This window comes from Eublepharis macularius, chromosome 19, assembly GCF_028583425.1.
Source record: "Eublepharis macularius isolate TG4126 chromosome 19, MPM_Emac_v1.0, whole genome shotgun sequence".
NCBI classification, from domain to species: domain Eukaryota; kingdom Metazoa; phylum Chordata; class Lepidosauria; order Squamata; family Eublepharidae; genus Eublepharis; species Eublepharis macularius.
This window is the reverse complement of record NC_072808.1, coordinates 14111696-14181466: the sequence shown is the minus strand read 5'-3', so window position 1 is coordinate 14181466 and position 69771 is coordinate 14111696. Positions and strand designations below refer to the sequence as shown.

General features: G+C 46.2%; 3 protein-coding genes and 2 long non-coding RNA genes across 6 annotated transcripts; 3 read left to right on the top strand and 2 right to left on the bottom strand.

Annotated features, from left to right (window-relative positions):
- Positions 1-1065: 1065 nt before the first annotated feature.
- On the bottom strand, positions 1066-5105 carry LOC129346335 (lysozyme C, milk isozyme-like). Its single transcript, XM_055003683.1, has 4 exons — positions 4904-5105; positions 3482-3643; positions 2665-2743; positions 1066-1168 (listed from the first exon to the last, which is right to left on the bottom strand). Exons 1-4 carry the CDS (start codon positions 5037-5039, stop codon positions 1102-1104), a joined length of 444 nt encoding a protein of 147 aa, XP_054859658.1. The 5' UTR covers positions 5040-5105; the 3' UTR covers positions 1066-1101.
- Positions 5106-10171: 5066 nt separating this feature from the next.
- On the top strand, positions 10172-13315 carry LOC129346333 (lysozyme C, milk isozyme-like). Its single transcript, XM_055003681.1, has 4 exons — positions 10172-10341; positions 11075-11236; positions 11583-11661; positions 13213-13315. The coding sequence occupies exons 1-4, from the start codon at positions 10206-10208 to the stop codon at positions 13277-13279; spliced, it is 444 nt and encodes a 147-aa protein (XP_054859656.1). The 5' UTR covers positions 10172-10205; the 3' UTR covers positions 13280-13315.
- Positions 13316-21735: 8420 nt separating this feature from the next.
- LOC129346307 (lysozyme C, milk isozyme-like) lies at positions 21736-28450 on the bottom strand. The gene is made up of 4 exons (XM_055003659.1): positions 28296-28450; positions 26577-26738; positions 23543-23621; positions 21736-21911 (listed from the first exon to the last, which is right to left on the bottom strand). The coding sequence occupies exons 1-4, from the start codon at positions 28435-28437 to the stop codon at positions 21845-21847; spliced, it is 450 nt and encodes a 149-aa protein (XP_054859634.1). The 5' UTR covers positions 28438-28450; the 3' UTR covers positions 21736-21844.
- A 13402-nt stretch (positions 28451-41852) lies between these two features.
- LOC129346308 (uncharacterized) lies at positions 41853-47057 on the top strand. 2 transcript variants are annotated; one of them, XR_008598751.1, is made up of 4 exons: positions 41853-41932; positions 44203-44243; positions 46072-46134; positions 46300-47057. It is a non-coding gene; the product is annotated as an uncharacterized LOC129346308 (long non-coding RNA). The 2 variants fall into 2 exon arrangements; XR_008598750.1 differs by lacking the exons at positions 41853-41932; positions 44203-44243 and having other exon boundaries at positions 45951-46134.
- A 6337-nt stretch (positions 47058-53394) lies between these two features.
- On the top strand, positions 53395-54691 carry LOC129346322 (uncharacterized). The gene is made up of 2 exons (XR_008598756.1): positions 53395-53767; positions 53933-54691. It is a non-coding gene; the product is annotated as an uncharacterized LOC129346322 (long non-coding RNA).
- Positions 54692-69771: the final 15080 nt, after the last annotated feature.

Here is a 69771-nt window from a genome sequence, read left to right as displayed (position 1 = left end):
GGCCCGTTTCGGCCTGGATTGGGGCTGAAACAGCCCAGATCAGGCCTCTGACGGGTGGTGGATCACTCTCCCACTCAGCAGCGGCCTGATTCTGACCATTTTGGGCCCCCTTTCAGCCATTTTCAACCCCTTTTTGTCATTTTGGGCCCAATTTTGGCCCTGAATGGCCAGGATTGGGTCCAAAACAGCCAGCATAGGTGATGTCAGGGGGTGTGGCATATGCAAATCAGTTATACTAATGACACACGTCCGATGATGGCAAGAGGTGTGGCATATGCTAATGAGTTATGCTAATGAATTATGCTAATGAGTTCCTTCAGCTCTTTTTCTACGAAATGACCCCTGTGTGAAGATAATATCATGGAAGAAGAGCCCCGTGGCACAGAGTGGTAAGCTGCAGTACTGCAGCCCAAGCTCTGAGTTCGATCCTGGTGGAAGCTGGGTTCAGATAGCCTGTTCAAGGTTGACTCAGGGCCAAGCTACACATGACGAATGACACTTGAACGGCAAGTGTATTTCTCCCTGTTCACTTGCCCTCCACTCAATCCACTTGCCGTTCAAGTGTCATTCGTCATGTGTAGCTTGGCCCTCAGCCTTCCATCCTTCCCAGGTCAGTAAAATGAGTACCCAGTTTCCTGGGGGTAAAGTGTAGATGACTGGGGAAGGCAATGGCAAACTGCCCCGTAAGAAAAAGTCTGCCAAGAAAACGTCATGATGCAATGTCCCCACATGGGTCAGTAATGACTCGGTGCTTGCACCTTTACCTAATATCATGGAATGCTTTTCCATACAAAAAAAAAGTTCTTTCACAGAGAAATACAAGTAAGGAGAAGAATTCTAGCCTGTCTCACTAATGCACTGGGCGGGGCTTTTCTTTCTTGCTTTCTTACTAACATCTTTTCCCCCCTAATTTCCTTCCCCTTTCTTATTTTTTTTTCCTTTGGGGTGAAGGAAGAACCACTCAAGTGAGTCTTCACTTGCAGTCAGTAGCAGTTTGTTAGAGCATTTAGCACTTTTATGAAAAAAACAGACCACAACGTAGAAATAAAAAGAGCAGAGCAAAAATTGCAATGACAAAGATCTTTATTCAGAACATAAAACTCAGAGTCCACAGCCAGAGGTCCATTTGGAGAGGTCCGTTCCTCTGCAGCGGTTCTTCCAGGCAACCCTGAAAAGTTGGAAAGAGAGGGTCAGAAAAGGTCTCCCACAAACATACAATTTGGGATGATTTTTTATTAGGGATTGTGTTTGAGAATTTGTGGAATGATGGAATAGATCTCCTAACAAAAAACATCCCAAAATACAAGCAAAAACACAGCTAAGAAAATACAGGCTCGAGCTGTGCTTAACGGTTGAGACTCCTTCACCTGTGTATAACAAAGGTTCTTATGTGTTTTAATGTACTTTTATGTGTTGTCATTATTTGTGTTAACATTTATATGTGTTATTTGCTCGATTGTGATGGCCTTTGGCCACATACAATAAACATTATTTTGAGTCGGGAAAAGAGACGACAAGGAGAAGGAGACTTCTAACTAAACCATCTACACTAATTATCCATGTGCTGGGATGATGTTTTTTGTTATGAAGGACCAACGACTGAGGTAATCCCCCACTTAGGAAGAGCATTTAGCACTTTTGTGAAAAAGTGCTAAATGAGATACTGAGGGCCAAGCTACAAGTGACAAATGACACTTGAACAGCAAGTGGATTGAGTGTAGGGCAAGTGAACAGGGAGAAATACACTTGCTGTTCAAGTGTCATTCGTCACTTGTAGCTTGGCCCTGAGATACTGAGGGTCTGATTACATGAGACGTTTAACACAAATTAAGTTGGGGTGTTTTGAATGTGTGAACGGCACTCACCTTCCAAATAGTGCATGTGTGGGGGAAACAGGCTCCCAAACATGTGGGTAGATAAAGGACCAGCTTCGTGATTCCCTCCCCTGCACTCGGTGTGCTTTTGCAGGCAAAAGAAGGGATGTGGGGTCAGGCTGTTCGTCTTACTGCCAGAGCCCATTTCCTCACACACTCTATTTTGAAGGTGAGTGCCGGCCTCACATTAAGAGCAAGTTCCCCTCAACCTAATACTTGTTTAATGTCTCATGCAGGGTTTTTTTCCAGCCGGAACGCTGTGGAACGGAGTTCTGGCACCTCTTGAAAATGGTCACATGGTCGGTGGTCCCATCCCCTGATCTTCAGACAGAGGGGAGTTGAGATTGCCCTCCGTGCCGCTGGAGCTGGAGCGGCACAGAAGGCGATCTAAACTCCCCTCTGTCTGGAGATCAGGGGGCGGGGCCACTGGCCATGTGACCATTTTTGCCGAGGGTGATTTAGACTTTAAAAAATTCCCCCCTTGTTCCAGCTGACCAAAAGTGATGTCATTGCGCGGTCCCAGAAGCATGTGCACACTTTGCACGTGCGCATGTGGTACTGATGCACCACCTCCCGCCAGGAGTTGCCCCTGTGCTGGCAACCCACTGAGTTCCACCAGTTCTTTTCCCAGAAAAAAAGCCCCGTAAACAGACTTTAATATAGACAATGGATCCATACTAGAGATACATATATGCACTAGTGGAAATGTTACTGGATGCCAGTTTGGGGATCCATAGCTACTGGTGGAATTGACAACAAGGGAAATGCTGAGAAGGAGAGACGGACTTACCAGGCTCCCATCTTGTTGGGGTCTCGGACAATTGTCTTGGCACAGTTAATATCATCAGTGATGTCATCATTTGTGAAACCTGCCAAGACACATTAGGAAGCAAAAATAGAGTGAATGTGGAAGGCTGTGAAAGCAAATCAGCTGTTTCCTTTTTTTCTAACGCTATGCAGCATGGTGAACCTTAAGGAAAAGATATGATTGGGACTGACAGCAGGAAAGAGTTTTACAACACAGATCAAATATGGAAAGTCAGAACCACAATATGTGGTGACATCAACCAACTTACCGTGCAATCCTAAACACAGTTACTTCACTCTAAGCCCATTGATTTCAATGGCCTTAGACTGGAGTAATTCTGTTTAGGATTGCACTGCTAGGAGGTTTATAAAAAGGATTACGCATGAGACCTGGATAGACTTCAAAGTCCATCATCATTACCCTGCTCAGAGGCACCTGGGAGGCTGATTTGGGAAACAAAGTGCTGGATTGAATTAACCTTTGAACTGATTCAGCAAAGGAATTTTTGTTAAGTTATTATCCAGTGCTATTGTATATCGACAACGGGAATGTATCATCCCTACTGGACATCAAGACATACAAATACCTTCAATATTAAGGTCTTTCCTACTTGTCAGTACACACAATTTCCCCAATGAGTGCAATGTTCAGTTATCAGCTGGACTTTCCTAATTTCCTCTTTATGTGTTAAAGTTGCCCACAGGGACTTCTTTTGCCTTGCTGCTACCAAGGCCTTCAACCGGAGTAATTCTGCTTAGCACTGTTATTGATCTTGCAAGAACTAGAAATCAGGACTTACTGCTGCAGGAGGTATGGCAGCCGTTTGATGTTTTGCCCTCGCCATTGGAACACCACCAGCGGCTGTTTATCTGGAAAATCCCGTAGTCACGGCTGCCATCGCTGTTTCGTGGCCCAACAGTCCGGCTGTTGTAGCTGCTTTCATAGTAAGCCAGGCAGACCCCTGGCACAAAGAGAGCCAGAAAAGAGCAAGAAAAGAGGGGTTAGCGTGTGTGGTGGGGGAACTCTGCCATTTCTATACAATCATTTCCAGTCCCTTCACAGCTGTGAAACAGAAAAACATTGCAAACATGCTTTCTATTGTTATGCTACCTAAATTACACATTTCACCCTTGAAAACGTTCTACAGCTATCCCTTTGCAGAATGTCTACTGAAAGGCCACTAAATTTCCATCTGGAATTGAAGGATGAACCTCTAACTCAGGGCCAAACTACACATGACAAATGACACTTGAACGGCAAGTGGATTGAGTGGAGGGCAAGTGAACAGGGAGAAATACACTTGCCGTTCAAGTGTCATTCGTCATGTGTAGCTTGGCCCTCAATTTTTTGTCCGGCACTAATATTCAATGGTTCCTTTTGCTTCTATTTCCCCCAATAAATTATTTGACAACAATAACAATAAATTATTTGACAACCTCATGCCATGGGACTCCATCCCCTCTTGCACATTTGAATTTAAAGAGAGGAGGATCTGTGTTCTGCTGAGAGCCAGTTTGGTGTAGAGGTTAAGAGCGTGGGACTCTAATCTGGAGAACCGGGTTTGATTCCCCACTCCTCCACTTGAAGCCAGCTGGGTGACCGTGGGCCAGTCACAGCTCTCTCAGAGCTCTCTCAGCTCCACCCACCTCACAGGGTGATTGTTGTGAGGATGATAATAACATACTTGTAAACCAATCTGAGTGGGCATTAAGTTGTCCTGAAGGGCGATAATATAAATCAAATGTTGTTAATAAATTATTGAGAACCAGTTTGGTGTAGTGGTTAAGAGCGGCAGGACTCTAATCTGGAGAACCGGGTTTGATTCCCCACTCCTCCACTTGAAGCCAGCTGGGTGACCGTGGGTCAGTCACAGCTCTCTCAGAGCTCTCTCAGCCCCACCCACCTCACAGGGTGTTTTGTTGTGGGGATAATAATAACATATGGTTGTTGTGGGTTTTCCGGGCTGTATTGCTGTGGTCTTACCACGGCAATACAGCCCGGAAAACCCACAACAACCATCGTTTTCCGGCCGTGAAAGCCTTCGACAATACAATAATAACATAGTTTGTAAACTGCTCTGAGTGGGTGTTAAGTCATCCTGAAGGGCGGTATATAAATCAAATATTATTATTATTATTATTCATTCTGTCTTCAGAAATGGGGACAGCCTATCCCATACCAAGGAGAAATGGGGGAAGGAAGAGACGAAGAACCAACTTACAGTTGCCCAGGCTGTATCCTGCATACCCATCCAGTCCGTGCTGTTTGAAGATCCTGGCCAGTTCGCATTTCCCAAAGACTCTGGCTTCATTCACTGCAACGAACAGGAAGAGGAGAGCAAGGGACAGAACCTTCATCCTTGCAACTTTCTGGAAGATGTTGTGTTGACTGGCTCAGGTCCCCAGAGGCTTTTATAGCCCAGGGGAAAAAAAAGATTTGCTGGCATTTCCAGCTTTTATCTCTCTGGCACCTGGGAAGGAAGGTCTAGTTCTCAGAGACCTCTGATAAGGAGGTGAGATCTACGTGTTTCCGGGCTGGAACAGCAGTTGTGTCTCACAGGAATGAATGGATGAACGTTATATCCTGGATGTTTTGTGTGGTGGTTGGTCATTTATTACTTTTGATTTTGTATAAACATCATATTTTCTTATGCTTTGGGAGGTTTTTTGTATGAAGTGATATGAAACTTCTAGAATTTTAAAATAAATTCTTCTTTCCTCTCTGACTGAAGCTCAGGGCTGCTATTCATTGAGACTACCCCTCCCATGTTGATTGGTACTACAGCAAGTATGCAACCATTTAAATAAAGATGTCTGTGGGCCAAGCTACACATGACGAATGACACTTGAACGGCAAGTGGATTGAGTGGAGGGCAAGTGAACAGGGAGAAATACACTTGCCATTCAAGTGTCATTCGTCATGTGTAGCTTGGCCCAGAGTTTATTGAGGGAGTCATAAATAAACTCGTCCGATATAAATCCTAGACTGCCTAAAAACCTTCACTTCTTCAAATGCCCTGAAAAATGGTTCCCTTTAGAAAGATTTCTAATATCGGCTAAGTTAATGCCTTCTTAACATTCTCAGGAAACCTATTCAACTTAGGGCCAAGCTACACATGACGAATGACACTTGAACGGCAAGTGGATTGAGTGGAGGGCAAGTGAACAGGGAGAAATACACTTGCCGTTCAAGTGTCATTCGTCATGTGTAGCTTGGCCCTCAATTGGGGGCGAAAGCTGAAAAACGCCACGATCAAGGGAAATTAGATCTTATCAACCAAATGGAAGGCAAGAGTTGCCAATTGCCTGAAGAATAAAATGCTCTTTCTCTTTAATAGAGGTTTAATGAGTTGTTATTTTTGTTAATTTTAATTTTATTTTTATTTTCAAACAGTTAAACATACAGCAATCAAATACATGTTACTTTTATCTTTCATACATAAAAAACCAAAACAAGCAAAGATAACACAGTTGTCATAAGGAAATTCATAATCGGATTGCCTAAAGACCACTGTAAAAAACTAAATTTCTCATTTTCGAGATTGACAATTGCTTGGTAAGCAAGACTTGTTACCAATACATCATTCTCTGAAAGAAAACCTAGAAAAGGTTTCCACTTTGCATAAAAATTCATTGTTGTGGAGGGGTTTGAGATAAGATAGAGTCTGTCAGTTATTTTTTCCATTATTAATTGTTCCCAGATTTTATTAAACCACATATTTAGGTTTGGTGGTAAGTGTGATTTCCATCTTGAAGCTATAGATGTTTTTGTTGCTACTAACAAAGTAGAAATTAATTCTTGTTGGATTTGTGGTAAATTTTGATCTTCCCAGAGATCTAGAAAGATTAGTTCTGGTTTCAGGGGAATTTTATAAGAAGTGATAAGAATAATTTGTTGTAGAATTTCCCCCCAAAATTCTACTATATATTTCCACTTCCACCAACAATGGGCGAAGGTGCCTTGCTCTCCGCAATTCTTCCAACATAAGGGGGAATAATGGGTTGTTATTTGCCAGTCACTGTTACTTATCTTTGTGGCATGAAAATCTGTACCTGCCAATACCCACATATTAATCCTCTGTTAAAAGGATTTTTCTCTAGGCCTGTTGGCAACCAAATAAAAGGCAAAGGTAAAAGAAATTGCTGGGAGAAACCAAGTTGTTAAAGTTAATACAGGAGAAACTTCAGTAAATGTTCTTCCATAACAAATAACACCCCAGGACATATAAAACTGGGTGCAAGGGAGAAATGTTCTTGCTAGGGTTCTAGCTAGAGCTGCCAGCTACCCACCTGGAACAGGAAATTTCCCTCCCCTCCCCTCCCAGCGCCTTTCACCACTCTGGTGGCTGACAAGGGAAAATAAACAATGACCGACGACACAATGGCAGTACATCATTTCCAGGGAAAACACTGACATGACATCATGCCTCTCTAGGAATCACTGGACACTCTATGATTTTAATGACAGTGCCCTTATGCCCCCCGCTCCCCCCAAATCCTTCCAGTTGCCAGGTGCTGTTTGGCAGCCCTATCCTGGGAGGCCTCAATTGAAGTGGTGCCCAACCAAGTTGTAACCAGACTGTTGAAGAGGTTAGGGGCTGTACATCGCTTAGGATGAGCTGCAGAGAGAACAACAGTCCCAGCTAGGCAATAATGGATAATGCACCTCCAATCCTCTTTATAGATCATTTGGAACGGATTTTTTCGTGTGCGGAACAAAAAATCCACCTCAAACGATTGATAAAGTGCATTGAAAGTGCATTATCCAAGGTGTGCGGGATCAGCCCATGATACGTTATCCAGTGTTGCTCCAGGAATATCTTTACATCTGTTAAAAAATGGGAAGTGCAAATTTCTACCCTCCAATGCATGCCAATGGGTAAAATGAATATTCTCTGCTACGGGAATGTTGGTGAATATGGAAGTGTAGCTGTAGGTACCGCAAGATAATAAAGATGGCACTGTTTTCCATTGGTGTTAAAGGAGCATTTCCCTCCTTGCTATCAGAAGATCAACTCGGCAAAGGCAGTTTTAAAAAGGGATCAGGAAGAAAAACATACACAAGAAATTCTTCGTATTTGGAGAACAGGGCCTGTGAGAACTTATGAGCCTAAACCAAAGTGCTAAGGCTAGGCATGTGGCTGTGTGGCTTTCCTAGACACCTCTGCCCATCCTTCCCTGGGCAGTGCAGAGCCAAGCAAGTTTTTTTTAAAGGTTTCCTCCACTTCAAACTGAAAACTAACTTTCCCCCCCATGTGCTTCATATCACTGTTTCAGAGAGGGCATTCTAAATAGGACCGATTTGTTAGAGAATTGTAGGCCCTGCTTGGGTTGACAGAATTAGTGTGGGATTCTGAAACCTGTACGACTGAGGATGTTGGAAGAGGAGGATCCAGCACTGTCTCTCTCTCCTCAGGTTTCAGAGGGGGACAAACCAAAGAGTTAGAAAGACAGAGAGGCTCAGGGCACTCTGTTTTCTGTTTACTATTGTTTACTGCTCTGACTGTCCTTTAATATGCAGATTGCTATTCTCAGGATTTTCACCTCCTGACTTCCTTTCCTCTTCTCACTCCTCCTCTTTCTGGCTTTGTTCCAGGCAACACCACTCTCCTTCTCCTCCCAAGATGGAGGGAGGAGAAGGAGAGAGGTGTTGCCTCTTGGCAGCATGGATGCAGGCCTTGCCCTGCCATCTATGCCCATCCTTAGCCTAGATAGGTAGTTAGGATTTATCTCTCCTCCTTTCCTATCGGAGTATGGTGTTCCTGCAATAAAGAACTCTTATTTCTTTTCTAAATATAAACCAAGTGTATGCTTTTATTATTTTCATTCCTGCACACACACCAGCCAGCAGAACAAGCTCTCAACCACCTATAATCACGCTTCCTATGCCACACAATAGACTCTGCTAATGGCCCAAATGTGGAATCCTTTAATTAGGTTTCTGGGGCCAACATAATGATTTATTTATCAGAGGAGAGGCCCACAAACCAGCTGCTGTTGGGCTGAAGGGCGCCAGGAGACTCAGGGAGGCAAATCCCTCAATATTGCACGTTATCTGTGGGATGAGGGGCGAATAGGCAGTAGCTGTCAGTACCATTTTTAGCAGAAAAGGAAAAGTCAGATGTGGCCATTGTTATGTTGATCTCAGCGAGACTCATTGTGACGGTATTGCAATGGACTGTGTTAATGATGTGTTTGAGCTTGATTATTGTATAAGGTGGATTTATGTCGCCCCTGATGACGTGGCTTTCACAAAACAGCAGATTCCAGCCGGCACTGCCTGTCGCGCGGTTCGGGCTACTTTTTGCTTAGCCCCTTGGATACAGCTCCACCAGAAAGAATACTTTACCATTTGACTTCATTGACTCACCTCAGTCCTTCGGACAATTTCAGACTTACCTGTTGGATGGACTTACCTGTTGGATGTCTTCCTTTCCAAACTTGGTATACTGTGTATATCGGTGCACGTTTTCCAATGGGGATGTGCACGTGATTTTGTAAATAATTCATATTTGATTGTGGTTGATTTTCTTGACTGTTATAGAGAGTTGATACTCCATTATATTATTTTTGATATATTCTGAGACTGTTTTTTCCTACTTGTGCATTTCACAAACCTGGTTGGGCAGCCTCTTAGGAATCCTGAACTAATTGGCGGCATTTTCAGGTGCAGTTCATAAATTTTAATAAGCCCTTGTTAACCCATATAGTTGAGTTTGTTGATTTTATTTCAGGGTATGCAAGCAAAGGGATGGATACCCCAGACTGTGCTATTGTGCATAATGTATACAGGTTTTTTCTCAATATAAACTGAGGGCCAAGCTACACATGACGAATGACACTTGAACGGCAAGTGGATTGAGTGGAGGGCAAGTGAACAGGGAGAAATACACTTGCCGTTCAAGTGTCATTCGTCATGTGTAGCTTGGCCCTTATTTTCTCAAAGAGTGATTAAAATGTGGAATTTGCTGCCAAAAGATGTAGGGATGACCATACATGGCAAGAGGTGGCGGGGTGGCAAAGGCAGAGAGAAAGACTGTAAAACCGAAGGGTGCTGCAGCAGAGACCTCCCTGGAAGACTTTTCCTGCTCGATCAGCATCAAGTGTTCTGGCCTGACAAGCCATTTGGGTAAATGTGGTACACCCTTGCTGTTAGGACATATTCTGTAATCAATAAAGCTGCCGTCGTGTTTCTGGAGCACAGTGAAGTTCATCCGCTTCACAGATACCTGAGCCCAAAACAAATCCTATGGCAATTGGAGGGGTGGCAGGTAGATATTGATTCATTAATGTACCAGCCCCCCAGACACATTATTCATTTCTGTGATACCCACCTACAGTTCCAGCCCGGAAACACGTAGATCTCACCTCCTTATCAGAGCTCTGTGAGAAGTAGACGTCTCCTTCCCAGGTGCCGATGAGATAAAAGCTGGAAATGCCAGCAAATCTTTTTTTTCCCCTGGGCTATAAAAGCCTCTGGGGACCTGAGCCGGTCTGCACAACAACTTCCAGAAAGTTGCAAGGATGAAGGTTCTGTCCCTCGCTCTCCTCTTCCTGCTCGTTGCAGTGAATGAAGCCAGAGTCTTTGGGAAATGCGAACTGGCCAGGATCTTCAAACAGCACGGACTGGATGGGTATGCAGGATACAGCCTGGGCAACTGTAAGTTGGTTCTTCATCTCTTCCTTCCCCCATTTCTCCTTGGTATGGGATAGGCTGTCCCCAGTTCAGAAGAAAGAATGAGGGCCAAGCTACAAGTGACGGATGACACTTGAACGGCAAGTGGATTGAGTGGAGGGCAAGTGAACAGGGAGAAATACACTTGCCGTTCAAGTGTCATTCGTCACTTGTAGCTTGGCCCTGAGATCCTCCTCTCTGTAAGTTCCATGTGCAAGAGGAGAGGAAGCCCCGTGGCCTGAGGTTTTCAAAGAATTTATTGTTACGGGGGAAAATACGGAGATAGGAAGAAGCAGAAGGAACCATAGAATATTAGTGCCAGACAAAAAACTGAGCTAGAGATTCACCATTCAATTCCAGATGGAAATTTAGTTGCCTTTCAGTGGACATTCTGCAAAGGGATAGCCGTAGAACATTTTCAAGGGTGAAGTGAGGGCCAAGCTACACATGACGAATGACGCTTGAACGGCAAGTGGATTGAGTGGAGGGCAAGTGAACAGGGAGAAATACACTTGCCATTCAAGTGTCATTCGTCATGTGTAGCTTGGCCCTGAGTAATTTAGGTAGAGTACTCCTAGAAAGCATGTTTGCATGTTTGCAATGTTTTTCTATTTCATAGCTGTGAAGGGACTGGAAATGATTGTATGACCCCACCCCCACCCTCACCACGCACACTAACCTGTCTTTTCTTGCTCTTTTCTGGCTCTCTTTGTGCCAGGGGTCTGCCTGGCTTACTATGAAAGCAGCTACAACAGCCGTGCTGTTGGACCACGAAACAGCGACGGCAGCAGTGACTACGGGATTTTCCAGATAAACAGCCGCTGGTGGTGTTCCAATGGCCAGGGCACAACATCGAACGGCTGCAAGACGTCCTGCAGCAGTAAGTCCTGATTTCTAGTTCTTGCAAGATCAATAACCTGCTGTGATGCAGTGCAATCCTAAACAGAATTACTCCAGTCGAAGGCCATTGAAATCAATGGGCTTAGACTGAAGTAACTGTGTTTAGGATTGCACGGTAAGTTGGTTGATGTCACCACATATTGTGCTTCTGAATTTCCGTATTTGATCTGTGTTGTAAAACTCTTTCCTGCTGTCAGCCCCGATCATATCTTTTCCTTAAGGTCCACCATGCTATATAGAGTTAGAAAAAAGAAACAGCTGATTTGCTTTCACACCCTCCCCCCTTTCACCCCACTGTATTTTTGCTTTCTAACGTGTCTTGGCAGGTTTCACAAATGATGATATCACTGATGATATTAACTGTGCCAAGAGAATCGTCCGAGACCCCAACAAGATGGGAGCCTGGTAAGTCCGTCTCTCCTTCTCAGCATTTCCCTGGTTGTCAATTCCATCAGCAGCTACAGATCTCCAAACTGGCATCCGGTATATTTTGTTCTTGCCCTCCATTATGGATCATAAACCAAACCATCCTGCTATGCAGAAGCCTCGAGACATCATCCTCTTTACCTTGAGACATCATCTTATCCCTCAATAGTTCCTCAAGACATCATCCTATCCTTCAATAGTGCCTTGAGCCATCATCCTATCCCTCAATAGTACCTCGAGACATCCTCCTTATCTCATCATCCTATCACTCAATAGTGCCTCAAGACATCATCCTATCCCTCAATAGTGCCTTGAGACACCTCAATAGTGCCTCGAGACATCATCTGATCCCTCAATAGTGCCTCGAGACGTCATCCGATCCCTCAATAGTGCTTCCAGCAATGATTATCTTTGAAAGTAAACATTGCTGTTTTGATTCCTGTGGTTTTGGAAGCTGCTGCTGTCATCACCATTAAATCAAATATTTACTCAGATTTTTTTTAAAAAGTGTTGAGAACGAGTATTTAGGGTGACTAATGAAAACTGTTTTTGGAAGCATTTTCCCTAGTACCGATATGTACCTCTAATATGGACTAATGTCTATATTAATGTCTGTTTAGAGGAGATGCTAAATGAGAATTAGGTTGGGTGGAACTTGCATTTAATGTGAGAGTGGCATTCGCCTTCAAAATAGAGCGGGCTGGAAAATGGGCTCTGGCAGTAAGATGAACAGCCCTGCTGCCACAGCCCTTTTCTGCCTGCAAAAGCACATGGGGTGCAGGGGAGGGAATGATGAAGCCAGTCCTTCATCAGCACATGTGCTCGGGAGCCCATTTCCCCTCACACACTGAGTGCTGTTCACACATTAAACACGAGTTTGCCCCAACCTGACTTGTGTTGAATGTCTCATGTAATCAGACCTTTTTTGCCCCACAATTCAGAAAGGCAGGGTATCACACTGAAAGGTCTAACTTTGGCGTGAGTGCAACTCCCACAATGCTGAAGCACATTGCTAGAGTGTATGCTTCACGTGCACAAGTTCTCAGCCTCCAGGTGGTGGCTGGAGATCTCCCAGAATTACAACTGATCTCCAGGTGACAGAGATCAGTTCCCCTGGAGGAAATGGCTGTTTTGGAGGGTGGACTCTATTGTACTATACCATTCTGAGGCCCCTCCCCAAACCCTACCCTCTCCTGGCTCCACCCCCCAAATCTCCAGGAATTTCCCCTGGGCCTGGCAACCCCAGTTCTCAAGCACAATCCCCAATAAAAAAAATTGTCTCATGTAATCAGACCCTCATTAACTCATTTGTCCCACAATTGAGAAAAACAGGATATCACCCTTAGAGGGCCGACAGATGAGTGATAGAAGCTCCCACCATACTTCTTTCAGTTGAAGCGCATTGCTAAAGTGCATGCTTCACAGGCCCAAACTCTTGAGCGCAATCCCTGATAAAAATAATGCCAAGTTGTACGTTTATGGGAGACTTTTTCTGATATCACTTGTTTCCCCTCTCTTTCCAACATTCAGGGTTGCCTGGAAGAACCACTGCAGAGGAACGAACCTTTCTAAATGGACCTCTGGCTGTGGCCTTTGAGCTTTCAGTTCTGAATAAAAATCTTCATCATCGCTACCTTTTCTTGCTTGGCTGTTTTTATTTTTTTGCTGAGGTTTATTTTTTCACAAAAGTGCTACATGTTCTTCCTAAGTGGAGGCTTACCTCAGTTGTTGGTCCTTCATAACGAACAAATCATCCCTGCACATGGAAAATTAGTGTATCATGGAGAAGGTTTAGTTAGAAGTTTTCTTCTCCTTGTCTTCTGTTTTCATGACTTAGGGCCAAGCTACAAGTGATGAATGACACTTGAACCGCAAGTGTATTCCTCCCTGTTCACTTGCCCTCCACTCAATCCACTTGCCATTCAAGTGTCATTCGTCACTTGTAGCTTCGCCCTTAGACTCAAAATAATGTTTATTTCATGTGGCCAAAGGCCATCACAACTGATCAACTAAAACACATAAATACTATAATAACAATAAAAAAATAAAAGTACATTAAACCCCTTAAAACTTTTGTTATACACAGGTAAAGGAGTCTCAGGGCCAAGCTACAAGTGACGAATGACACTTGAATGGCAAGTGTATTTCTCCCTGTTCACTTGCCCTCCACTCAATCCACTTGCCGTTCAAGTGTCATTTGTCACTTGTAGCTTGGCCCTCAGGGTCAAACCACACAAGACAAAGTACACTTGAATTACACTCAAATATACTTGATTTACAAAGTACACTTGAATTACCCGTGTAATTTGAGTGTATTTTGTCTCGTGTGGTGAGACCCTCAACTGTTAAGCACAGCTCGAGCCTAGATTTTCTTAGCTGTGTTCGCCTGTATTTGGAGATGTTTTTTATAAGGAGAACCATTCCATCATATTTTCTTCAAAAGGAAGCTTCCAGGAAGCTTCCTCTCACTGAAGGGCAGTTTAAGTAAAAGACATTGCCTGGCCTGAAATAAAACAAAATGGAAGCCAACCAGTAAGAGCCTGGAAAAATGTTATTTATTGGCATAGCTTCAGGCTGAGCTAAGGCTCCTGAAGCCTTTGTTATTATTGGTTGTTTCATACTGGCAGCGGCCAATCAGATCTGTGTAATAAAGACCAATCACCATACAGGATGGAGCTCCGAGGGCACAGTGTGGTAAGCTGCAGTACTACAGTCCAAGCTCTGCTCACGACCTGAGTTCGATCCTGACGGAAGCCAGGTTCAGGTAGCCAGCTCAAGGTTGACTCAGCCTTCCATCCTTCCAAGGTCGATAAAATTAGTACCCAGTTTCCTGGGGGTAAAGTGTAAATGACTGGGTCAGGCAATGGCAAACCACCCCATAAAAAGTCTGCCAAGAAAATATCATGATGCGATGTCCCCCCATGGGTCAGTAATGACTCAGTGCTTGCACAGGGGACTACCTTTACCTTTACCTTACACCATACAGGAAATAAGTTACTATGTATATGGTTTATGCAAATGAAGGATCCTAACTACTTGTTTTGTATTGGTTGTTGCTAAAAAGGGATGCGGTTTTCTTATGTATAAATTAGCTCCTGTTGAGCCTGGTTTCTGTCTGTGTGCTTCTAGTCTTCAATAAAGTTGCTGTTATGAGCTGTTAATCACAATATTTAATAAAAATATTTTAGAAGGGAAGTTAGAGCTGTTGACTGACCAATGGCCCCCTCCATGCCCAGAAGAGATGCATAATGTAGGACGATGGTTCTACCAAGAAAATCTGGACTAATCTCATCCACCCCTGGCCTTACTTTCCTGCACCCATTTACCCTAATTAAGCAACCAAACCTGGTAGATTTTCCCATCTCAGTATCTCCCTGGATGTCAATAATCCAAAACAAAGGAAAAAAAACAAGAAAGGAAGGAAGGAGGGAAGGAAGGAAGGAAAGAAGGAAGGAAATCCTTGCCCATGGAAAATTAGTATGTCACGAAGACAGCCTAGAATTCTTCTACTACCGTACATCTATTTTTCCGTGATGATGTTTTTTTTTTTGTATGGAGAAGCATTCTGTTAGATTTTAGGTCTCAGTAATTCTGTAATACTTCCCCTAAACATTTGTTAATTCTTCATTTTAAAACTGTTTTAAAGGGATACTTTTGAGGAGATGTGCCTATGAAATGAAAACTCTTACTGGAAATGTTTTTTAAAAAAATAAAATAAAATTGTTTTCAAGAGACACTGTCTCTACAAGTTCAAGGTCCAACAACTGCAAACATGATACTTTATAAAGGGAAATTCAGCTGAGGTTTAGATGTAATTTCCCGACTTCTGGATGACAATATTTACAATTGCAACATTTGTCGGTGTTCAAATACGGCCCAACATCTTTTGAGTGCTTCAGAATCTCTCTCACTTTTTGACTTATTGAATCAACACAGAAAATGAAACCTACAATATTTGTTTATAAATATTTGATGTTTGAGTCTCAGAGATGACTGTTGCACATCAAAGTACGTTTTAAGTCAAGAATTAAATACTGAGTCCAATTGTTGGCATTATAATTTACAAGACATGTCTTGTAAGCATATGCTTTGGACGTGCCCAGTTATTTGGTCCTTTTGGGAGGAAGTCATTATTCGTATTAAATCATTCATTTATTTTTGAGGATGTTTATGTATTTTTAAACTATTTGCTTGTCTTTTAGAACCTAATTGAGGTCAATGGAAATGGACCATCCGTGCCCTTACAGTTGCTAAAAGACTTTTGTCTTTCCAATGCTGTAGTAGCTGTAGGAGCCCCGTGGCGCAGAATGGTAAGCTGCAGTACTGCAGCCCAAGCTCTGCTCATGACCTCAGTTTGATCCTGACGGAAGCCGGGTTCAGGTAGCTGGCTCAAGGTTGACTCAGCCTTCCATCCTTCCGAGGTTGGTAAAATGAGTACCCAGTTTTCTGCGGGCAAAGTATAGATGACTGGGGAAGGCAATGGCAAACCACCCCATAACAAAAGTCTGCCAAGAAAATGTTGTGATGCGATGTCCCCCCATGGGTCAGTATGATTCGGTGCTTGCCTTAGAATAAAGGCCCACTTCCATAACTCATCAGATTGAGACTCTTAATTTATCAACATTTGAACATGTAGAATATAGATGGTAATTGCATATGGACTTCTTTTTAGATATCTGGAGAACTTTTATAGAAGCTTATAGATTTGCCCATTTTAAAAAAAATGACTTGCAGAAATTAATAAAAATTATATATAGATAGATATATTAAAAAAAATTTTTTTGAGGAAGACTGGACAAATTTGGAATAAATTCAAGGCTCAAGAACTGCAAACGTAATACTTTAAGGAGTTATGATGACTATATAGCTGCTAGATGTCTAATTAAACAAAGATTATTGAACATAAGTGCACAACAAGATCAGGGCTTGCTAGTAGGGGTGTGCAAGCCAAAAATTTTCGGCTATAGCCGAAAGTAGAAAGCCGAAAGAAGATTCTCTATCGTTAAAGCCGAAAGCCGAAACAAGAATCTCTTTCGGCTTTCGGCTTTCGGGATTCTTTCGGCATTATTTCGGCATTCTTTCGGCTTTTTTCTATGGGAAAATGCCTCCGTCTTCCAGGACGCCTGGAGGAGGCATTTTCCCACAGAATAAGCCCAAAATTGGTGGGAACCTTCCTCTAACCCTTCTCTAACAACCACCCAAGTTTCAGACAGATTGGACTTTGGGGGGCCATGTTATGGCCCCCCAAAGCAGGTCCCCCCATCCTCCCATAAGAAAGCGAAGGAGCAGCATATTGTTAGCATGCTGCTGCTCATCTTTCTTCATTATTTCCTAAGGGGAAAAAATGAAGAGGCAGGCTTCCTTTGCCAGGGGTGGCATTTTGCATGCAAAATGCCCCCTCACCCTCAGGGGCCCTTCTCCCACCCCTCCTCCCACCCCCCACCAAGGCTCAGCCTGCTCCCACTTGGGGGGGCCATTTCATGGCCTCCCCAAGTAGGTGCTCTAATCTCTACCACTGACAGCTGGGGGAGGCTTGTGTTGCCAGGGGTGGCATTTTGCATGCAAAATGCCCCCCAACCCTCTGGGGCCCTTCTCCCACCCCTCCTCCCACCCCCCACCAAGGCTCAGCCTGCTCCCACTTGGGGGGGGCATTTCATGGCCTCCCCAAGTAGGTGCTCTGCTCTCATCTCTACCACTGACAGCTGGGGGAGGCTTGTGTTGCCAGGGGTGGCATTTTGCATGCAAAATGCCCCCCAGCCCTCAGGGGCCCTTCTCCCACCCCTCCTCCCACCCCCCACCAAGGCTCAGCCTGCTCCCACTTGGGGGGGGGCATTTCATGGCCTCCCCAAGTAGGTGCTCTGCTCTCATCTCTACCACTGACAATGGGGCTGGCTGGCCAGCCATCTCTGTAGGTGGTGGGGGAATTTGAGGGAGGGTGTCTGTGGTTCAGGTGCTCTTTCACAGGGACCAGCTGGCACTCAGAAGTGTGCCCACCATTGTGGCACCCCTGGGCTGTGCAGAATTGCCCAGGGAAAGAGAGTTTAGAAGTTCCCAGCATAGGGAACAAAGGGAGAGGGCTGGCCTTTGCCAGCCTGTTCCTGGGGTTATGGGTGTGGGGCAGGTGGGGGTGGATTTGGGTCTGTGAGGGGCTAATGTGGGGATTTGGGTCTGTGTGTGGCAGCTGGGGGGAATTGGGTTTGTGTGGGGCTGTAAGGGGTGGACTTTAGGGGCTGAGAGGACCTACTTGGGGAGGCCATGAAATGGCCCCCTCAAGTGGGAGCAGTCTGAGCCTTGGTGGGGGGTGGGAGGAAGGGTGGGAGAAGGGCCCCAGAGGGCTGGGGGGCATTTTGCATGCAAAATGCCACCCCTGGCAACACAAGCCTCCCCCAGCTGTCAGTGGTAGAGATGAGAGCAGAGCACCTACTTGGGGAGGCCATGAAATGCCCCCCCCAAGTGGGAGCAGGCTGAGCCTTGGTGGGGGGTGGGAGGAGGGGTGGGAGAAGGGCCCCAGAGGGTTGGGGGGCATTTTGCATGCAAAATGCCACCCCTGGCAACACAAGCCTCCCCCAGCTGTCAGTGGTAGAGATTAGAGCACCTACTTGGGGAGGCCATGAAATGGCCCCCCCAAGTGGGAGCAGGCTGAGCCTTGGTGGGGGGTGGGAGGAGGGGTGGGAGAAGGGCCCCTGAGGGCTGGGGGGCATTTTGCATGCAAAATGCCACCCCTGGCAAAGGAAGCCTGCCTCTTCATTTTTTCCCCATAGGAAATAATGAAGAAAGATCAGCAGCAGCATGCTAACAATATGCTGCTCCTTCGCTTTCTTATGGGAGGATGGGGGGAACTGCTTTGGGGGGCCATAACATGGCCCCCCAAAGTCCAATCTGTCTGAAACTTGGGTGGTTGTTAGAGAAGTGTTAGAGGAAGGTCCCCACCAATTTTGGGCTTATTCTGTGGGAAAATGCCTCCTCCAAGCGTCCTGGAAGACGGAGGCATTTTCCCATAGAAAAGCCGAAAGAAAGCCGAAAGAATCCCGAAACGTTTCGGCTTTTTTCTTTCGGCTACCCGAAACGTTTCGGCATTCCCCGAAACGTTTCGGCATTCCCCGAAAGAAGCCGAAACACTTTTGTTTCGGCATTCTTTCGGCATTCTGAATGCCGAAACGCACATCCCTACTTGCTAGGTATTATGAGTTCAGCAGCTCTATATAATCATCTTATATCCCATCCTATAACCCGGCCAGCTTATTTTGATGACCTAACGGTCACAGAATATAGGACGTCATTTACTAGGGCTCGGATGAATATACTTCATTTGGCAGTTCTGAAAGGCTGTTATAACAAGACCCCACTTGCTGAATGTGTGTGCTCCTGTGATCATAAATCCATTGAAGATATGTCCCATGTTATGTTTCGATGCCCGAGATTTGTAACTATTTGGGAGAAATATCTTAGAAATATTCTGCAACAGGTGCCAGGGAGGTCAGAGCGAGATAAATTAGTGGTGCTGCTGGCAGATATGGATAAATGGGTTACAATGCAAGTGGCAAAGTTTGTAACATTGGTAAACAAAATACAGTTAAGACTATGGAAGTAAGTTTTAATTTACTTGAAGGTATTAATAAGTTCCCTTTAGCAGTATTATATTATACTACATGCTGTTATGAATTTTATGGATTTAAAGATCTTGATGGAGTTTTGTCAATTTCGGCTTAAATTTTATGATGTAGTAATTTGTATTAATAATATTGTACTTTTCTTGTTATTTGCTATGGCTGTGCTGAAGCAATAAAGTACTGATTGATTGATTGACTTTATAAGGGGAAATTCATACAAGGGCCGATTCCAGACGGCCCCCTGCCTTGCGAAACGTCGCGCGTCGTCGCGCGTCGTTGCGCAGAAAACGCGAAATATCGCGTTTTCTCGCGCGAGTTTTGCGCGACGTCGCGCAAAACTCGCGCGAGAAAACGCGATATTTCGCGTTTTCTGCGCAACGACGCGCGACGACGCGCGACGTTTCGCGAGGCAGGGGGCCGTCTGGAATCGGCCAAGATATAGTCTGTTTGACCACAGTTAATAATTTTTTTTAAAAAACCTCGAGAAAAACGACCCACGGTTTGTTCAGGAGTTTAATTCCTGGTATTTCAATTGGTAATAGAGAACGTCAAAAGGATTACATGACCTGGCATTGAAAACAGGACACTTCTTGGATGAAATCTATGTGGAATTTGCCTGTTTCCTCTTAATCTTGCATATCCATACCAAGACAACCATCTCTCTGCACAAAAGCCTAGAGAGGTCGTCTTCTCTACACTTGGCAATTCCCCAATAGTTGCCGTACTACAGCAGGAAGATTGCTCTTATTTCTTCCAAGGAAAACATTTCTGTTTGCATTCTTCTTTGGGAGGTTGTTGGTGTCATTGTGGTGGGAGGAAGGGTGGGGGTTAGAGGCTGTTCCTCGCTGGAAAACTCCATTAGATGAATGAGTGCCTTGGAAAGAACATGACCATAGCTTCCAGACTGACCTGGGCCGATTCCAGATGACTAACCTTAAGGCGTTTCATGCCGCCCTCTTCCGGATCGCGACGGGGAAAATGCGAAATATCGCGTTTCCTCGCGCGAGTTTTGCGCGACGACGCGCAAAACTCGCGCGAGGAAACGCGGTATTTCGCATTTTCCCCGTCACGATCCGGAAGAGGCCGGCATGAAACGCCTTAAGGTTAGTCATCTGGAATCGGCCCTGCTAAGATGATGTCCTTCTATGCAGTACGAGACCTACAAAGAGGTACTAGGATGCAGTCTGGCATGTAGGGAGGAGATTAAGAGAAATATACCAGAGAAATATACTGTACTAAATGAATCCTCATAATTGCACTTTTTGTTGTAAAATGGCAGTTTAAGGGGTGTGTCACCTGAGGCCACTCCCTCCACCTGCTGCCAACGTGACTCTCAGGGCCAAGCTACACATGACGAATGACACTTGAACGGCAAGTGGATTGAGTGGAGGGCAAGTGAACAGGGAAGAATACACTTGCCGTTCAAGTGTCATTCGTCATGTGTAGCTTGGCCCTCAGTCCCTTACTATCTCATGCCCTGCTCACCATCCTCTTGATTCCCCAGTGTCTTTAAAGACACTGCAGTTAAGTCATGCTCTCCATAAGAACTACAAGGAAAGGACTACGTGCTGTTTTGGCTTCTAGGTAGTGGGGTGGATGGTGGGGTAGGGCCAGGGTAACCACGGCAGTGGAGGTGAACTAAAGTCATGGCAGCAGGGACAGAAAGGCTGCCACCCCCAAATTTCACCACCCGAGGATACGGCCTCACCGCGTCTCATTTCAGAGCCAGCCGTTGCCACAACTGATAATGTTTTGGATAGTGCGTAGATGGAAGCCACTGGTCAGGCCTGGTTGAATCTTGCTGTAAGCCTCCAGCTGCTGTAGGAGGATAACTCACTGCATAGGCAAAGTGGTGGAATGCAAAGCTACACCTTGAGTTCCATTCAGGACTCAGGACGAAGCTAGAAGTGATGAATTACTCTGTGATTGAGTGGAGTGCAAGTGAGCAGGGAGGAATACGTGCGAGGGCCAAGCTAGAAGTGATGAATTACACTTGAATGGCAAGTGAACAGACTCACATGTATTCCTCCCTGTTCACTTGCACTCCACTTGCACTCCACTCAATCACTACGTGCAAATGGAGTGCAAGTGGAGCGCAAGTGAACAAGGAGGAACACATGTGAGTCTGTTCACTTGCCATTCAAGTGTAATTTGTCACTTCTAGCTTGGCCCTCAGACAACTTCAGGGATGGGGGTGTACTGTGATTGCCTAGTGCCCCCTCCCCTGCTCTTCTCACTTCATGTGCCTCTCACTCATTTCATTCATCAAACAGGACATGGAATTTGGTCACTCAATTTATTGAAAGTTTTGAAGCAGAGAAACCCTTAACCCAAAGCAAAATCTGTGCTCCCCTGCCCACATAGACACATTTCATGCAACTTCATAGCATTCATATGCAAAGACAGGCAGTCGTCCAACCTAATGCACGAGCGCATGCACATGCGTGTGTGTAAATGTATGTGCGGCAAGACACGGATGAATCCTAACGGTGGTGAGGCCTTTCAACGGCATAGAATGAAGAGAAAAGCTCAATCTTAAACGGTGGTAGAAATCACAGTTCGCAACCCCGAGTATATTCTGAGAGGTCTTTCCCTTTGCAGTGTTTCTTCCATGCTGCCCTAAAAGACACAAAGAGAAAAAAATATATGAGCCACATCTATTGATAAACTCCAGGTGCAGTGAGCGTCTCTCGGGGTAGATTTCAGAAAGGTACCGAGAGAGGCATCAGCTGACTAGCCCTTCACCCTTCCCATTCCATGTGTCTTGACAAGGGCCGTTTTCACACACGCTCTGGGAGATTGCGCAAACTCACGGCATGAAGCGTCTTCCTAGCAGGATCTCCTGGCACGATCCCCTTTAATGGCCCGATGATGTCAGGAAAAGTGCCATTAAATGAGCTCGTGCCGGAAAATCACGCTAGGAAGACACTTTAATACCGTGAGTTGCGTGCGATCTTCTGGGTGTGTGGCCCTGTGAAAACGGCCAAGGAAAGATTAAGCACACCAGCAAAACATGTCTTGCTCCAGACATGCCCCCCCCCAACTTCCCCCCATCTGTGTGAAGAGGAATGCAGTCTACTTTATCACTCCCCAATGATGACTACCATTGCACAGTCACAGGACTTTGAGATCTCCATCCTCCAGGGCTATTAGGGCATGCAGCTACATACCCACCCACCCCCTTTGCCCACTCCCACCCATACTCTTTCCTTCCACAGCCAAGAGCAGTGGAAGTGCTGTGCTACAAGTTTCATGGGTCATTTCGTTTCCCAGCGAAGCTTGGACACTGTTCTGGGAGGGAGCTGTGATCTCAATGTGTGGCTGGTGTACTCCCTGCTCCAAAGTGGCACTTCTCAAAGATCACCCTCTGCTCCATCAGCCATTCATGGTCCTACCACCCGAGGTCCTAAAATAAACCATTGCTCAGCTCACCCATGTCCTCCCATGATACTGATTGTGTCAGTACTCTGATAAAACGATATCTGGTGTACCCCCCAGGTTGTTCCCTGAAATAGCTTGGAATACAAGACTCAGTCCTTACATTTTAGCTAGAATCAGAATCAGATTTTGATTTGGGTCTTACTACAAAACAAATCCCAGCATCCAGACAGCATATTTTCCTTAGGAGGGGCTGCAGAGTATCTGCTTTGTACACAGAAGCTCCTACCTTCAGCCGTCAGCACCTTCTTACAGAAGCACTCTTATTAATTGGGGGCCCCTGCTAAAAATCTAGAATGGGCATGCCAAGTCACTGCCACTTCCTCCCATGTGGGCCAAGCAAGACACAACCCTTGCCCATTATGAAGCAGGCGAAAGCTGCCACCACAAGTAGCTGCCTGAGTTTTAGATAAAACAGGTATGAGTGACTATGTCTCTGGCTGATTTAGCCTGGATGGGAGTGAATGTAACCACAGAGCTGACTGCCAGACTGTGACTATTGCAGCAGAGACGGTGGCTGTCTATACCCTGATGATGTCACAAGTATGACATCATTGGGCCAGTTGCCTGAGGCCCAGAGAAGGTGGGATCCTGCTCTTCTTCTTTTTCCCCTTTATCGGGGCATAGGGCCATGGGCAGCTGCCCCAGTTGCCTTACTCTGTAGTATAGCTGAATCCATCCATCCATTCATTCATTCATTCGTTCGTTCGTTCATTCGTTCGTTCATTGTCAAATCTGACAAGCAGAAAAAAAAAAGAAAAAAAAAGAAAAAAAATCTGACAAGCAGAGATGCTAAGTGGAGAGGGACTCACCAGGCATCCATCTTTTGGGGGTCACGGACAATTCTCTTTGCACAATCAATGTCATCGTCGATGTTGTCATTTGTGAAATCTGCAGGAAAAAAATGGTTCCAAAGCAAAAGAGCTTAAGATGATTTGGTTCTTTTCAACCCCTTTGTTGCAAATACCTCTAGGGAGTATTTCCATTGACAGAAATCCTTCTGGAATTTCCTCACGGGGGGTGGGGGTCCGGTTAAGAGATTGTTGCAAATACCTCTAGGGAGTATTTCCATTGACAGAAATCCTTCTGGAATTTTCTCACTTTCCCTATTCTCCTGCAGCGAATAACTCCTCCCAAGTGCTGTTCCTGGTGGGGGGGGGGGCGGGGGTCCGGTTAAGAGAGTCATGTGTTGGGGATGGAAATTTCCTATCTGTGGAAATGCTTTGGTTGATTTAAATCTACGTCACCAATATTACAAGTCAGCAAGAGAAAGTAAAGCATTAATTGTGGCTGCCCCACAAACGTTGCATTGTGCCTTTGCATCCTGACTCCCTTTTTTGTAACACTGCTTCCAATTTCTAATTGGGATATAAGGGCTCAAGAATCTCTATTCCTACTTGTATCTGATGAAGGAAGCTTGACTCTCTGGAAACCTCGTTGGATATTAAGGTGCTACTGGACTCAAATCTTGATATTCTACTGCAGACCAACATGGCTGCCCATCCGAAACTACCCTCAAGGGACTCTTTAATCTCAGAGGTTCTTCAAGTCCAAACTGGAATATTTGGGGGAGAGTGGTAAGACTGTCTTGTTAAGGCTGGGGTAATTTTAGTAAATGGCACATAAGAGAAGTTTGGCATTTGTGAGACATTGCCGATAGTCCTGTTCCTTCAAATTTGGCAGAACCGTTCTTTGTAAATGAATTTTTATTCATTTACAGCTTGGCTCTCCATTACAGCTGCAAGACCAGGATGCCTACATTTCCCATCAAAACTTGAGGGAAGCTGACAAGTGTCCAACCTGTGTCAGGCGTCACTTGTAGCTAGTCAGCTAGTCACTTGTAGCTTGGCTCTCAGATCCGCTTGCCCTCCTTTCCTTTCTCAGGTTTAGCAACGCTGATATCGAAGTGTGCTCTGATTGGCTGTCAGTCCTGGAAAAGATGGCTCCTCACTGCACTCAGGGTCTCACCGCACGAGACAAAATATACTCTAATTACATGGGTAATTTGAGTGTATTTTGTAATTCGAGTGTATTCGAGTGTAATTCGAGTGTATTCGAGTGTAATTCGAGTGTATTTTGTCTTGTGTGGTTTGACCCTCAGTGACACACGCTCTCACTTGGACACTTGGTTTGACCATTCTATTGCTAACTTTATTCTATCAGCATGTGAGAGATTTTGTTCCATGTCAGCCCTGCAATGACTAGAACTGCCCAGCATGGATCGGACTTTGTTTGTGAGTATGAGCAACTTGAACCTACTTCAGAGAAAAGCAAGTCAGCAAGCTTCCATGTCTAGTCAGATAGTTTTAGCTAGAAATAGATACGTTGTTATTTTATTGCCCTTTGCTTGTGCCTTATAGAGTGGTTCCTGCATCCCTCCATACACTAGCCTGAATTAATAAACATTTATGTTTAAGCCTGTCTTGAGTTTCCGACCACTTGTGCGCAAGTTCATCCAGAGAACAAACCTGGAGACTGGGAAGGTCTCAAGCAAACAAGGTGACTTCAACCCTCCGGAGGGCTACTAAAGGTTCTGTGGCTGTGTTCAGTGCTTAGAAACGGTAGTCGGGGGTTGAATGTCTAGACAGCTACTACCCCAATTTAAAGCCATATCAATATTACAGTTTCTTCATGCGATGCATTGTCCTCAGTGGGAGCACCTGTGGGTAAAAGCCCTAATGGCCAAGCGCTAGAGACTCTTTCATTTTGGGCAACATGGAAGGCTTACAACGAGGCAGCAAAGAGAGAGACAGCTACCGGATTCAGATAATGGAGACATGCAATGCAGGTGATTTGCCTCCCCTTCTAGTCTGAGCAAAAACCTTAGGAGAGGAGAGAAAGGAGGACAATGCCTTTGAGACGCTTCTTCCCAGCCCAGGAAGTGCATACTGGAGGGCAGAAGGGATGCATCAGAGCTCCTAGTTTGGGAAAATGTCAATTTTTTCATCTGCATTTTTAACAAGCTAAAATGGGTGGGGAGTAGAGATGGGCACGAACCGGAAAAAAACCGAACCATGTGGTTCGTGGTTCATCAAATTTCATGAACCATGAACTTTCACAAACCTGCCCCTGGGTCACGAACTGGTTCATGAAAACGTCACATCCAGGTCAGAAAATCATCACTTCAGGGCCAGCAGAAGTTCACTTCTGGGTCAGCAGAAGGTCTACAGGACGCCCAACCTCTGTTGCCTAGGAAACTGATTGATTGGCACCAGGCTGTCTGCAGTGACGAACCAAAAAATGAACCAAACGAACCAGCCTAAAGTTCGTGGCGGTTCATCAGAAATGGGATCTGATGAACCGCTGGTTCGCAAACCACGAACCGGCCTGGTTCATGCTTAATTTTGGTTCATATTTCGGTTCATGCCCATCTCTAGTGGGGAGTCAAAGAAGTAAAACAAAAGGATGAGATGAAACTCTGACCTCATTCCTCAGACAAAGCCTTGCTCCATGCTTACTCAGCAGAACAACTACAGCAGAGAGTGGTATGGGGAGGTGGTGGGAAGGAAGTTGGACTGGATCCTACCCGCTTTTCCACCTGCAGTTTTCCAATTTACCTCCTCATTGTTTCCACCCCAAGTGTTTTTTGTCCCATGATCTCCAAACATAGCCTTTTTAGTGGTCAAAAGGGGGCCTCTTTTTTTTCTTCTTTTGTCAGAGGAAAAGTTGATAACCTAGGGGCTGATGAATTGGGAAGAGAGGATGTTCCGTAGGGGACCAGATAGCGGCAGGAGAGTGGCCACTGGATGAGGAAGTGGTGGGATCCTCTTTGAAAAAATTTTCATCCACCACTTTCAGATTTCACAGGCTTCCACCTAGATAGACTAATACAAGCAAGATAATTACCTTTACAGTCTTTTTTGCAGCCGTTATGTGACTTCACTTTCCCATCGGTGCACCAGTACTTGCTGTTTATCTGAAAAAGTCCATAGTCTATGCTGCCATCCGGATTTGGTTTCCCTACAGCATCAGTCCTGTATCCGCTTTCATGCTGAACCAAACATACCCCTGCAATGAATAGAGCAGAAAAGAGGGCTATCAAAGGAACTGCAAGAGGGAATAACTAGCAAAATTAATGTTTTACAACGCTAGTTGCTCTCAACATTCTGAAATAGTTGCTCTCAACATTCTGAAATAAGCAATGGCTTTGTTACCTTAGTGTAAGTGTCTCCTGTAAAACTTCAAATAAAGCAGAACAGAAATGTCTTTGAAAGATTCATGGAACTCATTTTCACATTGTCAACATTCTCATTGATATCATTTATTATCCCTGATTAACGACGCATTATCACCCCTCTGTTTGGATCACCATAATTCGTTTGCAAGCAAGAGTCTCAAAAAAGGATTGATTTTCCCCCACCCTGAACATCTGAAACTATTTCTAAAAGCTAACTGCATGAATATTCTTACCCTGTCATCTTTGTTATATGATAAAGACTGACAGAATAAAAAGTATCATTTCTGTTCTGCTAGTGTGAGCGGATGGGGATGCTACATAGCTTGTCTAGTCTCATCTTACCCATTTGCCGGGAAAATATGGCCATTTCTGCACGTCCTTAAAGGGACGGCCCTCTCACCGAACATGGGTGGCTTTCCCACTTTGCTCCAGACTTTTACATTTTCAAAATGGTTGCTGGCTGTTTGGCTTGTGATTTTTTCAGCGCCTTTTTGGGGAATGCATCTTCTCTCCGTCCCAGAAAAAGTGCCGAAAAAACGGAAACCAAACAACTGTTTCGAAAATGTAGACGTCTGGAGTGAAGTGGAAAAGATGCCCGTGTTTGGTGAGGGGGCCGTCCCTTTAAGGATGTGTGGAAATGGCCTATGGATCCAGAGTGCAAATATTTTATCAGGGTCCTCCCATTCACCGAATCCCCCCACCAAAACCAAACCTGAACTCTTAAAAGGTACTTCCCTCTTTTTGTCTTGCAGAGATGTGTGTGTGGTATGGATTGTTTATTTCATTTTTGCCTCCCAGAAGGGGAGGTGAAACTGACAGAGCCTTTGGGGCGATGAAGGTGAAATAAACAAACTCTCTGAGGAGTGATCTCTGCCAGCTCTACACAGGTGAAATTGACAAAGCCTTCAGCTCTGTCTTTTAAAACTCGGCATCCCACCTAACATTGCATCTCCCTTCACTTCAATATCCTTGAGTAAGAGGTCTCGTATAGAGAGACTCTTAGAAAAAGTGTACTTTAATCTCCCACCCAACAGGTGTCAGTATTAATGTAGATTTCTCTTGCCAATAGAAAGGTTATGCTTGGCAGGTCTCTAGGGATTCTTACCTGTGTGTTAACTGCACGTGCCTTATCAGAAGTGATTCACATTGCAGTACACACACAGAATACAAACCCCTCACCTCTGCTCTAGAGAGGTAGTATACCACAGCAGTCTCCCTAGAAATTCAGAGAAGTAAATATTTCCTATCCCCCTTGAAAGACCTTTGAAATGAGGGATGGATTCCCTGGGGAGTGAAACATTCTGTGAAAATACCCACCCAAATCCCTGTCTGTGCCTGGTCCCTATAACTAAAGAACGGAAAGAAATGAAAATGAAGATCAAACTCACAGTCGCCCAGTTTGTAGCCTTCATACGTATCCAGGCCACTGTTTTTCAGCTTTTTGGCCAGTTCACACCTCTCATACTTTTTGGCACCATTCACTGTGACCAGGAGGAAGAGGAGGGCAGCGGCAACAGCCTCGATCTTCATCGCTGCAGGTGAGTGATGTAAAGTTTTGCCCAGGTCCACACCGGTCTTTATAGCCCAGATCTCTGCATGGGAATTAGCACGTGGCAGATGAGCTGGGAGATAGCTGATGATTTTCCTGGAATCATTTTACATGCTAATGACATATTAGAGTATCATTTTCTCCTACATTCTTTATAGTAAATGAAGAAAGAAAACCCATTAACCACTTGGCGGAAATGTCCATCGTACAGGGAACCAGATTGAAACGTTTCTGGTTACTAGCAAGAAAGTAGATGAATTTAGGGATCCTGGGAAGTTCGACACAAACATGATTGCCAAGGAAAGGAAGCTCCCTTCCTCAGTTACAAAGGAGATGAGCTTCTGATCGGATCATGGCCGTTTCCAGACGGCTTACCTGCCCCCGGAACGTCGCGCCATGTTGCAGGGAAAATGCGAAATATCGCGTTTTCTCGCATGAGTTTTGCGCGACGTCATGCGATGTCACACAAAACTCGCGCGAGAAAACGCGATATTTCGCATTTTCCCCGCAACATGGCGCGACGTTCCGGGGGCAGGTAAGCCGTCTGGAAACGGCCCATCTTGATGTTTTCTGTTGGAAGTTGGAACTGATCTCAAGCACTGTGCCAAACATTTTTATGGCTAAGCAAAGCCCTCTTGCTGGCTTTAAGAGTAAGTAACCATTTTTTTCGTTTCAGTTTGTAGCTCCTTTTGCACTTGCACAGTCCATAAATGGAATCTTCTTGATTACTGGAAAAAAAGTCATGTATACCCTGGGGTCATGATCAAGTCATTACAGTGATCTACTTGTTAAGCGTGAAATCACTCATAGGTTGTCCCCACCTGTATAGAAACACTGCCCTCCCGTTGAAGAAGCTGAGTGCCTGCTGCTGTTGTCTTGGCATAGACAGTCCATCCAGTCCTCCCACCCATCCATTTTCTACCTGCCGCATTTGAGTAGTAAGGAAAGGCCAGCTGACGAGACTGTGTGCAGGAAGAATCCTGGGGTGCCTAATTGCAAGTCCAGCTGCCTGTTCCCAGAGGAGCATGGTGACCCAGGTGAGTCAGCAGCCAGCCCCGTCTGGCTCAACTGGCCTTCATAATGCAACCCCCTTGTCAAGGGTGGTGTCCTTGGTGACTCTTGAGGGGGAAATGTCCCTCTGTCAGGGAACTCTGGTGGCTGACGAGACCCTATGGTGATGTTTTTGTGCATAGCGGCGATGTCAACATTCATGGTGAATAATTCTAAGGCCCTAAGATAGATGTGATATTTATCTATCTTCCAGCTTATGTGCTGGTCCATCATGGATCAAGGTGGTGTTAGGTTTGCCATGTTCCTCTATCCTCCTGCCTGGGAGGGTTGGGACCTGGCAGGTCTTGTTGAAATTTTCATGTGTGAGCACTCCGAAGTCGACATGATGGCATCACTTCCGGAAGTGATATCATTGCGCTGGCCACAGGAGCACTCCTGAGCTCCTCATGGAGCCACTTCAGCTGGTTTCGGGCTCAATTGGCCCCAAACAAAGCACGGAAACGTTCCTGCGGGCGGTGCAACAACGTCACTTACAGAAATGACATCACTGTACTGGTAGGGAGAGCACGCATGATGTGCGCTCCTGAAGTGACTGCTGGTGGCGGGCAAGCTCCGGGAGTTTGCCCCCTCCCGCCAATCATGGGTTGATTGGCGGATGAGGGGGCAAATCCCCAGGAATTTGCCCACCACCGGTGGGCACTTAGGAACCATAGGTGGTGTGCGTGATAGGAAGGTATGGCAGTGGTGGGACTGTGGTGGAGGAAGACACGCAGGGAGACATTAGGCTCCTCGTTGCAAGACTAATCTCCTGGCCTTCAAAATGTGGGTAGGGAGGCTCCACTTTGGGCCAAACTACAAGTGACAAATGTGACCTTGGTGTTGTGCAAAGCCAGGTTTGTGAAAAATAAGACCTCAACCATAGATTCTGATGTGGTGACTTTGACACAGCGGACTTCCAATCTGACCAAAATGGTTGTTCCTTCCTCCCTACCCCCCATGCTTTATTGGCAGGGGTGGATGATATGGACCGCCGTTTTGGAAATTGTATTTTACTGTGTTTTTTTATTATTTTACTGCGTTTTATGATTGTGTAAATCTGGTGATGTTCCCATACTGAACTGTTTCCCCTTATTGAACTGTTTAGTTATTTCCCCCTGACGCCTTAGGGCCGAAAAGCCAGTGCTGTAGTTTCGCTTCCCCTTCTGGTAGTTGGCTGTTTGTTCTCAACAAAAACGGAGGCCGGAGAAGGCCCTGCTTTGTTCTCATAAAACTTTCAATACTTCTGGCATTGTGTGCTTACAGAATTCTTACAGTTATGATTTAATTGTGATTTTAAATAATAATAACAACAACATTTGTTTTATATACCGCCCTTCAGGACAACTTAACACCCACTCAGAGCGGTTTACAAAGTATGTTATTATTATTCCCACAACAATCACCCTATGAGGTGGGTGGAGATGAGAGAGCTCTGAGAGAGCTGTGACTGACCAGAGGTCACCCAGCTGGCATCAAGTGGAGGAGTGGGGAATCAAACCTGGCTCTCCAGATTAGAGTCCCGCGCTCTTAACCACTACACCAAACTAGCTCTCCAGAGGTAGTCTTGGATTTGGTGCTGAGGACTGAACATACATGCCAAGGCTGCCTTGTCCAGTCAGGCTCAGAACTTCATAGCCACCATGAGAACAATGGGCTAGCCCGGATTGTAAAGGGTCCAACACAGGAAAAAGGACATATGTTGGATCATCTTTTCTGCATTGAGAGACTTGCCAAAGATCTGATTAGGGGGCTGGAGGTTTGGCCCTTGTGATGGTCCAAACACTATCTTTTGAAGGCATGGTTGAGTTTGCTGCCTCCTCCCTGCAGGGTCAGTGGACCAATTTGGACGGTCAGCCCTTGCAGATTAATGGTTCTTATTGGTTTCCAGACAGTTTTGGAGATTTTGAGAGCCTGTGGATGTCCTGGCAAGCTGCATGAAATGATGGACTGAGTTGCTCCTCAGCATCCTCTTCCATGCTTTGTGAGGGCCCATCTCCTTGGTTTACCAGGGATCTGGGTGATATGAAGCAGACTGGGAAGACTAGAGAGATACAGAATCAGCTGGGTGGGATTTGTCTTGCTGAATGCTACAGGATTCAGTTCTCTTACCATGCTCTTTAATATATACATGAGGCCACTGAATGAGATTGTCCGGAGCTTTGGAGTTGGGTGCCATCAATAGGTAGATGACACCCAGCTCTACATTTCATTACCCAAGCCTCCAGATGCGTCTGTCTTGGTTCTGAACTGCTGCTTTGAGGCTGTGTTCAGGTAGCTAAGGCAGAACAACCAAAAGCTGAAGCCACAGGTAACACCGGTTGGGAAGGCTGACGTTCTAGAGGGGTTAAATCCACTTGTCCTAGATGGAGGGAAGTTGGCTTTTTCAGAGCAAGTTAAGAGCTTGGCTCATGGACATGCTCTTTGAAAAGCAGGTTAGCATGATGGCCTGGGGCACTTTTTATCAGCTGCATCTGATGTGCCAACTCTCTCACATTCCCTAGACTCAGCCCATCTCACTATGCTGACCCAGGTCTCAGAAACCTCAGACTTGGATTACTGCAATGTGCTCTACGCGGGTGTGTCCCTGAAACTACAACTGGTCCAGAATGCAGCAGTCCAAGTACTGTCAGGGGCCAGCTACCAGCAACACGTTACCTATATTGCAACAGCTACATTGACTGCCAGTTTGTTTTCAAGTTCGAGGTGCTTTGTGGGACCCACATATTTGAAGGATCATCTCCTTCTATATGTCCCTGTGCGCCAACTATGGTCTTCAGGCAGCCATGTATTGGCTATCAACAGGGCTTTTTTTCTGGGAAAAGAGGTGGTGGAACTCAGGACCACACAATGATGTCACTTTGGGTCCGTTGGAACAAGGGGGGGAGTTTTTTAAAGTTTAACTCAACCTCGGTGAAAATGGTCACATGGCTGGTGGCCCTGCCCCCTGATCTTCAGACAGAGGGGAGTTTAGATTGCCCTCCATTCCACTGCGTTCCAGCTGAAAAAAGCCCTGGCTATCATACCTCTTAGAATGGCCTGTTTGACACTGACCAGAGCCCAAGGCCTTCTCCATTGTGGCCCCTTCTCTATAGAACAGGCTCCCTGGTGAGGTGAGGGGACCCCCCTCCTTGGCGATCTTCAGGAGCCACTGCAAGTCCTGTCTGTTTGCCATGGCTTTTGAGGGGGTTTAAAAATAAGGCAGCTTTTAATTGTTATTTTATTATGGTTTTAATTTTAAATGTTTTAAATCTATTGTAAGGTACCTTGAACTATATGGAACGGTGGGATATAAATGTTTAAATGAACAACTAAAGACGCCTTATTTAAATACTACGGAGGAAATGTTTCCTGCTTTTAATTCCTTTGCAATCAGCAGTTCTATCCAGAAGGAATAGCAAGTGTTGATTGCTAGGTTCATGGACAGACACCAAAGATAAACAGAGATACCTACGTAGTAAGTTTAATTGATGAATGTCAAATAGATTTTTTTTTCTTTTAAAGATATGCTTTCTAACAACTGGAAGTCCTGGCAGCAGTGGACGGAGGGCAGCAGTTGTAATAATAATAATATGTTTATTGCTTTTCCGGCTGAAGCCATAAGCCATACAAACACCAACAAAATATGAACTGTACACTTGAACATACCCAATTCACATAGACATAACTCGTCATTATCACTTTAAACTATCTAAACTCATGAAAATCTTGTTTCTTTATCACCGAGGCTAAAAAGGAAGCCACTATAGCAGAGGTTTGATTGTCAGGAAAGTTATCAGACAATAACACTGAGATTGCCCAAGGAAGGAAGGGAAGCTTTTCTTTTAACATAACAGGAATAATAAATCTCTCTCTTTCCTTACTCCACTTAGGGCAAAAAACTATTATATGATCCAAGGTCTCTAACTTTCCTTGTCCACAGTCACAAACTCGTTCAGAATAAGGGAGTCCAGAGAAACGACCAGAAAGCACTTTAGAGGGGAAGGAGTTAAGTCTAGCCAATGTGAAGGCTCTGCGTTGAGCTGGAATCTTTAAAGAATAGCAATAAGATGGAATAGCCTCTGGGGGTGAAAGTCCCAGGGATAAGCCCGAACATGTACATCTGGCTCCCTGGAGAGTACTGCTGTAATCGAGATCCTTTAGTTTTAATTTTATAACTCTGAGGGCCTCATTTGTCTGTAAAGATGTTATATCAATATCCAGAATTTTTAGTTTCTGGTTCAGCAGCTGTAATAATGCAAATGAACATTTCTATATTAACTCAGATGTACCTGAACAGCTTGGCAAATTATTGAGCATGGCTGGCAATAATATAATAATAATATTTGATTTATATGCTGCTCTTCAGGACAACTTAACGCCCACAGAACAGTTTACAAAGTATGTAACGCCCTCAGAACAGTTTACAAACAATCAACTGTGAGGTGGGTGGGGCTGAGGGAGCTCTGAGAAGTTGTGACTGACCCAAGATCACCCAGCTGGCTTCAAGTGGAAGAGTGGGGAATCAAACCTGGCTCTCCAGATTAGAGTCCTGCCGCTCTTAACCACTACACCAAACTGGCAAGCAGAACGTGAATCAACTGGCTGGTTGTTGAGGACTCTTGAATGAATTGTATTCTTGAATGGAAAGTTCCAAACAAGTTGCTACAAATCGATTAAAAATGGTGTCAGCAGAGATTAGTTTAAAACCCAGGGAAGCCGTCCCTTGGTAGTTTTCCTCTCAGAAAATAGGCTAGCAAACCCTTCTCCTTCTGGTAATGGGAAGGTCTCATTTGTCCCAGTCATTTGACCTGAGCAGTGAAGACATGGTGGTTTTTCCCTAGTCCAAGCTACCAGGAACGGGCCTTGCAAACTTCTTGGTGTGGAGCTGATGCAAGAAATTCCAGTCCTACTGCTTGTGAGACTCATGCAATAGAGTGAAGTGAGAAGTTCTCTTCTTACAAACTGTCAGGTCAAATGCAATGGATAGTTGAGGTGTGAGCAATGTGATCTGGAGTCTGCTTCCCTTTGGATGCTAGAGCCATGGAGTCCAATGACATTTTTGTAACATTGGCTTTATTTTCAGGCATACAAGAGGCACGCAGGCGGGCAGATATGCTATTCCACGTCAGAGCACCATGGTGCGTCACAGCATTCTTTGGCTACCTCTCTGTTCTTTTCCAAACGACAAGCCAGCTCTTTCTTCCCTATCATCAGCTGGGAAAGGTTGCCTTCTTCAAACTCTGTGGATATTTGGGAACATCTGGGGACCATCTGTAAACAATTAGCTCCTTTCGGGGAGACATTAGCTGACCATCATCAACACGCTAAAGGAGCGGACAGATAACAGTCGCTGCATTAGGCAAAAAAGAGGGACCCATTAAACCGTTTTTTTAAAAAAAAAATAAACAACAACCACAACTGCACTTATATACCACTCTTCTAGTCAGATGAGTGCCCAATCCAGAGTGGTGAACAAAGTTAGTGTTATCAGGGGTCATTTCGTAGAAAAAGAGCTGGAGGAACTCATTAGCATAACTCATTAGCACAACTCATTAGCATATGCCATGCCCCTTGACATCACTGGAAGTGTGTCATTAGCATAACTGATTTGCATATGTCACACACCCTGACATCACCTATCCTGGCTGTTTTGGACCCAATCCTGGCCATTCAGGGCCGAAATTGGGCCAAAAATGGCAAAAAGGGGCAGAAAATGGCCGAAAAGGGGCCCCAAATGGTCAGGATCGGGCCGCTGCTGAGTGGGAGAGTGAACCACCACCTGTCAGAGGCCCGATCTGGGCCATTTTGGCCCCAATTCAGGCTGAAACGGGCCCAAAATGGCCGAGGGTCAGGTGGGCGGGGCCACCTGGCATGTGACCTCTTTGGAGAACTGGCGGAACTGCGTTCCTGCATGTTCCCCCTCAAAATGAGCCCTGAGTGTTATTATTATCCCCACAATACAGCTGGGAAGCTGGGACTGAGAGGAGTGGCTGACCCATGGCCACCTTCTGAGCTCCTGGCAGTTGTGGGGTTCGAACCAGTAGAGTGCTGATTCACAGCTGAACCACTTAACCACTGGGCTACAGCAGCTCTCAGAACTGACATGCAAGTTTACCGCACAATTCAATTTTTGACACTCACACACCTTGAGCAGCAGGTAAAAATTCTGATGGCAATTTCCCCATCAAAGTTTAATCGCGTGATTGAGAAATTGACATCTGGATTTTTGTCCCAAGTGTAAAAAAGAAACCACAAAAGAAATGCAAGCTTTTGACTTAAACCAGAGTTACATCCCTGATATAGATTTAGGCAATAGGGTTGTGGCAGTGAGTTCAGCCCAGAGCTACACGCTTTCATTGGAATGCACAAACATAATGCACGCCCCTTGGGCTCTCTCGATGGAACTGGGAACGATCCTAAACTAGTTTACTCGTGCACCAATCCCATTTTATTCAATATGGCTTTATCCCAGAAAAGTGTTTTTAGGATTGCAGCCTGTAATGGCAGGTTTCCTAATTGCACATAAAACACTTTTCGAACTTCCTTATATCTAATTCTGAACCAGGCCATAGAGTGGGGACGAAAACAGGAACAGAAAGGGAGGTATTTTTACATGAGCTTGAGCAAGCCCCGTGTTTGCAGATAAATATGAAAAGTAGATGGAATAGAAGGAAATGATACTACCAAGGAAAGGCAAAGCGAGAAAGCAAGAAGAGGAGAAATAAGTGGGGAAATTAGATTCCTCCCCCTTGTAGGCCTGCCCCTTGTACATGTCTAATTATGAAGGCTCTCTCTCTATACATTGCAGTGAATGAAAATTTGTGAGGGGGGCTGGTTTGCTAATCCAATGTCACTGTGCAGACATCTGTTCCTTTACTCCTCTGCAACATGTGAAAGGGCTCAATGACATGGCGGCGGAAAGTGCCATCAAGTCATAGCTAACTTATGGCGACCCCTGCTGGGGCTTTCAAGGCAAGAGACTAACAGAGGTGGTTTGCCATTGCTTGCCTCTGCATAGCAACCCTGGGCTTCCTTGGAGGTCTCTCATCTCATTATTATCCCAGGCCGACCCTGCTCAGCTTCCGAGATCTGGAGAGATCAGGTTGGCCTGGACTATCCAGGTCAGGGCGCTCGATGACAACATACCCATCAATATTTCGCAAATGAAAATCGAGATGTGTTTATTACTTCTTTGTAATCATAGCAAAGATCACAGTCTGCAACCTTCTCCCACGCCATTTCATTAGTCACCACTGAAGGCTCTGCTTTGTATGCTTGACCCTTCGTTCGCGTTGAAGTTGCCAGTCTCTAATTGCCTGTAATGGCAACATAGCAACCTGTTTGGAACTTCCAGCCGGTTGATTCACATTCTGCTTGCCAGTCACGTTCAATAATTTGCCAAGTTGTTAAGGTGCATGTGTTAATTTAGATGTGTTCATTGGCATGATCACAGCCTGCTCCCCCTCATTCGCTGCTGCCAGTTCTTCCAATTGTTAGAAGGCACATCTTTAAAAGAAAAAAAAAATTGGTTTGCCTCTGAAAGTTTGGGAGGGTGGGGAGAAGGGGCGGCGGCGGTGGTGATGGTGGAACTATTCTGTCTTGTCTAATTAGGACAAATGAGATGTCCTCCTTTCCAGAAACAAGATTTCTTCTCAAGTCGTAGGAGTAGAAAATTCTGTTGCTGGGGGGGTAGGGAGATCCCAGTATTTTCTAAAACGACACCCTAGCTGAAAAATGCCTGTTGAATAGGGATGCTAGGAGGTGCCTGCTGCTGACAGACAAACTTCAGGTGGTTTGCCCTTCTGCTCGGCAATTACTGGAAATCGGTGGGACGAGGCAACTTGCCCTGTTATCGGACATCTCGGACAAATGGGTTTGTGTACGTCTGGGTCCTGCTAGACATTGTCACATGGGGGTGGGGTGGGAACATGCATACACTTCGTGCCAAATATAGTGTTTTGGGTCAATTCTTAAGGAATTCAAAGAATCACAGGGTTGGAAGGGATCTTCAGGGTCATCTAGTCAAACCCCCCCCACAATGCAGGAAATTCACAGCTACCTACCTTTCCCCCACACCCCCCAATGACCCCTGCTGCATGCCCAGAAGACGGCAAAACACCATCAGGATTCCTAGCCAAACTGGCCTGGGGGAAATTGCTTCCTGACCCAAGGTGGCAATGGGCATTACCCTGGGCGTGTAAGAAGGGGCCGCGAGAACAAAGCATTGATGTAACCCTTCCTGCCCTCCCTCTCACGATCTGCCCAGGTTCACAGAATCAACATTTCTGTCAGATGGCCATCTAGCCTCTGCTTAAAAACCAACAAAGAAGAAGGCCCTGATGGGAAGTATGCGTGGGCTCCTGCCTTCCCACAAACCAATGTGACTTCTGCAAGTGACGTCATTGCGGTAAGGCGTGGAGGCACGCTCATGAGAAGGTAAGTTCTGCACTCTCATGCTCTCCTGCCCTCCCAGTCTCCTGGCAGTAGCCAGGATAAACAATCCCCCTGTGGAATGGTATCGGTTTGTATCGGTATATCCTTATCTAGTAGCTGTAGCATCCAAGAGAAGGCTACTTCTGGCAGGAGTAATCTTGTTTCTCATTTTTTCCAGACTAAGGTTGCAATGACATCTCCTCATCTCCATGGCCATGTTTCGACTTAGAACCGTAGCTTTCAAAGTCTGCTTTTCATTAAATAAAGAAACTAATCAGGACTTCACACAGGGATGCAGAAGTTGAGCCAGTTTTGGTGTTGTGGTTAAGAGCGGCAGGACTCTAATCTGGAGAGCCAGGTTTGATTCCCCACTCCTCCGCTTGAAGCCAGCTGGGTGACCTTGGGTCAGTCACAGCTCTCTCAGAGCTCTCTCAGTCCCACCCACCTCACAGAGTGATTGTTGTGAAGATAATAATAACACATTTTGTAAACTACATGACCACACTTAATGAGTGTGGCATTAAGTTGTCCTGAAGGGCCGTATATAAATTGAATGTTATTATTAATGTTATTTTTGAACATTTACCCAGGCTACAATATTCTGTAACTGCTGCTCAGTGGGCTGTGTTGGACTCTGTTTTATGATGTCCCCTTTCATGATGTCATCAGGCCCTGCCTCAGCAATCCAGCTAGCTCCAATGGGAGGCCAGTATGTCCCATGATGTGTGTGTGTATGGGGTCCAGATTATTGGTACGGGGGCTGGAGATCATTCCTCTCATGGACTGCAGACTTCTGCCTGCAACCCCAGGAGAGAGTGACATAAGGGATATAACATCTTGATGATGTTTTAGGAACCCCCTCCCAAAACTCTATGGTAAAAAACCACAGAGATTGGGGGGATTCCTAGAGTGTAACCTGAAATTTATTCCACTTCTGGACCAAATGCCATTCTCCATTTTTTTCTCCTGCTGCAATCATCAGTGGGGTGGGAATGCAAGTGCGGTGAGGGGGGTACCTGTTAGAAGTAGGAGCTTGGTAAACCTATGCTTGCAGCCTGCAGGGGGTGTGCTATTCATCTCTGGCATTCTTGCGTAACATGTAGATAGCTTTTTACTTAATCAAGGTCACCAAGATTTAAAGGCAGTACAAAAATATGTCTCTGTATGGTTCTTTCAGTGGTTCCCAGATGGTGGGTCAAGACTGAACAGTGGGTAGGTCATAATGCCAGAAATGGTGTGGGTGAAAAGGGTGAGCTGGGAGGAGGCTTTGGGGGTGGGCTTGATGGCAAATTTGGGTGTGCCTCTGTACAATACACAAAACAGCCTGTTGCTCAGTAATGCTATGTATTTTTTCTCTCCCCACTCCAGTCTAGGTGGAATTGCGAAGTTCCTCTCCCCCAGCGATCTTGCACTTTTATTTTAAGACCTTGCAGATTCCACCCAGAGTGAAGGAGGGGGAAGCCTAAAGGCTTGTGCCCATAAACTACACTAGAAAAATTTGTGGTAGGGTATGAGCTTTCGTGAGCCACAGCTCACTTCTTCAGAAGAAGTGGTACGATCCAGCAGTCGGGAGAGGCCTGGATCGTGGCGTTTGGGCTCAGTTCGGGAATCCAGACATTCTGGCGCCAGCAATCGATTCCCCTGGCAATGGAGCCAGGGGAATGCCTGAGCTCTGTTTGCCCTCCTTCTGTTGCCTTGGAAACCCGAATGGAAGCCCAGCTTTCCTTGATCAGCAGGGCTTCCTTCCAACCATGGAGCAGCAAAGCAATTACAAGTTGGGAGAAGACACCCAGGGGAGGGCGGGGGAAGGGGGTGTTCTGTAGCCTTGGGCACTCCAATCTCATCCCTGCAAACCCTGATAGGCAGCTCTGATGGCCAAACTCAGACCTTCTGTGTTGCTGAATGGGACCCATGCTTATAAATAGCCATGGGCTCCCAGGTTGGGTTTCACTTTCTGCTAGCAGTGGAGTGGGACAGAGCTCTTGCTTGCCACTTGCTAGCTAGGCCCGGCGGCTGCCGGCATCACCCAATGTTCCTGTATCACTGGGAACAGCGGGGCGCCCCTTTGCTGTGGCCTCCACGATCCACAATTCGGTTTGGGAACGGGAGATGGTAGTTGCTGTTCGGGAATTCGGGATCGTGGTCTGCACCGAACCACAATCCTCTGGTTTGGTAATTTTTTTGGTTCATGCCCATGTCTACTCACAATCCTCCCTGGTTCTCACCACCCTGAAAAATTTAGTGTCATCTGCAAACTTAGCCACTTCACAGCTTACTCCCAACTCCAAATTATTAATGAACAAGTTCAGTGGGCAGGGAAATGTAAAGGGGCCCCATCTTGGGATGCCAAAATCCATATTGTTGTGATGTTTAACTCTGAAAGTTATACCTTGGAGATTGTGATTTTACTGTTTTATTTTTGTATTCTGTTCAGGGCTTTTTTTTCTGGGAAAAGAGGTGATGGAACTCAGGACTGCACAATGACATCACTTTGGGTCAGCTGGAACAAGGCGATTTAAACTTTTTAAAGTTTAAATCACCCTCAGCTAAGATGGTCAGATGGCCGGTGGCCCTGCCCTCTGATCTCCAGACAGAGGGGAGTTTAGATTGCCCTCTGCACCAGTGGCACGGAGGGCAATCTAAACTCCCCTCTGTCTGGAGATCAGGGGGCGGGGCCACTGGCCATGTGACCATTTTCAAGAGGTGCTGGAACTCCATTCCACCACATTCCAGCTGAAAAAAAGCCCTGATTCTATTAATCTTGTAACCTGCCCTGAGCCCACTTGCAGGGAGGAAGGGTTAAAAATTGAATAAACTAAACTAAGTGTAGTGTGTGTCAAGAAGAAGCAAGTATGGACTTTTTGAGATCGGAGAGCAGAAGTTGACTTTGTAATGCAAGGTCTCTTGGTCTCTGCATATCTGATCTGGGGTAATGGCTCTGTTGCCTTGCAGGAATTCCCCTTCGTCTCCACCTGTGCCCTGCTTCTGTATTTTTAGACGAAGCAAATATTGCAAAATGCCATTCGACTCCAGGGCTCTCTCCTCCACAGGGAACCACACCCAGCTAATAATATTGCTTGCTCCTTCTCATGCATTGGGTCTGTGAGAGGAGGAACTATGGCATGTCAACAGTTGATTCAGTTTGGCAGAGTTTCCCAAGCAACAGGAATGGCATTTCTTTCATCAACTATGTACCAAGAAGTTTGCATGGACATTTCCTGGTCCTTAGGAGAAGGGGAAAACCTCTGTCTTGTCTTGTTGGGACAAATGCCAAACTTGAACAATGCACAATTTAAATGCTGCATAACTCATTTTCCCAGGCATGGCTTTTGCAGTGTTCTGGCATAAAAGTGGCATGTCATAAATAAACAGGGATGCTGACAAGTTAGTCTTTGGCTCAGGCTGCTGTGTTTCGAAAGGCAAAGATGTGATATCAAACACTGCTGTGGTTTGTGATGCGGGGTTTCTTCCTCTCCCCCCCTCCCTCCCTCTCTGGGGATTTTGATGTGGGCTAATAATAATAATGATTGATGACTGATGATGATGTGTCAATCAAGGTGTATTTATTACATCTTGATCGACACCTTGAATACAATACACCAGACGTGTATTCAAAGAAAGTTCATGAAATCCAGCAATATTGCATTGTGGAGTTTGTTCCTGTGTATTTGTTAAACAAGTGGTTTGTACTTGTGCCTATGTATTTGTTCAAGAAGTGGGAATGTGTCTGATGGTGGCTGCAAGACTACTGTATGCTCAACACTGGAGACAGAGCTACCAGAAATTCAAGACTGGATTCAGAAATGGTTGCACATGGCGGAAATGGACAAATTAACAAGGAAACTGAGTGTCATGGGCTGGGCCAGCCCAAGCAGGGTGGTTCAAGTCCAAACCTTAAAGCCAAAGTCAAAGGGGAGTTCCAAGAGCAAAAGCCAAGTCAAACCGGTGGTCAGAGCACGAGATAAAGCCAGGAGTGAGTCCAGAGTCCAAAAGCAAGGTCAGGCACAGTCCAAGGTCAGTCACCGATAGTGTCAGGTCCAAAAGCAGGCACGGGCAAGGTTCACGAAACACGGAGTGGTTGCAAGCAGTAGACAAGTTGCTTCCACGCCCAGCAGTTCCTCCAGACTGGCTCTTATAGCCAGGCGTGGTTTTCAGCCAGCTGCTGGGGCTCTATCCTGTCACTACTCATCATCACTCTCCAGCAGCTGGCGTTGGCTTAAGAGGCGAGCACTGCGCCGTCTCTCCAGCAGTTCCAGTCTCTGGCGCTGCCTGCGGCGTTCCTTGGGCGTGGGTGAACCTGGGGGGGTGGAGGCTCTTGGCTGCGCTGCACCTGTAGAAGTCCCTGGCTGAGCTTCCTCTGTAGTATTGGAGCTTGAGGGTGCTGGTGCCTCAGCTGCTGGCTGTAAGCTCTGATCAGCCAGCAGCTGTTGCTCCTGATTGCTGGCTTCTGCTGAATCAGGGCTAGGGCTGGCTACACAGGGCTCCTCTTCTCCAGAGGAGTCCTGGCTGGCTACACGAGGCTCCTCTCCTCCAGAGGAGACCTCACTCTCAGACTGGGCCATGACACTGAGAGAATGAGATCCAAGGGAATTTGTGGATGATTGGGGTAAATTTAAAAAATATTTAGAAAAGAAATGGGACGTGAAAGATCAGTTGTGGTCTCTTGAAAACTATTGAGAGATTTAGAAATATAAGATAAAGCTTTGCCATAAACAATAGGGGGAAAAGCAACTTAGACTAGAAATAGTTATTAGGGGTAAAGGAGTCAATAAGGGGAAAGGGGAGGGGGTGGGTGGGATAACATATATTAAGAAAAGGGGTATATTTGTTGTAAAATGTTTGCGAAATGTATGTAAACCCATCCAATAAAAAAATCTTTTAAAAAAATAATAAAAAAAGAAGTGGAAATGTGTCAGCCCCTCCTGGGGTTGTGAGAAGCCTCCAAAGAGTTGTTTTTTGGTGTGTGTGTGTGTGGGGGGGAGGCCAACGGTCACCAAAGGACACCATTGCACCGACTAGCACCTCAGTAGGGATCACTCATTTTGGTAATCCCTTAGATGTTTCATGGTGTTCACCAGCATACCTAACTCTCTTCTGCTAACACACAGCTACTTGTGAGTAGGGCCATCTAGCTTGGGTGAGTGGGTGTTAAGTCATCCTGAAGGGCGGTATGTAAATAAAATGTTGTTGCTGTTATTGTTGTTGTTGTTATTATTATTACCTTGATCTGGTCAATTTGACTCCTCCCCCACCAATGGTTTGATCGCCTTAATTGATTCAAACTGACGAAACCTTGCTAACTGTCCTCAACAAAACGCTTCATTGTTGCCAGGGCACTAGATGGCCAGAGAGGGTGCAGTACCAGAGCTGGGCTGTTGGCCTGTTGCGCAACCAAGCGCCACCCGCACCCAAGGCACAGGGCCTGCTTACATCACCGCTGGCCATTTGTGACCTTTTGCTCTGTCCCTTTAAGGGATCTGAGGGCAGCAGCTGCTTTGACACAGCTGTCAGGGACTGGAAAATTATACCCCTTCCTATCTAGGATTATTAACTTCCAAGCTGTCCCGAATCGCTTCTGCTTGACCCAGAAACTATGCTGGCAGCTCCTCTGGGGCTACAGGAAGTGGTTGGCCACAGTTTGACCCATCTGAGATCAGAGATGGACTCAATAAGGCAGGCAGAAAATAGCCTGGCATCTCCATTGGAAAATACTCCATTACCTCATCAAGGTCTCTGTCATTCCCACACATCACAATCTGGAACCTTGAGACCTGTTTGACAGTTGGGCTCAGCCAGACAGGCTCTGGGGATTGTGCTGATGAGACCGTGAATCCCAGACGGTTAGCCTGTTAGTTTTCATTATTTTGTGGATTGGGGGATCTGAAATGAGAGATTGAGCCTCCTTAACCTGCTCATTTTGGCATCAGGCTGACAAATAAAGCGTCAGGGAGCCCGGGCCCTCTTGGCTTCTCTGGTGGTCAGCCTGAATAGATAGATGGGTTTTAAATTCTGCTTGCCCCCTCCGTTCAAATCATTTCTTCTCATTCCCTTTGAGAATCGCCTATTGAAAAAGAAACGATCTCAGTAAATGGGACAGCTCACTGGAAACCAATAAAAGAAGTCCAGATGTGGAATTTTAAAAAACAGAGAAGACAGAAGGGGGTGGAGGTGACAGTTTTGTAGAGATGGCAAGAAAGAGAAAAAGGAAAGGTCTGGACGGAGGTATAAGTGTTAGAACATTGTCAACATTCCTGATTCTGAGTGTTGTTTCTGTTCTTTTTTAGGTATGAGCGTTCCTAACAGAAAACACCTCACCTAGTGGCAGGTATGTTTCTATCTCTTTCCCCCACACCCAAAGGAAGCTTGCCCTGTGGCAGCAGAATTTCCCTCTTTGCTCCCAAGATGGAGCTCACCTCGTGGAAAGGAGGCTTCTCTCTTTGCCCCCTGACAGGAAGCTTACCAGGTGGCATTTTGGTTTCTTTGTCCTCACAAAAGGAAGCTCACCTAGTGGCAGGTATGTTTCTATCTCTTTCCCCCACACCCAAAGGGAGCTTGCCCTGTGGCAGCAGAATTTCCCTCTTTGCTCCCAAGATGGAGCTCCCCTCATGGAAAGGAGGCTTCTCTCTTTGCCCCCTGACAGGAAGCTTACCTGGTGGCATTTTGGTTTCTTTGTCCTCACAAAAGGAAGCTCACCTAGTGGCAGGTATGTTTCTATCTCTTTCCCCCACACCCAAAGGAAGCTTGCCCTGTGGCAGCTGAATTTCCCTCTTTGCTCCCAAGATGGAGCTCACCTCGTGGAAGGGAGGCTTATCTCTTTGCCCCCTGACAGGAAGCTTACCAGGTGGCATTTTGGTTTCTTTGTCCTCACAAAAGGATGCTCACCTAGTGGCAGGTATGTTTCTATCTCTTTCCCCCACACCCAAAGGAAGCTTGCCCTGTGGCAGCTGAATTTCCCTCTTTGCTCCCAAGATGGAGCTCACCTCGTGGAAGGGAGGTTTCTCTCTTTGCCCCCTGACAGGAAGCTCATCAGGTGGCAGTTTGGTTTCTTCATCCTCACAAAAGGGAGCTCACCTGGGGGCAGGTAAGTTTCTATCTCTCCCCCACACCCAAACGGAGCTCGCCCAGTGGCACCTGAATTTCCCTCTTTGCTCCCAAGATGGAGCACACCTCATGGAAGGGAGATTTCTATCTTTGCCCCCTGACAGGATGTTTACCAATGGCATTTTGGTTTCTTTGTCCTCATGAAAGGGAGGTCACCTGGCGGCAGGTATGTTTCTTTCTCTTTCCCCCACACCCAAAGGGAGCTTGCCCAGTGGCAGCTGAATTTCCCTCTTTGCTCCCAAGATGGAGCTCAATTTGTGGAAGCGAGGTTTCTCTATCTTTGCTCCCTGACAGAAAGCTCATCAAGTGGCACCTTGGTTTATTTGTCCTCACAAAAGGGAGCTCACCTGGTGTCAGGTAAGTTTCTATCTCTTTCCCCCACACCCAAAGGGAGCTTGCCCTGTGGCAGCAGAATATCCCTCTTTGCTCCCAAGATGGAGCTCCCCTCGTGGAAGGGAGGTTTTTCTCTTTGCCCCCTGACAGGAAGCTTACCAGGTGGCATTTTGGTTTCTTTGTCCTCACAAAAGGATGTTCACCTAGTGGCAGGTATGTTTCTATCTCTTTCCCCCACACCCAAAGGAAGCTTGCCCTGAGGCAGCTGAATTTCCCTCTTTGCTCCCAAGATGGAGCTCCCCACGTGGAAGGGAGGTTTCTCTCTTTGCCCCCTGACAGGAAGCTTACCTGGTGGCATTTTGGTTTCTTTGTCCTCACAAAAGGGAGCTCACCTGGTGTCAGGTAAGTTTCTATCTCTTTCCCCCACACCCAAAGGGAGCTTGCCCTGTGGCAGCAGAATTTCCCTCTTTGCTTCCAAGATGGAGCTCCCCTCGTGGAAGGGAGGTTTCTCTCTTTGCCCCCTGACAGGAAGCTTACCAGGTGGCATTTTGGTTTCTTTGTCCTCACAAAAGGAAGCTCACCTAGTGGCAGGTATGTTTCTTTCTCTTTCCCCCACACCCAAAGCTAGCTTTCCCAGTGGCAGCTGAATTTCCCTCTTTGCTCCCAAGATGGAGCTCACTTTGTGGAAGTGAGGTTTCTCTCTCTTTGCTCCTTGACAGGAAGCTCATCAAGTGGCACCTTGGTTTATTTGTCCTCACAAAAGGGAGCTCACCTGGTGTCAAGTAAGTTTCTATGTCTTTCCCCCACACCCAAAGGGAGCTTGCCCTGTGGCAGCAGAATTTCCCTCTTTGCTCCCAAGACGGAGCTCCCCTTGTGGAAGGGAGGTTTCTCTCTTTGCCCCCTGACAGGAAGCTTACCAGGTGGCATTTTGGTTTCTTTGTCCTCAGAAAGCGGAGCTCACCTGGTGGAAGGTAGGTTTCTATCTCTCTCTCCCACACCCAAAGGGAACTGGCCCAGTGCCAGCTCACTTTCTCTACTTTCCCACCAGAAAGAGAGCTCGTCCAGTGGCAGATAGGTTTCTCCACCAAAATGGAGTTAGCCTGGATGTAGCTCAGTTTCTTTTGTGCACCCCAAAGGGAGCTCACCTAGGTCCATGTAAGTCCCCCCCACCCACCCAAAGAGAGCTCATTTTCTTCTCTCCCACCAAAAGGGATATCATGGCTGCTTGGTTTCTCTCTCCAATGCAAGCTCTTCTGGTGGCAAGTAAGATTCTCTCTCCCACTTGCTTACCAAAAGGGAGCTCGTTTACTAACAGGTAATCTTTCCATACTCAGTAGGTTTTCTTTTTCAGGTTAGAATAGGGAATCACGAACAACTGCTCTGGGCAAATGCTGGTCGCTGGTTGACGGGGCCAGGAAGGAATTTTTTCCCTTGGAGGGCTAATTGGCTCTTGTCCCACCGGGGTTTTTTTGCCTTCCTCGGAGCACTTTTGTTCTAGATTTAGGGATTTTGTGATGGCAAAGAAGACATCACAGAATTATTTCCTTGGACTGCAGCGGCCGGAGTCCAAAGGGCTGCTGTGTTCTCCTGAATGGAAAAGAAGGTGGAAATTTAAAATCAAATTTTATTTTAGACTTCCACCTTTTTTCCATCCAATAACCAATATTATCATTTAATAATAATAATAAAAGCGAATTCCCTCTGATTCCATGTGTCTTTGTCTTCTGTTTTAAGTAAATCATAATAACTGATGGGAAGTTTTCTAATAAATATTCCGTTCATTCCTACGTCTGTGTTCTTTTATTCAGCAGTAATAATGGTAAAGACATAAAACATAAATAAGAATTATTTGCCTTTCCATATATCTGTGTCTTATTTCAATGCCATTAAAATGTTACAGGGGCACATTTTCAATGGATTTCTTTGGGGAGGGGAAATTGCAAGCAAAATAATCAGCAGAATTACATTTTAGATTGACTCATGTTAGAGGGGTTGAAGGGTGTAACTCTGCTTATCATTTTCAGTTTTTAAATTTACGTTATATATAGTCCACCTTTCTCATTGAGACTCAAGGCAGATTTACATTATAAGCCAAGGCTTGGACATTCAGTAAGAAATTCAATAGGGTAAAAATAGCAGAGATTTGAAAACAAGCCGAAAAAGTGATACAAAGCCAAAAAAAACGCTGAAAGAGAACAAACAATTGATAAGACATGCAAAACAACACTGAACTATCCATTAGCAGTATACCTACAGCAACAGACAATACACAGCAGTATAAACTACAGTCCCAATCCCTTTTAACAATGCCTCTCTCTTGAACCAATTCCTTACAGCATAGCTCTGTAAGAAATCCCTCTTGAATAATTTGTTTTTGCGCAGTTTGTGGAAAGCCAGGATCGTGGGAGCTTTTGTGTCCTCTTCAGGCAGGCCGTTCCATAAGATGAGGATGACTGCAAAGAATACACAGGCATTGGTAGCTGTTGATTTTGGCCAATTTTTTGGATTGCTCAAATCACACTAAAATGAAATTCCAGATTTTTAAAAGTCCCTAATGTTGCTGGGGATTTCTTCGAGTTTCCTGGGATAAAATCCCCTGGTGGAGGGGAACCAGCCTTTTAAATTTAAAATTAAAACTTTTGACATCTATTGGATTGTTTCTCAGCTCCAACAAAACGAATTTCCCATCTTGATAAATGAGTTTGGGGATGCAGGCACAAACTGAAGGGCACTGGGAACTATTTTGAAAAACTTTGGAACTTATATGGAAGAACTGCAGCTTTCTGACATGATGCCTACAGAACTGCAAAAGACGGCATTACTTGGAACAGCGTACATATTGCACCAATCCCTGGCTGATACTTAGGTCTCTGGTGGAAAGTTGTATCAGCTTAGCAAGGCCAATCAATGATAACATGCGATCTTTATTTATTATTGTGTTGCGTGTAACTCAAATAACAACAATAATCTGTGCTTATATACCGCTGTTCTAGACAGATTAGAGCATCACCCAGAGTGGTGAACAAGTTAGTGTTATTATTATCCCCGCGATGCAGCTGGGGAGCTGGAGCTGAGAGGAGGGGCTTACCCAAGGCCACCTACTGAGCTCATGGCAGTAGTGGGATTCGAGCCAGTAGAGTGCTAATTCGCAGCAAACCACTTAACCACTGTGGATAGAGGATTTGTTGCCTTTCAGGAGAACCTCTTTGCCCCCACCTGTGCTCCACCTGTATATTTGTAAAGCAAATATTATGAAGGTACCCTATCCCTTTTGTGCTGCCTCATCTACAGGAAACCAAATGCCCTCAAAACAGTGGGCAAGATCCTGTGATGTAGAGAGGCTGCTCATCCACTAGGGGTGCCAGAGGTTTAGGGAGGGGCACGAGGGGGCTACGGGCTGCCCCAGAGGTCCAGATGCAGGGCAAAGAGGGAACTGAACCAGCACTCCTCCTATGCCTATCTACCATGCCTACTCAAAAATAAGCCCTGCTATGTTCAGTGGAATTTACTCTCAGGTAAGCGTGCTTAGGATTGCAGACCTTGAAGTGAGCCAATTGTTTCCTCAGGTTTGTGTATGTATGTTGAGTGTGTGTGTGTGTGTGTGTGTAAAGTGCCATCAAGTCACAACTGACTTATGGCGACCCCTGCTGGGGCTGTCAAGACAAGTGAGAAGCAGAGGTGGTCTGCCATCGCCTTCCTCTGCAGAGTCTTCCTTGGTGGGTTCCCATCCAAGTACTGCCGCTGCGTAGCTTCCAGGATCAGAGGAGAGTGAGCTACACCATGCCACCTCCCCTCTATGTTGAACGAGGGGCCACAAAAATAATGGTTTGCCCTGAGCACCAAAAATCCTTGGGCCCTTGGGCGAGCAAATCTTGCGTGATATCACGCAAATCTCGTGTGAGAAAACGTGATTTTTCGCATTTGTAACGCGATGTTCCATGTCCTGGGAGGCAGTGTGAAAGGGGCCTTGGTCTAGCTCCAGTAATGTAGCATGAGTTGTCCTCCAAATTTTTTTGGGGGGTGGGGGGAGAATGGTTTTTTGTGCAAACCTAGGGCTTGCTTCAGATGTCTACCAGTCTCTACTTGGCTCCAGTGTGTTGATGTCCACACTGAGGACTAGTTTTAGCATTACATATATGATGCTATTAAAGCTTTGAGTTTGGCTATTCATTTCTTCTTTTGTTTCTGGTGACTTGAATGAGAAATGCTTTTCCTGTCTGTGCCTTCCGTGTCCACCTCCAATAACTTTCTCAGGGACAGTTCTCAGTCTCTGGCAGGCAGGAGTAAACACTCCTATTCTATAGGCCTTTTTTGCTTGCTGAGCACATGCAGTGAGGTATTTAGCAACCTAAGAAGTGGGTTAGAAGTGGTATGGCTTAGTGGGCATAAATAATAATAATAGCCATTGCACATTCTTAATTTTGATCTTTTGCACATTATTAATTTTGATTAATTTTGGATAAATATATGGAGCAGAGGTCCATCAGTGGCTATTAGCCACAAGGTATAGACGGAACTCTCTGTCTAGGACGGTGATGCTCTGTATTCTTGGTGTTTGAGGGGCAATCAGTGGGAGGGCTTCTAGTGTCCCTTCCCCACTGGCAGACCTCCTGTGGACACCTGTTTTTTTGGCCACTGTGTGACACAGAGTGTTGGACTGGAAGGGCCATTGGCCTGATCCAACATGGCTTCTCTTATGTTCTTATGTTCTATCTCTGTCAGGAGGTCAGAGGGATGGGTCAGGATGGAAAGGCACACGACAGCCTGATTAAAATTATTTTAAATTCCCCGTAGCATTTCAATCATGTCTAATAATAGACATGAAATAAGGAAGAAATGTTTTGTATCCATCCAGAAGAATTTCCCCTCCAAATTGACTTTCTTAAAAAATGTTCTGTATGCAGAAGCCTCCAGATTCAACCCTCTCCATCTCGGTGTGAAAGCCCTTCTTCTACCTGAGACCCCAGAGGGAGAAAGCCCACAGGCCAGGCCTCCAAAGAAAGTTCATGAAATCCAACAATATTGCCTTGTGGAGTTTGTTCCTGTGTATTTGTTAAAGAAGTGATGTGTACTTGTGCCTATGTATTTGTTAAAGAAGTGGAAATGTGTCAGCCCCTCCTGGGGTTGTGAGAAGCCTCCAAAGAGTTGTTTTTTGGTGTGTGTGTGTGTGGGGGGGAGGCCAACGGTCACCAAAGGACACCATTGCACCGACTAGCACCTCAGTAGGGATCACTCATTTTGGTAATCCCTTAGATGTGTCATGGTGTTCACCAGCATACCTAACTCTCTTCTGCTAACACACAGCTACTTGTGAGTAGGGCCATCTAGCTTGGGTGAGTGGGTGTTAAGTCATCCTGAAGGGTGGTATATAAATAAAATGTTGTTGTGGCAGTTATTGTTGTTGTTGTTATTATTACTATCTTGATTTGGTCAATTTGACTCCTCCCCCACCAATGGTTTGATCGCCTTAATTGATTCAAACTGACGAAACCTTGCTAACTGTCCTCAACAAAACGCTTCATCCTTGCCAGGGCACTAGATGGCCAGAGAGGGTGCAGTACCAGAGCTGGGCTGTCGGCCTGCTGAGCACCCAAGCGCCACCCGCACCCAAGGCACAGGGCCTGCTTACATCATCGCTGGCCATTTGTGACCTTTTGCTCTGTCCCTTTAAGGGATCTGAGGGCAGCAGCTGCTTTGACACAGCTGTCAGGGACTGGAAAATTATACCCCTTCCTATCTAGGATTATTAACTTCCAAGCTGTCCCGAATCGCTTCTGCTTGACCCAGAAACTATGCTGGCAGCTCCTCTGGGGCTACAGGAAGTGGTTGGCCACAGTTTGACCCATCTGAGATCAGAGATGGACTCAATAAGGCAGGCAGAAAATAGCCTGGCATCTCCATTGGAAAATACTCCATTACCTCATCAAGGTCTCTGTCATTCCCACACATCACAATCTGGAACCTTGAGACCTGTTTGACAGTTGGGCTCAGCCAGACAGGCTCTGGGGATTGTGCTGATGAGACCGTGAATCCCAGATGGTTAGCCTGTTAGTTTTCATTATTTTGTGGATTGGGGGATCTGAAATGAGAGATTGAGCCTCCTTAACCTGCTCATTTTGGCATCAGGCTGACAAATAAAGCGTCAGGGAGCCCGGGCCCTCTTGGCTTCTCTGGTGGTCAGCCTGAATAGATAGATGGGTTTTAAATTCTGCTTGCCCCCTCCGTTCAAATCATTTCTTCTCATTCCCTTTGAGAATCGCCTATTGAAAAAGAAACGATCTCAGTAAATGGGACAGCTCACTGGAAACCAATAAAAGAAGTCCAGATGTGGAATTTTAAAAAACAGAGAAGACAGAAGGGGGTGGAGGTGACAGTTTTGTAGAGATGGCAAGAAAGAGAAAAAGGAAAGGTCTGGACGGAGGTATAAGTGTTAGAACATTGTCAACATTCCTGATTCTGAGTGTTGTTTCTGTTCTTTTTTAGGTATGAGCGTTCCTAACAGAAAACACCTCACCTAGTGTCAGGTATGTTTCTATCTCTTTCCCCCACACCCAAAGGAAGCTTGCCCTGTGGCAGCAGAATTTCCCTCTTTGCTCCCAAGATGGAGCTCACCTCGTGGAAAGGAGGCTTCTCTCTTTGCCCCCTGACAGGAAGCTTACCAGGTGGCATTTTGGTTTCTTTGTCCTCACAAAAGGAAGCTCACCTAGTGGCAGGTATGTTTCTATCTCTTTCCCCCACACCCAAAGGGAGCTTGCCCTGTGGCAGCAGAATTTCCCTCTTTGCTCCCAAGATGGAGCTCCCCTCATGGAAAGGAGGCTTCTCTCTTTGCCCCCTGACAGGAAGCTTACCTGGTGGCATTTTGGTTTCTTTGTCCTCACAAAAGGAAGCTCACCTAGTGGCAGGTATGTTTCTATCTCTTTCCCCCACACCCAAAGGAAGCTTGCCCTGTGGCAGCTGAATTTCCCTCTTTGCTCCCAAGATGGAGCTCACCTCGTGGAAGGGAGGCTTATCTCTTTGCCCCCTGACAGGAAGCTTACCAGGTGGCATTTTGGTTTCTTTGTCCTCACAAAAGGATGCTCACCTAGTGGCAGGTATGTTTCTATCTCTTTCCCCCACACCCAAAGGAAGCTTGCCCTGTGGCAGCTGAATTTCCCTCTTTGCTCCCAAGATGGAGCTCACCTCGTGGAAGGGAGGTTTCTCTCTTTGCCCCCTGACAGGAAGCTCATCAGGTGGCAGTTTGGTTTCTTCATCCTCACAAAAGGGAGCTCACCTGGGGGCAGGTAAGTTTCTATCTCTCCCCCACACCCAAACGGAGCTCGCCCAGTGGCACCTGAATTTCCCTCTTTGCTCCCAAGATGGAGCACACCTCATGGAAGGGAGATTTCTATCTTTGCCCCCTGACAGGATGTTTACCAATGGCATTTTGGTTTCTTTGTCCTCATGAAAGGGAGGTCACCTGGCGGCAGGTATGTTTCTTTCTCTTTCCCCCACACCCAAAGGGAGCTTGCCCAGTGGCAGCTGAATTTCCCTCTTTGCTCCCAAGATGGAGCTCAATTTGTGGAAGCGAGGTTTCTCTATCTTTGCTCCCTGACAGAAAGCTCATCAAGTGGCACCTTGGTTTATTTGTCCTCACAAAAGGGAGCTCACCTGGTGTCAGGTAAGTTTCTATCTCTTTCCCCCACACCCAAAGGGAGCTTGCCCTGTGGCAGCAGAATATCCCTCTTTGCTCCCAAGATGGAGCTCCCCTCGTGGAAGGGAGGTTTCTCTCTTTGCCCCCTGACAGGAAGCTTACCAGGTGGCATTTTGGTTTCTTTGTCCTCACAAAAGGATGCTCACCTAGTGGCAGGTATGTTTCTATCTCTTTCCCCCACATCCAAAGGAAGCTTGCCCTGAGGCAGCTGAATTTCCCTCTTTGCTCCCAAGATGGAGCTCCCCTCGTGGAAGGGAGGTTTCTCTCTTTGCCCCCTGACAGGAAGCTTACCTGGTGGCATTTTGGTTTCTTTGTCCTCACAAAAGGGAGCTCACCTGGTGTCAGGTAAGTTTCTATCTCTTTCCCCCACACCCAAAGGGAGCTTGCCCTGTGGCAGCAGAATTTCCCTCTTTGCTTCCAAGATGGAGCTCCCCTCGTGGAAGGGAGGTTTCTCTCTTTGCCCCCTGACAGGAAGCTTACCAGGTGGCATTTTGGTTTCTTTGTCCTCACAAAAGGAAGCTCACCTAGTGGCAGGTATGTTTCTTTCTCTTTCCCCCACACCCAAAGCTAGCTTTCCCAGTGGCAGCTGAATTTCCCTCTTTGCTCCCAAGATGGAGCTCACTTTGTGGAAGTGAGGTTTCTCTCTCTTTGCTCCTTGACAGGAAGCTCATCAAGTGGCACCTTGGTTTATTTGTCCTCACAAAAGGGAGCTCACCTGGTGTCAAGTAAGTTTCTATGTCTTTCCCCCACACCCAAAGGGAGCTTGCCCTGTGGCAGCAGAATTTCCCTCTTTGCTCCCAAGATGGAGCTCCCCTTGTGGAAGGGAGGTTTCTCTCTTTGCCCCCTGACAGGAAGCTTACCAGGTGGCATTTTGGTTTCTTTGTCCTCAGAAAGCGGAGCTCACCTGGTGGAAGGTAGGTTTCTATCTCTCTCTCCCACACCCAAAGGGAACTGGCCCAGTGCCAGCTCACTTTCTCTACTTTCCCACCAGAAAGAGAGCTCGTCCAGTGGCAGATAGGTTTCTCCACCAAAATGGAGTTAGCCTGGATGTAGCTCAGTTTCTTTTGTGCACCCCAAAGGGAGCTCACCTAGGTCCATGTAAGTCCCCCCCACCCACCCAAAGAGAGCTCATTTTCTTCTCTCCCACCAAAAGGGATATCATGGCTGCTTGGTTTCTCTCTCCAATGCAAGCTCTTCTGGTGGCAAGTAAGATTCTCTCTCCCACTTGCTTACCAAAAGGGAGCTCGTTTACTAACAGGTAATCTTTCCATACTCAGTAGGTTTTCTTTTTCAGGTTAGAATAGGGAATCACGAACAACTGCTCTGGGCAAATGCTGGTCGCTGGTTGACGGGGCCAGGAAGGAATTTTTTCCCTTGGAGGGCTAATTGGCTCTTGTCCCACCGGGGTTTTTTTTGCCTTCCTCGGAGCACTTTTGTTCTAGATTTAGGGATTTTGTGATGGCAAAGAAGACATCACAGAATTATTTCCTTGGACTGCAGCGGCCGGAGTCCAAAGGGCTGCTGTGTTCTCCTGAATGGAAAAGAAGGTGGAAATTTAAAATCAAATTTTATTTTAGACTTCCACCTTTTTTCCATCCAATAACCAATATTATCATTTAATAATAATAATAAAAGCGAATTCCCTCTGATTCCATGTGTCTTTGTCTTCTGTTTTAAGTAAATCATAATAACTGATGGGAAGTTTTCTAATAAATATTCCGTTCATTCCTACGTCTGTGTTCTTTTATTCAGCAGTAATAATGGTAAAGACATAAAACATAAATAAGAATTATTTGCCTTTCCATATATCTGTGTCTTATTTCAATGCCATTAAAATGTTACAGGGGCACATTTTCAATGGATTTCTTTGGGGAGGGGAAATTGCAAGCAAAATAATCTGCAGAATTACATTTTAGATTGACTCATGTTAGAGGGGTTGAAGGGTGTAACTCTGCTTATCATTTTCAGTTTTTAAATTTACGTTATATATAGTCCACCTTTCTCATTGAGACTCAAGGCAGATTTACATTATAAGCCAAGGCTTGGACATTCAGTAAGAAATTCAATAGGGTAAAAATAGCAGAGATTTGAAAACAAGCCGAAAAAGTGATACAAAGCCAAAAAAAACGCTGAAAGAGAACAAACAATTGATAAGACATGCAAAACAACACTGAACTATCCATTAGCAGTATACCTACAGCAACAGACAATACACAGCAGTATAAACTACAGTCCCAATCCCTTTTAACAATGCCTCTCTCTTGAACCAATTCCTTACAGCATAGCTCTGTAAGAAATCCCTCTTGAATAATTTGTTTTTGCGCAGTTTGTGGAAAGCCAGGATCGTGGGAGCTTTTGTGTCCTCTTCAGGCAGGCCGTTCCATAAGATGAGGATGACTGCAAAGAATACACAGGCATTGGTAGCTGTTGATTTTGGCCAATTTTTTGGATTGCTCAAATCACACTAAAATGAAATTCCAGATTTTTAAAAGTCCCTAATGTTGCTGGGGATTTCTTCGAGTTTCCTGGGATAAAATCCCCTGGTGGAGGGGAACCAGCCTTTTAAATTTAAAATTAAAACTTTTGACATCTATTGGATTGTTTCTCAGCTCCAACAAAACGAATTTCCCATCTTGATAAATGAGTTTGGGGATGCAGGCACAAACTGAAGGGCACTGGGAACTATTTTGAAAAACTTTGGAACTTATATGGAAGAACTGCAGCTTTCTGACATGATGCCTACAGAACTGCAAAAGACGGCATTACTTGGAACAGCGTACATATTGCACCAATCCCTGGCTGATACTTAGGTCTCTGGTGGAAAGTTGTATCAGCTTAGCAAGGCCAATCAATGATAACATGCGATCTTTATTTATTATTGTGTTGCGTGTAACTCAAATAACAACAATAATCTGTGCTTATATACCGCTGTTCTAGACAGATTAGAGCATCACCCAGAGTGGTGAACAAGTTAGTGTTATTATTATCCCCGCGATGCAGCTGGGGAGCTGGAGCTGAGAGGAGGGGCTTACCCAAGGCCACCTACTGAGCTCATGGCAGTAGTGGGATTCGAGCCAGTAGAGTGCTAATTCGCAGCAAACCACTTAACCACTGTGGATAGAGGATTTGTTGCCTTTCAGGAGAACCTCTTTGCCCCCACCTGTGCTCCACCTGTATATTTGTAAAGCAAATATTATGAAGGTACCCTATCCCTTTTGTGCTGCCTCATCTACAGGAAACCAAATGCCCTCAAAACAGTGGGCAAGATCCTGTGATGTAGAGAGGCTGCTCATCCACTAGGGGTGCCAGAGGTTTAGGGAGGGGCACGAGGGGGCTACGGGCTGCCCCAGAGGTCCAGATGCAGGGCAAAGAGGGAACTGAACCAGCACTCCTCCTATGCCTATCTACCATGCCTACTCAAAAATAAGCCCTGCTATGTTCAGTGGAATTTACTCTCAGGTAAGCGTGCTTAGGATTGCAGACCTTGAAGTGAGCCAATTGTTTCCTCAGGTTTGTGTATGTATGTTGAGTGTGTGTGTGTGTGTGTGTAAAGTGCCATCAAGTCACAACTGACTTATGGCGACCCCTGCTGGGGCTGTCAAGACAAGTGAGAAGCAGAGGTGGTCTGCCATCGCCTTCCTCTGCAGAGTCTTCCTTGGTGGGTTCCCATCCAAGTACTGCCGCTGCGTAGCTTCCAGGATCAGAGGAGAGTGAGCTACACCATGCCACCTCCCCTCTATGTTGAACGAGGGGCCACAAAAATAATGGTTTGCCCTGAGCACCAAAAATCCTTGGGCCCTTGGGCGAGCAAATCTTGCGTGATATCACGCAAATCTCGTGTGAGAAAACGTGATTTTTCGCATTTGTAACGCGATGTTCCATGTCCTGGGAGGCAGTGTGAAAGGGGCCTTGGTCTAGCTCCAGTAATGTAGCATGAGTTGTCCTCCAAATTTTTTTGGGGGGTGGGGGGAGAATGGTTTTTTGTGCAAACCTAGGGCTTGCTTCAGATGTCTACCAGTCTCTACTTGGCTCCAGTGTGTTGATGTCCACACTGAGGACTAGTTTTAGCATTACATATATGATGCTATTAAAGCTTTGAGTTTGGCTATTCATTTCTTCTTTTGTTTCTGGTGACTTGAATGAGAAATGCTTTTCCTGTCTGTGCCTTCCGTGTCCACCTCCAATAACATTCTCAGGGACAGTTCTCAGTCTCTGGCAGGCAGGAGTAAACACTCCTATTCTATAGGCCTTTTTTGCTTGCTGAGCACATGCAGTGAGGTATTTAGCAACCTAAGAAGTGGGTTAGAAGTGGTATGGCTTAGTGGGCATAAATAATAATAATAGCCATTGCACATTCTTAATTTTGATCTTTTGCACATTATTAATTTTGATTAATTTTGGATAAATATATGGAGCAGAGGTCCATCAGTGGCTATTAGCCACAAGGTATAGACGGAACTCTCTGTCTAGGACGGTGATGCTCTGTATTCTTGGTGTTTGAGGGGCAATCAGTGGGAGGGCTTCTAGTGTCCCTTCCCCACTGGCAGACCTCCTGTGGACACCTGTTTTTTTGGCCACTGTGTGACACAGAGTGTTGGACTGGAAGGGCCATTGGCCTGATCCAACATGGCTTCTCTTATGTTCTTATGTTCTATCTCTGTCAGGAGGTCAGAGGGATGGGTCAGGATGGAAAGGCACACGACAGCCTGATTAAAATTATTTTAAATTCCCCGTAGCATTTCAATCATGTCTAATAATAGACATGAAATAAGGAAGAAATGTTTTGTATCCATCCAGAAGAATTTCCCCTCCAAATTGACTTTCTTAAAAAATGTTCTGTATGCAGAAGCCTCCAGATTCAACCCTCTCCATCTCGGTGTGAAAGCCCTTCTTCTACCTGAGACCCCAGAGGGAGAAAGCCCACAGGCCAGGCCTCCAAAGAAAGTTCATGAAATCCAACAATATTGCCTTGTGGAGTTTGTTCCTGTGTATTTGTTAAAGAAGTGATGTGTACTTGTGCCTATGTATTTGTTAAAGAAGTGGAAATGTGTCAGCCCCTCCTGGGGTTGTGAGAAGCCTCCAAAGAGTTGTTTTTTGGTGTGTGTGTGTGGGGGGGGGGGGAGGCCAACGGTCACCAAAGGACACCATTGCACCGACTAGCACCTCAGTAGGGATCACTCATTTTGGTAATCCCTTAGATGTGTCATGGTGTTCACCAGCATACCTAACTCTCTTCTGCTAACACACAGCTACTTGTGAGTAGGGCCATCTAGCTTGGGTGAGTGGGTGTTAAGTCATCCTGAAGGGTGGTATATAAATAAAATGTTGTTGTGGCAGTTATTGTTGTTGTTGTTATTATTACTATCTTGATTTGGTCAATTTGACTCCTCCCCCACCAATGGTTTGATCGCCTTAATTGATTCAAACTGACGAAACCTTGCTAACTGTCCTCAACAAAACGCTTCATCCTTGCCAGGGCACTAGATGGCCAGAGAGGGTGCAGTACCAGAGCTGGGCTGTCGGCCTGCTGAGCACCCAAGCGCCACCCGCACCCAAGGCACAGGGCCTGCTTACATCATCGCTGGCCATTTGTGACCTTTTGCTCTGTCCCTTTAAGGGATCTGAGGGCAGCAGCTGCTTTGACACAGCTGTCAGGGACTGGAAAATTATACCCCTTCCTATCTAGGATTATTAACCTCCAAGCTGGCCCGAATTGCTTCTGGTTGACCCAGAAACTACACTGGCAGCTCCTCTGGGGCTACAGAAAGCAGTTGGCCACAGTTTGACTCATCTGAGATCAGAGATGGAGTCAATAAGGCAGGCAGAAAATAGCAAGGCATCTCCTCTGGCAAGTCATCAAGGTCTCTGTCATTCCCACGCATCACAATCTGGAACCTTGAGACCTGTTTGACAGTTGGGCTCAGCCAGACAGGCTCTGGGGCTTGTGCTGAGGAGACCGTGAATCCCAGATGGTTAGCCTGTTAGTTTTCATTATTCTGTGGATTGGGGGATCTGAAACGAGAGAAGGAGCCTCCTTAACCTGCTCATTTTGGCATCAGGCAGACAGATAAAGCGTCAGGGAGCCCGGGCCCTCTTGGCTTCTCTGGTGGTCAGCCTGAATAGATAGATGGGTTTTAAATTCTGCTTGCCCCCTCCTTTCAAATCATTTCTTCTCATTCCCTTTGAGAATCGCCTATTGAAAAAGAAATGGCCTCAGTAAATAGGGCAGCTCACTGGAAACCAATGAAAGAAGTCCAGATGTGGAATTTCAAAAGGTAGAGAAGAAAGAAGGGGGAGGAGATGACAGATTAGTAGAGATGGCAAGAAAGAGAAAAAGGAAAGGTCTGGAGATAGAAGTGTTAGAACATGGTCCACATTCCTGATTCTGAGTGTTGTTTCTGTTCTTATTTAGGTATGAGCGTTCCTAACAGAAAATATCTAGAGATGTGATCAAACATATTAATTCTAAAAAATACGTGTCTGCCAGTTGCAGCTAATCCCATGCCAAGGGAGCACGCTCAGGGATCTTTTTCTCACTTGTCCTCCACCAAGGGAGCCTGACTGGTATCAGGTGGGTCCCACCCACCCCCCACCCCCAAACCAGAAGGGAGTTGGCCTGGGGGCAGATCGGTTTCACTCTCTTGCGCCAAAGGGAGCTTGCCAGGGGCAGGCAGGTCTTCTCCCACCTCACAAAAGGAAGCTTAAATGGGAGCAGGCAGGTATCTCCTCCCCACCCCCCAAAGGGAGCTTGCCCTGAGGCAGCTGAGATTCCCTCTTTGCTCCCAAGATGGAGCTCCCCTCGTGGAAGGGAGGTTTCTCTCTTTGCCCCCTGACAGGAAGCTTACCTGGTGGCATTTTGGTTTCTTTGTCCTCACAAAAGGATGCTCACCTAGTGGCAGGTATGTTTCTATCTCTTTCCCCCACACCCAAAGGAAGCTTGCCCTGTGGCAGCTGAATTTCCCTCTTTGCTTCCAAGATGGAGCTCCCTTCGTGGAAGGGAGGTTTCTCTCTTTGCCCCCTGACAGGAAACTCATCAGGTGGCAGTTTGGTTTCTTCATCCTCACAAAAGGGAGCTCACCTAGTGGCAGGTATGTTTCTATCTCTTTCCCCCACACCCAAAGGGAGCTCACCCAGTGGCAGCTGAATTTCCCTCTTTGCTCCCAAGATGGAGCACACCTCATGGAACGGAGGTTTCTCTCTTTGCCCCCTGACAGGAAGCTTACCTGGTGGCATTTTGGTTTCTTTGTCCTCACAAAAGGATGCTCACCTAGTGGCAGGTATGTTTCTATCTCTTTCCCCCACACCCAAAGGAAGCTTGCCCTGTGGCAGCTGAATTTCCCTCTTTGCTCCCAAGATGGAGCTCCCCTCGTGGAAGGGAGGTTTCTGTCTTTGTCCCTTGACAGGAAGCTTACCTGGTGGCATTTTGGTTTCTTTGTCCTCACAAAAGGGAGCTCACCTAGTGGCAGGTATGTTTCTATCTTTTTCCCCCACACCCAAAGGAAGCTTGCCCTGTGGCAGCTGAATTTCCCTCTTTGCTCCCAAGATAGAGCTCCCCTCGTGGAAGGGAGGTTTCTCTCTTTGTCCCTTGACAGGAAGCTTACCTGGTGGCATTTTGGTTTCTTTGTCCTCACAAAAGGGAGCTCACCTGGTGTCAGGTAAGTTTCTATCTTTTTCCCCCACACCCAAAGGAAGCTTGCCCTGTGGCAGCTGAATTTCCCTCTTTGCTCCCAAGATGGAGCAACCCTCGTGGAAGGGAGGTTTCTCTCTTTGCCCCCTGACAGGAAGCTTACCAGGTGGCATTTTGGTTTCTTTGTCCTCACAAAAGGAAGCTCACCTAGTGGCAGGTATGTTTCTATGTCTTTCCCCCACACCCAAAGGAAGCTTGCCCTGTGGCAGCTGAATTTCCCTCTTTGCTCCCAAGATGGAGCTCCCCTCGTGGAAGGGAGGTTTCTCTCTTTGTCCCCTGACAGGAAGCTTACCTGGTGGCATTTTGGTTTCTTTGTCCTCACAAAAGGAAGCTCACCTAGTGGCAGGTATGTTTCTATCTCTTTCCCCCACACCCAAAGGAAGCTTGCCCTGTGGCAGCAGAATTTCCCTCTTTGCTCCCAAGATGGAGTTCCCCTCGTGGAAGGGAGGTTTCTCTCTTTGCCCCCTGACAGGAAACTCATCAGGTGGCAGTTTGGTTTCTTCATCCTCACAAAAGGGAGCTCACCTAGTGGCAGGTATGTTTCTATCTCTTTCCCCCACACCCAAAGGGAGCTCACCCAGTGGCAGCTGAATTTCCCTCTTTGCTCCGAAGATGGAGCACACCTCATGGAACGGAGGTTTTTCTCTTTGTCCCTTGACAGGATATTTACCAATGGCAATTTGGCTTCTTTGTCCTCATGAACGGGAGGTCTCCTGGTGGCAGGTAAGTTTCTCTCTTTCTCCCCTCCACCCAAAGGGAGCTCACCCTGTGGCAGCTGAATTTTCCTCTTTGCTCCCAAGATGGAGCACACCTCATGGAACGGAGGTTTTTCTCTTTGTCCCTTGACAGGAAGCTCATCAGGTGGCAATTTGGTTTCTTTGTCCTCACAAAAAGGAACTCACCTTGTGGCCGGTAAGTTTCTCTCTTTCTCCCCTCCACCCAAAGGGAGTTTGCCCTGTGGCAGCAGAATTTCCCTCTTTGCTCCCAAGATGGAGCTCCCCTCGTGGAAGGGAGGTTTCTCTCTTTGCCCCCTGACAGGAAGCTCATCAGGTGGCATTTTGGTTTCTTTGTCCTCACAAAAGGGAGCTCACCTGGCGGCAGGTAAGTTTCTATCTCTTTCCCCCACACCCAAAGGGAACTTGCCCTGTGGCAGCAGAATTTCCCTCTTTGCTCCCAAGATGGAGCTCCACTCGTGGAAGGGAGGTTTCTCTCTTTGCCCCCTGACAGGAAGCTTACCTGGTGGCATTTTGGTTTCTTTGTCCTCACAAAAGGAAGCTCACCTAGTGGCAGGTATGTTTCTATCTCTTTCCCCCACACCCAAAGGAAGCTTGCCCTGAGGCAGCTGAGATTCCCTCTTTGCTCCCAAGATGGAGCTCACTTTGTGGAAGTGAGGTTTCTCTCTCCTTGCTCCTTGACAGGAAGCTCATCTAGTGGCACCTTGGTTTATTTGTCTTCACAAAAGGGAGCTCACCTGGTGTCAGGTAAGTTTCTATCTCTTTCCCCCACACCCAAAGGGAGCTTGCCCTGTGGCAGCAGAATTTCCCTCTTTGCTCCCAAGATGGAGCTCACTTTGTGGAAGGGAGGTTTCTCTCTTTGCCCCCTGACAGGAAGCTCATCAAGTGGCACCTTGGTGTATTTGTCCTCACAAAAGGGAGCTCATCTGGTGTCAGGTAAGTTTCTATCTCTTTCCCCCACACCCAAAGGGAGCTTGCCCTGTGGCAGCAGAATTTCCCTCTTTGCTCCCAAGATGGAGCTCCCCTCGTGGAAGGGAGGTTTCTCTCTTTGCCCCCTGACAGGAAGCTTACCAGGTGGCATTTTGGTTTCTTTGTCCTCAGAAAGGGGAGCTGACCTGGTGGAAGGTAGGTTTCTATCTCTCTCTCCCACACCGAAAGGGAACTGGCCCAGTGCCAGCTCACTTTCTCTACTTTCCCACCAGAAAGAGAGCTCGTCCAGTGGCAGATAGGTTTCTCCACCAAAATGCAGTTAGCCTGGAGATAGCTCAGTTTCTGTCTGCACCCCAAAGGGAGATCACCTAGGGCCACGTAAGTCCCCTCCACCCACCCAAAGAGAGCTCATTTTCTTCTCTCCCACCAAAAGGGAGGTCATGGCTGCTTGGTTTCTCTCTCCAAGGCAAGCTCTTCTGGTGGCAAGTAAGATTCTCTCTCCCACTTGCCTACCAAAAGGGAGCTCGTTTACTAACAGGTAATCTTTCCAGACTCAGTAGGTTTTCTTTTTCAGGTTAGAATAGGGAATCACGAACAACTGCTCTGGGCAAATGCTGGTCGCTGGTTGACGGGGCCAGGAAGGAATTTTTTCCCTTGGAGGGCTAATTGGCTCTTGTCCCACCGGGGTTTTTTTGCCTTCCTCGGAGCACTTTTGTTCTAGATTTAGGGATTTTGTGATGGCAAAGAAGCCATCACAGAATTATTTCCGTGGACTGCAGCAGCCGGAGTCCAAAGGGCTGCTGTGTTCTCCTGAATGGAAAAGAAGGTGGAAATTTAAAATCAAATTTTATTTTAGACTTCCACATTTTTTCCATCCAATAACCAATATTATCATTTAATATTAATAATAAAAGCGAATTCCCTCTGATTCCATGTGTCTTTGTCTTCTGTTTTAAGTAAATAATAATAAGAGATGGGAAGTTTTCTAATAAATATTCCTTTCATTCCTACGTCTGTGTTCTTTTATTCAGCAGTAATAATGGTAAAGACATAAAACATAAATAAATGTTTCACACTAAAATGAAATTCCAGATTTTTAAAAGGCCCTAATGTTGCTGGGGATTTCTTCGAGTTTCCTTGGATAAAATCCCCTGTTGGAGGGGAACCAGCCTTTTAAACTGAAAATTAAAACTTTTGGCATCTATTGGATTGTTTCTCAGCTCCAACAAAACCAGTTTCCCATCTTGATAAATGCGTTTGGGGATGCAGGCACAAACTGAAGGGCACTGGGCAAAGAGCTTGTCCTAGGAGGCATGTTCCCCTGCCTTTCTTCCCATCAGCTAAGAGGGGTTGGGGGTGAAGGATAGGAGCAGTGGATCCCCCACGTCCATCAGGGAACTGGCAAGCCTAGGTGGAGCCAAGTCCACTTGCAGATATGAGGAAAGAGAATGGAGAATTTAAACACACCTCAGCAGCAGCAACAACAACATTCAATTTGTATATCCCCTTCAGGACAACTTAATGCCCACTCAGAGCGGTTTACAAAGTATGTTATTATCATCCCCACAACAAAACACCCTGTGAGGTGGGTGGGGCTGAGAGAGCTCTGAGAGAGCTGTGACTGACCCAAGGTCACCCAGCTGGCTTCAAGCGGAGGAGTGGGGATTGGGGAATAAAACCCAGTTCTCCAGATTAGATGCCACGCTCTTAACCACTACACCAAACTGGCTCTCTACAGAAATACTACTGCTTCTCCTTCTGTGAGAATACATAAAGAGAAGAAGACAGTGTGAGGAGCAAGGAGGATAAAACACACACACTGCTTCTCTAGCCCTCCCCTCCCCTCCCCCAGACAGCTGATCCAGTTCCGGGGGATGCCAGAGTCGAAGAAAAAGAAGAAGAAAAAAACAAATATAGAGCTCAGGCAATAGAAACCACCTGACTATGGATGAAGAATACAACAGTAGTCCCCATTGTCATCGGTGCACTGGGAACTATTTTGAAAAATCGTTCCCAGAATATAGCCCGGAAAATCCACAACAACCATTATTTTGAAAAACTTTGCAACTAAGGGCGAAGCTACAAGTGACGAATGACACTTGAACGGCAAGTGTATTTCTCCCTGTTCACTTGCACTCCATTCAATCCACTTGCTGTTCAAGTGTCATTCGTCACTTGTAGCTTGGCCCTTAGATGGAAAAACTGCAGCTTTCTGACATAACACTTATAGAACTGCAAAAGTCAGCATTACTTGGAACAGAGTACATATTGCACCAATCCCTGGCTGATACAAACCACTTAACCACTGTGGATAGAGGATTTGCTGCCTTACAGGAGAACCTCTTTGCCCCTTCTGCGCCCCCCTGCATATCTGTAAAGCAAATATTATGAAGGTACCTTAACCCTCTTGTGCTGCCTCATCTACAGGAAACCAAATGCCCTCAAAACAGTGGGCAAGATCCTGCGATGTAGAGAGGCTGCCCATCCTCTAGGGGTGCCAGAGCTTGAGGGTGGGGCACGAGGGGGCCACGGGCTGCCCCAGAGGTCCAGATGCAGGGCAAAGAGGGAACTGAACCAGTGCTACTCCTATGCCTATCTACCATGCCTACTCAAAAATAAGCCCCACTATGTTCAGTGGAATTTACTCTCAGGTAAGCATGCTTAGGATTGCAGACCATGGAGTGAGCCAATTAATGTTTCCTTTTGTTTGTGTATGTATGTTGAGTGTGTGTGTGTGTGTGTGTGTGTGTAAAGTGCCATCAAGTCACAACTGACTTATGGCGACCCCTGCTGGGGCTGTCAAGACAAGTGAGAAGCAGAGGTGGTCTGCCATCGCCTTCCTCTGCAGAGTCTTCCTCGGTGGGTTCCCATCCAAGTACTGACCCTGCTTAGCTTCCAGGATCAGAGGAGAGTGAGCTACACCATGCCACCTCCCCTCTATGTTGAACGAGGGGCCACAAAAATAATAGTTTGCCTTGAGCACCAAAAATCCTTGGGCCCTTGGGCGAGCAAATCTCGTGCGAGAAAACGTGATTTTTCGCATTTGTAACGCGATGTTCCATGTCCTGGGAGGCAGTGTGAAAGGGGCCTTGGTCTAGCTCCGGTAATGTAGCATGAGCTGTCCTCCATATTTTGGGGGGGGGGGGGAATGGTTTTTTGTGCAAACCTAGGGCTTGCTTCAGATTTCTACCAGTCTATACTTGGCTCCAGTGTGTTGATGTCCACACTGAGGACTAGTTTTAGCATTACATATATGATGTTATTAAAGCTTTGAGTTTGGCTATTAATTTCTTCTTTTGTTTCTGGTGACTTGAATGAGAAATGCTTTTCCTGTAGGAGGAGTAAACACTCCAATTCTATAGGCCTTTTTTGCTTGCTGAGCGCATGCAGTGAGGCATTTAGTAACCTAAGAAGTGGGTTAGAAGTGGTATGGCTTAGTGGGCATAAATAATAATAATAGCCATTGCACATTCTTAATTTTGATCTTTTGCACATTATTAATTTTGTTTAATTTTGGATAAATATATGGAGCAGAGGTCCATCAGTGGCTATTAGCCACAAGGTATAGACGGAACTCTCTGTCTAGGACGGTGATGCTGTGTATTCTTGGTGTTTGAGGGGGGGGCAATCAGTGGGAGGGCTTCTAGCGTCCCTTCCCCACTGGCAGACCTCCTGAGGACACCTGGTTTTTTGGCCACTGTGTGACACAGAGTGTTGGACCGGATGGGCCATTGGCCTGATCCAACATGGCTTCTCTTATGTTCTTATGTTCTATCTCTGTCAGGAGGTCAGAGGGATGAAACAAAGACGGGGGGTCAGGATGGAAAGGCACACGACAGCCTGATTAAAATTATTTTAAATTCCCCGTAGCATTTCAATCATGTCTAATAAGTCATAGACAAGAAATAAGGAAGAAATGTTTTGTATCCATCCAGAAGGATTTCCCCTCCAAACTGACTTTCTTAAAAAATGTTCTGTATGCAGAAGCCTCCAGATTCAGCCCTCTCCATCTTGGTGTGAAAGCCCTTCTTCTACCTGAGACCCCAGTGGGAGAAAGCCCACAGGCCAGGCCTCCAAAGAAAGTCCATGAAATCCAACCATATTGCCTTGTGGAGTTTGTTCCTGTGCATTTGTTAAACAAGTGATGTGTACTTGTGCCTATGTATTTGTTAAAGAAGTGGAAATGTGTCAGCCCCTCCTGGGGTTGTCAGAAACCTCCAAAGAGTTGTTTTTTGGTGTGTGTGTGGGGCGGGGGAGGCCACCGGTCACCAAAGGACACCATTGCACCGACTAGCACCTCAGTAGGGATCACTCATTTTGGTAATCCCTTAGATGTTTCATGGTGTTCACCAGCATACCTAACTCTCTTCTGCTAACACACAGCTACTTGTGAGTAGGGCCATCTAGCTTGGGTGAGTGGGTGTTAAGTCATCCTGAAGGGTGGTATATAAATAAAATGTTGTTGTGGCAGTTATTGTTGTTGTTGTTATTATTATTACCTTGATTTGGTCAATTTGACTCCTCCCCCACCAACGGTTTGATTGCCTTAATTTATTCAAACTGATGAAACCTTGCTAACTGTCCTCAACTAAAACGCTTCATCCTTGCTAGGGCACTAGATGGCCAGAGAGGGTGCAGTACCAGAGCTGGGCTGTCGGCCTGCTGAGCACCCAAGCGCCACCCGCACCCAAGGCACAGGGCCTGCTTACATCATCGCTGGCCATTTGTGACCTTTTGCTCTGTCCCTTTAAGGGATCTGAGGGCAGCAGCTGCTTTGACACAGCTGTCAGGGACTGGAAAATTATACCCCTTCCTATCTAGGATTATTAACTTCCAAGCTGGCCCGAATCGCTTCTGGTTGACCCAGAAACGACACTGGCAGCTCCTCTGGGGCTACAGAAAGCAGATGGCCACAGTTTGACCCATCTGAGATCCAAGATGGACTCAATAAGGCAGGCAGAAAATAGCAAGGCATCTCCTCTGGCAAGTCATCAAGGTCTCCGTCATTCCCAAGCATCACAATCCGGAACCTTGAGACCTGTTTGACAGTTGGGCTCAGCCAGACAGGTTCTGGGGCTGGTGCTGAGGAGACCGTGAATCCCAGATGGTTAGCCTGTTAGTTTTCATTATTTTGTGGATTGGGGGATCTGAAACGAGAGAAGGAGCCTCCTTAGCCTGCACATTTTGGCATCAGCCTGACAGATAAAGCGTCAGGGAGCCCGGGCCCTCTTGGCTTCTCTGGTGGTCAGCCTGAATAGATAGATGGGTTTTAAATTCTGCTTGCCCCCTCCTTTCAACTCATTTCTTCTCATTCCCTTTGAGAATCGCCTATTGAAAAAGAAATGGCCTCAGTAAATAGGGCAGCTCACCGGAAACCAATGAAAGAAGTCCAGATGTGGAATTTCAAAAGGCAGAGAAGAAAGAAGGGGGTGGAGATGACAGATTAGTAGAGATGGCAAGAAAGAGAAAAAGGAAAGGTCTGGAGATATAAGAGTTAGAACATGGTCCACATTCCTGATTCTGAGTGTTGTTTCCTTTCTTTTTTAGGTATGAGCGTTCCTAACAGAAAATATCTAGAGATGTGATCAAACATATTAATTCTAAAAAATACGTGTCTGCCAGTTGCAGCTAATCGCATGCCAAGGGAGCACGCTCAGGGATCATTTTCTCACTTGTCCTCCACCAAGGGAGCCTGACTGGTATCAGGTGGGTCCCACCCACCCCCCGAAACTGGAAGGGAGTTGGCCTGGGGGCAGATCGGTTTCACTCTCTTGCGCCAAAGGGAGCTTGCCAGGGGCAGGCAGGTCTTCTCCCACCTCACAAAAGGAAGCTTAAATGGGAGCAGGGAGGTATCTCCTCCCCACCCCCCAAAGGGAGCTTGCCCTGAGGCAGCTGAGATTCCCTCTTTGCTCCCAAGATGGAGCTCCCCTCGTGGAAGGGAGGTTTCTCTCTTTGCCCCCTGACAGGAAGCTTTCCAGGTGGCATTTTGGTTTCTTTGTCCTCACAAAAGGGAGCTCACCTAGTGGCAGGTATGTTTCTATCTCTTTCCCCCACACCCAAAGGAAGCTTGCCCTGTGGCAGCAGAATTTCCCTCTTTGCTCCCAAGATGGAGCTCCCCTCGTGGAAGGGAGGTTTCTCTCTTTGCCCCCTGACAGGAAGCTTACCAGGTGGCATTTTGGTTTCTTTGTCCTCACAAAAGGATGCTCACCTAGTGGCAGGTATGTTTCTATCTCTTTCCCCCAACCCAAAGGAAGCTTGCCCTGTGGCAGCTGAATTTCCCTCTTTCCTACCAAGATGGAGCTCCCCTCGTGGAAGGGAGGTTTCTCTCTTTGTCCCCTGACAGGAAGCTTACCTGGTGGCATTTTGGTTTCTTTGTCCTCACAAAAGGGAGCTCACCTAGTGGCAGGTATGTTTCTATCTCTTTCCCCCACACCCAAAGGAAGCTTGCCCTGTGGCAGCTGAATTTCCCTCTTTGCTCCCAAGATGGAGCTCCCCTCGTGGAAGGGAGGTTTCTCTCTTTGTCCCCTGACAGGAAGCTTACCTGGTGGCAGTTTGGTTTCTTTGTCCTCACAAAAGGGAGCTCACCTAGTGGCAGGTATGTTTCTATCTCTTTCCCCCACACCCAAAGGAAGCTTGCCCTGTGGCAGCTGAATTTCCCTCTTTGCTCCCAAGATGGAGCTCCCCTCGTGGAAGGGAGGTTTCTCTCTTTGTCCCCTGACAGGAAGCTTACCTGGTGGCATTTTGGTTTCTTTGTCCTCACAAAAGGATGCTCACCTAGTGGCAGGTATGTTTCTATCTCTTTCCCCCAACCCAAAGGAAGCTTGCCCTGTGGCAGCTGAATTTCCCTCTTTGCTCCCAAGATGGAGCTCCCCTCGTGGAAGGGAGGTTTCTCTCTTTGTCCCCTGACAGGAAGCTTACCTGGTGGCATTTTGGTTTCTTTGTCCTCACAAAAGGGAGCTCACCTAGTGGCAGGTATGTTTCTATCTCTTTCCCCCACACCCAAAGGAAGCTTGCCCTGTGGCAGCTGAATTTCCCTCTTTGCTCCCAAGATGGAGCTCCCCTCGTGGAAGGGAGGTTTCTCTCTTTGCCCCCTGACAGGAAGCTTACCAGGTGGCATTTTGGTTTCTTTGTCCTCACAAAAGGATGCTCACCTAGTGGCAGGTATGTTTCTATCTCTTTCCCCCAACCCAAAGGAAGCTTGCCCTGTGGGAGCTGAATTTCCCTCTTTGCTCCCAAGATGGAGCTCACCTTGTGGAAGGGAGGTTTCTCTCTTTTCCCCCTGACAGGAAGCTTTCCAGGTGGCATTTTGGTTTCTTTGTCCTCACAAAAGGGAGCTCACCTAGTGGCAGGTACGTTTCTATCTCTTTCCCGCACACCC

Excerpts from the sequence above, each read along its gene's own strand:
- LOC129346335 (XM_055003683.1), bottom strand. The coding sequence starts at position 5,039 with ATGAAGGTTCTGTCCCTTGCTCTCCTCTTCCTGTTCGTTGCAGTGAAT. Across the intron at positions 2,744-3,481 it reads CTGCCATACCTCCTGCAGCA|GTTTCACAAATGATGACATC; the intron begins GTAAGTCCTGAT and ends GTGTCTTGGCAG. Across the intron at positions 1,169-2,664 it reads CCCAACAAGATGGGAGCCTG|GGTTGCCTGGAAGAACCGCT; the intron begins GTAAGTCCGTCT and ends CCAACTTTTCAG.
- LOC129346333 (XM_055003681.1), top strand. The coding sequence starts at position 10,206 with ATGAAGGTTCTGTCCCTCGCTCTCCTCTTCCTGCTCGTTGCAGTGAAT. Across the intron at positions 11,237-11,582 it reads CTGCAAGACGTCCTGCAGCA|GTTTCACAAATGATGATATC; the intron begins GTAAGTCCTGAT and ends GTGTCTTGGCAG. Across the intron at positions 11,662-13,212 it reads CCCAACAAGATGGGAGCCTG|GGTTGCCTGGAAGAACCACT; the intron begins GTAAGTCCGTCT and ends TCCAACATTCAG.
- LOC129346307 (XM_055003659.1), bottom strand. The coding sequence starts at position 28,437 with ATGAAGATCGAGGCTGTTGCCGCTGCCCTCCTCTTCCTCCTGGTCACA. Across the intron at positions 26,739-28,295 it reads AGGCTACAAACTGGGCGACT|GGGTATGTTTGGTTCAGCAT; the intron begins GTGAGTTTGATC and ends TATTCATTGCAG. Across the intron at positions 23,622-26,576 it reads CTGCAAAAAAGACTGTAAAG|ATTTCACAAATGACAACATC; the intron begins GTAATTATCTTG and ends TTTTTCCTGCAG.